General features: G+C 42.7%; 2 protein-coding genes and 1 non-coding gene across 4 annotated transcripts; 1 reads left to right on the forward strand and 2 right to left on the reverse strand.

The window, feature by feature from the left end:
* Window positions 1-10,277: 10,277 nt before the first annotated feature.
* LOC141415249 (small nucleolar RNA SNORA66) lies at window positions 10,278-10,416 on the reverse strand. The gene has a single exon (XR_012440246.1). It is a non-coding gene; the product is annotated as a small nucleolar RNA SNORA66 (small nucleolar RNA).
* Window positions 10,417-21,789: 11,373 nt separating this feature from the next.
* On the reverse strand, window positions 21,790-38,387 carry Cmpk2 (cytidine/uridine monophosphate kinase 2). Its single transcript, XM_074049096.1, has 5 exons — window positions 37,382-38,387; window positions 35,477-35,591; window positions 33,252-33,453; window positions 24,862-25,095; window positions 21,790-23,466 (listed from the first exon to the last, which is right to left on the reverse strand). Exons 1-5 carry the CDS (start codon window positions 38,093-38,095, stop codon window positions 23,349-23,351), a joined length of 1,383 nt encoding a protein of 460 aa, XP_073905197.1. The 5' UTR covers window positions 38,096-38,387; the 3' UTR covers window positions 21,790-23,348.
* On the forward strand, window positions 38,387-59,657 carry Rsad2 (radical S-adenosyl methionine domain containing 2). Of its 2 annotated transcripts, none has more exons than XM_074049097.1 (8): window positions 38,387-38,787; window positions 39,455-39,528; window positions 45,706-45,921; window positions 47,628-47,789; window positions 50,805-51,034; window positions 52,799-52,948; window positions 54,723-54,755; window positions 56,552-59,657. In XM_074049097.1, the coding sequence occupies exons 1-8, from the start codon at window positions 38,765-38,767 to the stop codon at window positions 56,714-56,716; spliced, it is 1,053 nt and encodes a 350-aa protein (XP_073905198.1). In that variant the 5' UTR covers window positions 38,387-38,764; the 3' UTR covers window positions 56,717-59,657. The 2 variants fall into 2 exon arrangements, with proteins under 2 accessions (XP_073905198.1, XP_073905199.1); XM_074049098.1 differs by having other exon boundaries at window positions 39,455-39,516.
* The last annotated feature ends 5,996 nt before the right edge of the window (window positions 59,658-65,653 follow it).

The following is a 65,653-nucleotide window of genomic DNA, read 5'->3' on the forward strand; positions in this document are numbered from 1 at the left end:
CACACACACACACACACACATCCCTAATGGGGCTGGAGAGATAGCCCCATAGTAAAGTGCTTGCCTAGTATGTACAAGACCCTGGGCTCAAGGTCTGGTACTATTTACAAAAAAACTTAAAGTTGGGAAAACTTTCTAAGCAAAGTGTGAAAGTCAAAAGCATTACGGAAAAGATTAAAACATTTCAAAGTAAACAGGGTACCACTTTTTCAGAAAAAAATAACCTAAAGCCAAACTGGGAAAGTATGTACAGTAACTATATCTGCAGGACTAACTGATATTTAAATATATAAAGAAAAATTGCAAATCAATATTCTACAAAGATGAAGACCTAGTAGACAGTCATCAGTTTATGTGAAGAAACAGAAATAAATGCACATAAAACTCAGAAACATAAGTTCACACTCAGGTCCATTTATATCAAAAAACAAATTAAAACAACAAAACAGTATTACTTTCATATATGACTCACAAAAATTAAAATAGGAGAATGCTGTACACTCTTGGTATAACAAAATTGCTACAGACTTTTTTTTTTTTGCATGCTAAAATGAGCCATCTTGAACAAGTTAGAGATGAAATAAACAGGTGTGGTCCTTGACTCAGTGGCTGCCTTGTTATGGATTTACTCTACAGACATGCTCACAGGGATACACAAACACACGTATGCACACACACGCACACACTCATTCACACTGGTGATCATTCACAGCGATGCTGACGATAATTCATATCTGAAAATCAAGTAGAGAATCCATTAATAAATCATGATCTATCTAAACACTGAAACTTACACAAATGTGAAAATAAATGAGGTTGCTATGTTCTCATGTGAAAAATTCAAGATACATACGTTTCTAAGCTGTATTTTAAAGTGAAAAATCAAAGTAGAAAAAGTATGCACTGAAAGGTGCCATGAGCTGCAACAATGAAATAAAAACAGCACATGTACTCTTATTTTATATGTGAACACTTTCTATAAGGGCAACAGATCATACCAGCCCTGAGGAGAGGGATGAGGGACTGGGTGGGTTGTGGGGGGAGTCTCACTGCTCACTGTATACGTCTTATGCTCTCCTAGGTTTTAGCCTACATATACATGTTATGTCACAAAGCAAACATTTTTTTAAAGAATTAATATTTGTGAAATAAAGGCCAACAAAGACTAAACTGCGGCCAATACGATCCTTTGAAAAGTGACAGGTAGGAAGGCAGAGTGGGCTCCAGGAAATGAAGAGTGCTGTATTTGGAAGCAGGACTTGAAGATGGATTTGGAAGAAGGGTCTAGGAGGTGGGGAGAGGGCCAAATGTCCAGGTAGGGAAGGGCAGGGCCAAAGCACAGAGGTGACCCCTGAGGCAGATGAACTGACCTCCCCATCCCAAGGATAAGACCCCTGCTGAGAAGTATGCAGATGTGCTCAAAGAGGGGAGAAAGCAGCAGCTCAGGTGGGAGCTGTTCAAAAGTATGGCTGTTCTCAGAAGGATCACCCTGCAGCTGAGAAGCAAAGGAGTGGCTTGGTGAGTCCAGCAGTAGGCACAGTGGTGAGTAGGTGAGAAGACAGAACCATGGCTCCTGCTTCACCTCAGAGTCTAGGCTCCTGAGAGAACCAAGAGCTACCAGCATGGTCTGGGGTCACAGAAGCAGAGGTGAGCAGAAGCCAGGAGGGGAGACGGGACCCCGGGGGGGTAGCACCTCAGTCAGCTCAACTCCTGTGGACCTCTGGGAGTTGAAAACATCAATCTGGGGTGGCCCCAAGGTCACGGAGTCCCCAAATATTCCCTCCTGTCCTGCCTGTTAACTAGCCTTAAGAGAAGAAGAGGCGAGTGACCGAAGTCTGTCCCACGCTGGCTCAAAGTCTGCCTGTAAAGTTCTGGTCATTGGATGTGATGTGAGGAGGGAACGTGGAGCTCTTTTGTGGAGGAATAGTAGGACAGCAGGATTTTGAATCTTGGCCTTGAACACCAATTCAGCTAGCACCCAGCTTGCGGCCTTGAGCAGGGTTTTGGCCTCTAGTCTTGCTTTCCAGATGAGCTCCCCCCATGAGCTTATCATGATGACTGAAGGAGTGCTAAGTGCAATGTGTTTATCACCATGACTTACTGGAAATAAAAGAAGCAGTAGAAGTATCGTTGACTTCAGTATAACTTCCATCTCCTCTGTCACATGAAAACATGGCAGATGACAGTAGGAAAATAAGTTCTTTAAGTTAATTCAGATAATGACTCACCTAGTCCTGGAACCCAGCTCTCCAGACTCTATACCCTTGAGAGCAAGCTAGACGCTACTAAGCATCACAGACCGAGCAAGGAGCCCCCCTCACCCCACCCCCGACCCCCCAGAGCCATCTCTGACTGACCAGGCACTGATGTCCCCCTTGAGGGATTAAACAGAGGGAGGACAAAATAGAGTGAGCTGCCTGTCCACAGCTGTGCCTGCTACAATGCCTGACACCACCATCCTGGACCATGTGAGTCTCCTCCCGACCCCACCTCCAGGATTGGAGATGATTTTGGCAAAAAGCCAGAAACTAGAAAGCCAAGTTACCTCTAACCAATGCTAGGGTATAGCTCATGTCCTCCAGAGAGGAGGACGTCCTGTTCCCATGACTTCATAATATTCCATCCATGCTGTATGTCAGAGCTCACTTAAACATCTTCCTGACCAGGCACTGGGGGCTCATGCCTGTAAATCCTAACTACTCAGGAGGCAGAGATCAGGAGGATAGCAGTTCAAAGCCAGCCCAGGCAAATAGTTCAAAAGACCCTGTCTCCAAAATACCCATCACAAAAAGGACTGGTGGAGTGGCTCAATGTGAAGGTCCTGAGTCCAAGCTCCAGTACTGAAAAACAAAATCTTTCTATTGTTAAGCATTTAGCTTTGTTAGAAATTTTGCTGTCATAAATAATTCTGGGATTTGGGGTTTATTATGTCTTTAGGGAAATTCCTTGTATTTTATGTCAAACAGTAAAGACATTTTAAAAATTCTTGATGCATTTCCTCAAGTTTCATTACACAAGGTTAGTGCCCTTATACATTCCCACAGTGGTGTTTGCTGTCTTGCACGCTTTTCTCAGCAAGCAAATATTACATTTTCTTTGATTGTTTATTAATTTTTGGTGGAAGGAAGATGTATCATTTTTTTTTTAGAACGCAGTCACTGGAATTCCAGGACTTTGCATCATATCAGATTCTACTTAAGTTTCTTTTTCTGAAAGAAGAAAGGGAAGGAGAACAGAAGGAAAGAAAAAAAGAGAAAGGATGTCACTCCTTGTCAACCAACTCACGGACTTGGAACGATGGAATGAGATCACATTTTAAATGGTAAAGAATGCTGCCCAAATGTCAAGTAGGGAAAAGATGGATTTCATCGCACTGACTTTCACTGAGCACTTAGGAATCCTATTAACTAAAAAGCTGGGACCACTTCGTGACATTTAACTGCACTATAGATAATTCACATCTATGGACCCGAGAATCTGGTATCTTCCAGGAAATGTGATAAAAATGGTGATATCTGCCAGGAAGATTTTAGTCTGCTGAAAAAGGACTACAGGCACCTTGGCCCAGGCCTTAGAGAAAAGGAAGGATGTGTTTGTGCGGCCACATTACGGAGAAAACAGGAGCCAGCCATTTCCTGTCCCAGACGAGGGCTTCTCTTCAAGGGCCGGAGACTGATGTCGTCACACTGTCCTCCACTCTTCTCAGCAAACACAACTCAGTCTGAAGCCTGTAGCTCCTTGTGCTCAGAATATGGGACTGACTCTTTAAAGGAAGTCGTTTTGAGGCTGTAAATAATGTGCATCTGAGTCCCTCATGTTACTTATTTCATTTTGAAAATGTATGTGGCACTGAAAGCCACAAGACTACTGAGCTTACTGACTCCCACACACATTTCCACCCTCAGAGCCGTCTACTCATCATCCAGGTCTGCTCAAGCCTCCCAGTGCTCCCACCGGCCTCCTTGCAGCTCTTTGAGCACAGCACCCCGGGGCCTTTGCACTTGCATCATTCCTGTTAGAGTCCAGATAACCACTTGCCTGGCTTCCTCACTTTCCTCAGATGTTCAAACATCCCTTGAGCCCAGCAGCCTTCCCACACCACCAGACGTCAAACCTCAATGCTGTTTCCAGGCTGGGACTCCCATCCCCTCGCACACTTGCATTACATCGCCTGTACCTTATGCACATCCTGGTCACTATCTGTCTCGATCCCTAGAAGGAAAGCTGTGTAAAGACACAGATTTGCCCATGTTGTCAAGATGCTCCATCTTCCCAACAGCTGCCAGAGTGGCAGGAAGACCCCTAACTATGAGAAAGGCCCAGGCAGAAATGGAGTTCTGGTCACCACTCCTTATCACCTGGGAACCGTCACTCAAGTCAGGTAGCGTCTCCTGTTCATATGAAAAGTGACATAAATTGCTGTGCTGCCACCACCTAGGTCACTGTGGGATGGTTTGTATCACAGTCACTTGCAAAGAATGAAGAGTTCTATTCATAGAAAGCTGTGCACACCAAGTTTCTTGGCTTTAGTTTTAGCTTCGCTGGTTGTACTCTGATAGAACATCACTTGGTGCTGGTTCTGCCCTCACTTGGGGCATCCTGGCCCAGTGGTTGGAGCCTTCACTGGTTCTAACCAGGGTGACTCCGGGATCCACTGCAGACAGACCATTCAACCACAGGCTGGCCTGTGATACAGAACTGATACAAGTGTAGTAGACATGGGTTTGATGGGGGGAATTTGGTGAGGGCTACATGTGAGCTCTCAGTCAAGGCTTAGGGCCAATCTATTGACTACAGAGGATACGTCTCACTGGAAGAGTGTGGGGTTTTTCCTACAAATGGAAGGAGGTACTCTCAAAAGTCTTTCAATTTATAAAATAGGGTCACTTGTGCCATGTGTTGGGTTAAATGCTTCAGTTACTGCTACACATATGGCAAAAATATAGTTCTTAATTCTCAACAGTCATCAACAGATAAAATTAAATAACAAGCCACACTGGGTTTTGGCTTGTTAAAACCAGCTGGATAAACCAGCTCTGCGTTGTGGCAACCCCAATTGTGGAAAGCAATGTTTACATTCATCTTCTTTTATGTAATCTTCCACACTGGGGAAGTCTTGGGTTTCCAACTCTCAAAATAATGCAGGAATGAATCTTTATATTAGTAAATAGTAATTTCTCCCCATGAAGCTAGAAATACTTGCAAATCTGAATATGCTTATGGAGCTAGAAAGGGGAAGAAGGGAGTGACCTTGGGGCCTTTTCCAGTCAGGACAGAGGCAGCTCCTTTGCATTAGAGCATGTAACGATATCCTCACAACAGACCTTGGAAGAAAGTGTCTCTCATTTAGAAATGAGAGACAAAGTCTCACTGAGGTTGAATAGCTTGTCCACAATCACAAACAAGAGCCAAAATGTGAATCTCAGTTCAGGGCTCAGTTCAGTCACAATGGAAAATTTGTTCACTCATTTCACAAGCATTTATTGAGCTCCTACTGTATACCAGGTGCTGTTCTGTACAATGAACTCACAGCAATGAGGAAAACAAAGTCTCTGACTTCACAGCGTGTATACCCAAGCATAGGACATACTAGAGATGCAGACATGGACATAGGTAGATACAGATACAGGTGGAGATGTGATACAGATACAGGTAGATGCAGATGTGGATAGAGCGCAGGTGTGAGCGTCCACACAGATATAATGAAGGACTAAGATGTAGACTTAAGTGTGGATCTAGGTCTAGATCAAGACAAATAGAAATGAATTGGAGCTGAGCAGAAGATGCTGATGAAAGGAACTATTGTAGAATGACTAATGGGGAAGGCCTCTCTTAAGAGCAATGCTGACTAGGGACCCGCATAGATCCCTCAATGTGCTGAGCAAGTGGGTGAGATGAGTTTTGTAGGATTATATTGGGTGCTGTTTAAAGAATCGACTGTAGGGGGCAGTAGAGTCTTGTGCCAGTAGAAAGACCAGGGAAGAGATTATTGCAGTTCGTTCTCTTGGGAGGTGAAAGGTGCTGCACTGAGAGGGAACGACAGAAGTAGTCACTCATCAGTCACTTTCATGTCTCTAGGAAACTTAAAGGGGATTTTTTTTTTAAAGGCTGATTTACTACAGGTTTTGTGAGAACTGATGAATTACGGGATGTAAGCTATACAAATACCATACTTTCCAAATGTAACTAGACCCCCTAACAAAGTGGCACAAAGAAAACACCCTGCATTATGATCCTATTAAAAATTATCGGGGATTTAGAACTGCAGTGAATTCCATTTGTTGTGAAAATGAAGTCTGCCCCACGAGAAATGGAGGGGCCCTTCGTCCTCTTGCTATCAAGTCTTATTTTGCAAATAGGAAAACCGAAGCCCAGAGACAGAGAACAGCTCCTCCAAGGTCACACAGGCACTTAGCTGGGAACACGATCTAAGTCTGTGCACCCAGGAGCACCATCATCCATCACTCTGAACTCATGCACATAAAAGGGGGGCATCAATCATTTTTAATTCAAAGAATGACTACAGTTCTGCCCACATTTCACCTTACAAATTATCCCCCAAATCCCTAGCCCTCACCCTACTTTTAATTTGAACTGTCTCAAATAAAAAATCATCCAGAGCTACTAGTCAGGATATTCGGAGCTGTGCGGAAAACTGTTCCTTGAGACTTCTTAGTACAGGAAATAATCTTTAATGACTTCAAATAATTTCATACTTGTGGCTTTTTTTCCTTTTAACTACAACTTCACAATAGAAGATATTGTTGTGGGTTTTTTTTTTCCTTTCTTTCTTTCAATTCAGAAATTCCTCCTTCCCACCTCGGAGATGAGCTCGGTGCGTTTAGGTTTGGAGGAGCTAAAAGACCAGGTTCGGCCAAAAGTGAAATCTGATAACTCCCTCAAATGCTTTCTTATTTAGAGAAATGGGACAGACCCTCAATTATGGTGAAATAAGCACAACCATTAATCTCATGCACGTTAATAAAAAAGTTGGAAATTCCATGGGAAAGTTCACGATGTGTTTTCTAACCATGGTTTTTGATGACTGCTCAATAATTACAAGATCTGGGACCTCACAGACTCCATTAACTGGGCTGAGCATCAGCAATACCATTCGCATCGAGCAATGGCATGAGTGCTGTTGGGTGGGGTGGGGAGGTTTAAGAGCAGATGAACAAGGGCACACAGGAGCCCAGAATGTTTCTTAAGCCAGATCCCAAATCATAAACCTCACAAGGAAGAGATCTATGTGTGTATTATCGACTACTTTGCTGACACAATGCACTGCACTACAAAGAATGCTAAAAAAGAGTCACAGAACTTTTTCTCTTCTTTCACGCATCTATTTCTAAGAAATTCCATGACCCAGAGCAGGCACAGCCTCTCTACAGACCTCATTTTCCACAACTATTAAAGCTAGAGATTGAATTTTGTGATCACTAAGATCTTTCTTTGCATATCTGTCTGACCCCAGGGCTGTATTTAGAATTCTTGGAGCAAGAAATTAGCCACTTTTAAGGATTTGCTACTTTGACCTAGAAATGTTCCATGTTTTGTCCTTTGTTTTCTCATGAGAGTAGACGTTTAAATAAAAATGAAAGGAACGACTGTTCCTTCTCCAAGCACAGTTTGTATAATGAGGGAGTTGATTATCCCGGCAGAAGAACAGCTCCCTGGGCAATGTGTAAAATTAGCACTTTTCCTCCCTCTAGTGGAAATGGCTTGTATTTGCCTAGATGAATTGGTGTAAGCGTTCTTCAGACAAAAATGAGGAAAAGATCAGGCAGAACTAAATTATAACAGAGACAAAGCCAAAGGCAATTTGCTTCAGGTTTTCTGCAGCAAATTCCCCAAGATTCTACTTTGCTTAAAGAAATTCAAGAGTAACAATGAAAAGCTACAAAGTAGGTTTACTCCAATGCATGATCTCTAAATAAAATATATGAGCCCAAAAGTGATGTGTGGTGTTCAATTTACGCCTAGACACATCTTAAAATCAATTCGCTTATGAAGATTACTGGGTCAAAACACATGACTGAATAGGTAATATGGTGCAAAGCAACACTCCTGGGAAAGAGAAGGGATGAAAAATCAGATCTGGTGGCAAGACGTGTGCACTTCATTCAGGGTAACATGCATTATTCCTATCCTATGTGACACTCTTCTGATTCCATCTTTTTGGGACCTTTGTTGACACCCCAGGAAAAGTCAATCACACCTTGATTTGTCTCAGACATCTCCACCCATCACCAGAAGGCTCATGGTGATGATATAAGCACCTGTGCATGCCTCTGCCTTCCCACCAAGGGAGCTTCTTGCCTGTGCCCATCTTACAGTTCTAGCCAACTGGAGAGGGATAGGGAGGGGGACACAATTAGAGAGACAAAGATGACAAAGGCATTCACTTGTCTACAAATCACTGTGTTGGAAAGTTTGTTTTTAAGAAAAAAATCCATTCACCCTGTGTTGGCTGGTTCCATCCTGCCAGCCACTACAACTCAGCTTGGCCCTTGCAGTGAGAGATTTTCCACAAGGGGGAGCTGTAGCAAGACTTATACTTGAAAGAATGAGCAGGATAGATGGAGGCTGGTGAAGGGGTCAGCTGGGGGCTCTCTGCAATGACCTACAAGATGAGACCCGCTTTTGATAAGGTAAAAAGTCATGCACAGCTTTTAGTCTTCCTACTAGTCCTGAACAATTTCAGGATTACGAGAATCCGAGAGAAATATCTTACCTAGAAAATGCAAATACAACAAACCAACAAAATTCACCCTCAAGGACACTGACATTTAGCAGGAATAGCCATAAACAAGCAAGAATCAATCATCTTGAAAGGTATTACATCCAATAAAAAGCAAGACATTAACAAATGATACCTGATAATGAGAGAAGAAAAAATAAAGGAATCAACAGAGGGAGGAAGAGAGGGAGGATGGAAAGAGAGTAAGATAGCCTTCAAAGCTTGATAGCAAAAATGAAAACCTCAGAAGACTTAAAACACAAAATTGAAGAAATATTACAAATTATAGTGAAGATATAAAAAATAAGTGAGAGAAAAATAAGAAAATCAGAAAAACAGCCCAGGATGTGTAATATCTGAATAGAATGTATAAAGAAAAAAAGAAAGTAAAGACTCGAAGTTATCAAGAAAACAATCCAAGCAACTTTCCAAGAACTCAAGGACATGAGTTTCCAGACTGAAAGGACCACCAGGTGCCCAGGAAAAAATATTCATGAAAAGAAACCCACACCAGGGAACGCCATGGTGAAATTCAGCTCATTCTGTTATTAAGAACCTGGTAGACAAATAGAAGATTCCTACTTTCTAAGTAAAAACAAATCCCATGGCTCTCACCTGTAATCCCAGCTACTCTGGAGGTACATATTAGAAGGGTCATAGTTCAAGGCCAGCAGGTCAAAAAGTTAGCAAGACCCACCTCTCAACAAGCAAGCTTAAGAGTGGTGGCACACACTGTAATACCAGCTACCACGGAGGCACAGGGAGAAAGATGGTAGACCAGGCTGGCATGGAAAAAAATTCAAGACCCTACCTGAAAAATACCTAAAGCAAAAACAGGCTTGGGGAGTGGCTCAAGTGGTGGAATGCCTGCCTAGTGAACATCAAGCCCTGAGTTCAAACCCCAGTACCTCAAATAAAAGAGGGAAATAGTGAGACACGTGCCCTGCTATTTCTTCTCTCCAGGCTTTTCTCTGAAACAGAGAATGTTGACTTAGTGCGAGGACCTGAGGGCAGGTAAAGCTCTTGTCCACCCCCTTCATGGGAGCTGCCCCTTCCCTGAGTCAGCCTGGACCCTGGTCATGCCCAAACCAACGGGACTTTTACTGTGATTAAGCACAGGAGCCTTGACACTGAACATACCCTGAGGTCTGTGAGTCCCAGAGAGGCAACACCAATGGCCAAGGACTAAAAGCTGGCCATAATAGTGACCGTAGCAGGGGTCAGATGACATATGGCATAGGCTGGCAGCAAGTCATACTGGCAGGGGCAGAATGGAAGACAGTACCCAAGAAATCCAAAGACTAAGGAGACCCTAGCAAAGGCCAAGTTAGTCAAGAAGGGCTACCAAGCTTGAATTTCAACACCCTATGTCAGCTCACTCAGCTGGAGAGAGAACAACATGACCCATTTCCATCATGCAAGGACTCTAAATGACTTTGCTCACATCAGGTGCCAAGCTGCCATCTGGGAGAGAAGCCTGTGTTGGCCTTTGAAGACTCTCTTTTTTTTCTTTCTTTTTTAAAAATTTTATTACTTGTGCTGTACTAGGATAGAATGGGCTGCCTCAGTAGCTTCTGAGGCTAATACATTCCTATTGCCACAACTACTTTAGCAAACCTGGTTCCCTTAGCTTCTGCCACATCAGGCAGAGGAAGACTCTCTTTTTAAGATTGTTAAAAAGAGAATGTGGCACCAAAAAGATGGTTACAAATTCAGATCAATTTAAAGTATTCATCCAGATAAGACTGAGCTTGCTTCCTCTACTAACCAAACCTGGACTGTTCGTGAGAAAGACCATATTATTCATGTGCTGTACATAAAGGGATGACATCTTCTCCTGGTTGAAGATTGCAGCTGTAGGCAAAAAATTCCACAAAATGATAGTAATTACCCTAATCCATGGCTTCACTTTCTGAGGTTTCAGTAGTCAGCCTCAGTCAGAAAATATTAAATGGAAAATTCCACAAGTAAAAAGTCCTAAGTTTTAAATCTCACACTGTTCAGAGAAGTGCAATGAAATCTCTTGCCATCACACTCCACCCTCCTGAGCCATGAATCCATGCCACAAGAGCAGTGAAGATTCCCCTTGTCAGTATCCACGCTCCATATGGTACCCACGGGAGGCACTCATTGCCTGCCTTGCTTATCACACCAACTGTCTCAGTACTGCAGAGCTGGTGTGTAGGTAACCCTTATTTATTATTATTTACAACGACAAGAATGGTAATGCTGGCACTTCAGATGCCAAAGGAAAAAAAAGTCAAAAAGTACTTTATTTAGGTCAAAAACTAGAAGTTTGTCATAGGGCTGTTTGTATAGGAAACTAACAGAATACAGACATACTTTCACGCTTCAACAGCAAGTCTTGGGATGTGTCGCTGAGAACAAGGACATGTTTGAAGGGGGGTTTCATTGGAAAAACCAGCCGGCATCTATTTCTCTTCTCTTCTGCTTCTAACAGAGGAAATATGTAGGTGAATGAACAAAACTGCACTGACATAAGCCTGGAGATGAAAGTTAATTGGCTAGCAGATGTGTGTGTCAGTGGGAAATATAGCTTAATGTCTGTTCACAACTGATCCCAAGTAGCAGCTTGACTGTGAAGAAAGCAAAAAGCCAAAACCATGCTTGTGGTCCAGCACACCTGTGTTCTGTTGCTTAAGAAGGCCCTGAGGCTGGCAGCTCATCTCCTCAGAGTTTCTCTCTGCAACCCCCAATCTAGTACAATAGTTAAATCAACTGTTTTAGCTCTATTTCCAATTTTTGCCAAAACTCAAATATATCCAAATATGAGCATGCCCTCCACTTGGTGGTCAGTTAGTCTGCAAGCTGGCATTTCCACATGTGACTGGCCTTGGTTTAATTTAAGAGCACCCTTGATGACATAGGGGACTTTGTCTTTCAGTCACACAGAGAACTGAGGCACAAGCTGCAAATAACCACATGCAAAGACTAACAAGAGAGAAACTAGTATTTTTAAATCTCAACTACAATTTGGGAATATATTCACATGTATTTCAAAATTCTTCTTAAACTATCATTATCATATAATTGAAGAAAAAGAAACTCAGAGACCTGAGTGCTGCAGCAGAAGCTGGGCCAGCGTCTGTCCAGAGCTTCTCGCACCATCCTACTGCCTGGCTAGCTGCAAGGACAGGTGGCTCGTGAAATGTAGTCAATGGCTTCCCAAAAGCTGGGTTTGCTTGTTGTGAAATAGCACACTGAGGATTTCAGCTTCTGGCAAGATAGAGTGATAAGGTCTGGATTTACTCCCCACACCTGAAGCTACCAAAAAAGCCACAATTATGAAACAACAGCAGCAAATGAAAATGAGTCCTGCGATCACATGGAAATGAGGTGCACCCTACAATTGCTTGAGCTTACTAATGGCTGAGAGTTGCAGATTGAAAAGAGACCGAGGCAGACAGAACACAACAGATTGCCTGAAGTGAAGTGGCAACACAGCTGAAGTGAAGTGGCAACACAGCTGAGAGGCTCAGAAGACCAAGGCAGTTGGACCTGGAGAGGGAAGCACAGAGAACCTGACTGCTCTGCAGAATCTTCCGTAAATACTCAACTTGAGAGGGAGGATCATGTGGCCAAAGCCACATAAAAACCATCCCCAAACATTAGAGGATGTAGAAACCAGCAGTTACACAGGGCCAGGAACAAAGTCTGTTCTGAATACCCAGACCAGAAAACTTCAGAATCCACTGGGGGTTGAATAGCATGCTCAGAAGAGGCTTGCCTCCAAAATGAGGGATAATTAAATCTAGATGAAATGCTATCATTTGACAATACGCAATTCTCAAAAGGATCAACCTCTTTCCAAGAAACTAAAAGGCAACCCAAAACCAAACCAAGTCATTTTTATAGAAAAATTAAATATCTATTACCTAACTATGCAAAATTCAGAATGCATGACATCCAATCAAGGGCTTTAAAAAAAGCAGGAAAATATGTCCAAGAACAAGGTGGAAAATCAAAACCAACCGGAACTGGCAAAGAAGTTAGAATTTGCAGACAGATGTCAAGAAAGTTATTCTAACAGCATTCCATAAATTAAAAGAAATCAATAGGTGGAGACATGGGTCTTTCTAGAAAATGACATATATTGAATTTAAGTCTACCTTGAGGAATTGTTTGTTTCTTCAGTACTTTAAAGATGTTGCTTCAATTTTTTCTCATTTGCATTGTATCTAAAAATTGGAGTTCTCAGTGTCTGAGAGAAAGCTTAAGTCAAAGTGGTTTGCTGCAGAAAAGGCAATGCCAAAGATGAAATAACTTGGAGATATGGCAATCAAAACCCTGAAGAAGTGTAGGATAAGAAAAGAATTTTAAAAATGAAAAGATTGTTGGTGAGTTGTGAGACAATGTGAATCAATATAGTGTACATGTAACTGGAGTTCCCCTGGGAAAACAGAGAAAGGGTAACAGAAAAATTATTTGAAAAATAAAAGAAAAAAATCAAATTTAATAAAAACTCTAAATCTACAGATCAACAGACTTCAAACCCATAAATAAATTTACACCAAGGCACATCATAGTCAGCTTATTCACAGTAATAATAAAGAGAAAAAGCAGACAGGGACACAAGAGAGGTTGTGTGCTGAGGAACAAAGAGAAGGACGACAGCAGATTTTACATGAGAAGCAACGAAAGTGAGAAAATATTGGAACATCTTTAAAAAAATAAGGGGCCCCAGCAGGGGGAGGAACCATGGCATCCACTTAGCCTGGGAGGACCACTGTTCCCAACTGTCTCTTTTTCATTGTTGGAGATTGGCAGCTAGTTCCCAAAGTCTCTCAGCAGCATCATGAATGATCCTGGACTGATTGACTAAAAGCAGCATTGACATTAAAACAGCATTCTTTGGACAAGGTTTTGAGTGTCAGCCTGTGTGAAGGAATGTAGGCTTTGGGGGATAAAGTGAGAGATGCAGTTCAATGCAAATGGGCCAATGGTAACCAGCATGAAAGGAAAACCAAGATCCCTTCGGGTACAGACATTGGCTATAGGTTTAAGTAGACAAAAGAACTGGAGGCAGGGGACAAAGGTATGTAGAGTAAATAGTCCCAGCCAGCCATAGTCATGGCCTGGTTGGTCACTGTATCAGTTTTTGTTTTGAGAGCAGTTCCGGGAGTTGTTATCTGGAGGGTGTTTCATCCTTCAGCAAAAGCAGTTTAAGTCTAAGTCATAGGTACTTGTTATTTAAGTCCAAAACTGGAAACATCTTTTCAAGTAGAATACAGACTAAGTAAAAGTCAGAAAACTCCCAGTCAAATAGACTGCCTAGGGGAAGATAACTCCATGAGCATGGACTACTAAAAAGATAAGCTTGAAGCCAACAGAAATAATTTGTCTTGGCCAAAAATGTGAGTTTGCCTTCTGTCAGAGGCACCTGCAAGGGCTGGAATGTCCTGTAGCCCTGCGTAAGATTGCTTCTTTAAAACCTCTTGGCTTTAGTAACTCTTGTGAGATCTGGCACAGGTGACTCCATCTGGATTGTGACAACTTTCCCCTCTTGTCTCCAAACTGTCTCTGAAGAATCTCCTCTGAAGATTTTGTCAATTAACTATTCTGATTAATGAAAGTCCCTCATTCTAGGAATAGCTTTCCCAGATGTTTTCAATGTTGGCGGAGAAGCATCAGACAGGTCAGGTAGGAATCAGTGCCAATTAAGACCTGTTTGGCCAAATTATAAGCAAGAAAAGAGGTTTAGAAGAAGTGGGCTTACCTGGCATCCATTTTTAGTATAGAGGATATCCTGACAATATTAAAATGCTGCAGAATGTCAACAGACAACAGTTAAAAGTATTTCAAAAAATCAACAAAAGCAAATATCTTAAAGGCTGACTCAATTTTAAAAATAGGTACTTGGTAGACTCATTTTTGGGGTTTGATTGTAAATGCTCCAACGAAGGACCCACACTGTGAATGACAAGACTTAGAATACCCAGGTTAAAATATTGGAAAGCAATTTGTTAAATGTCAGAACATTTAGTTAATTTCCATTGCAGACTGCATTTTTAGGAAAATAATTATGACTGACAGCATTAAAATAGCAGTGCTCAATGCTCCTTGTTTCAGTTAGGAACACATGGACACAGCTTGCAAAGTCTAGCATTGTTAACTTTTGATTTCTTACAAGTTAGGGGGACAGTGCCTGTGATTCCAAATAGCCTTGTTTTCTAATGCACAAGTACAAAACAGCACACCCATCAAAAGTTTCATTAACCATTTTAAATGCAAAGGTTTAGAAGTAATGCTTTTGTATAAAAGAGAGGTCATTTTACATAAACTGACACTTTTAACTTTATATGAGCAAATACTTAAGTGAACTCTGATTAAGTTAAGGTTTAGTTTTTTAAGAATTTAAAAGCTTGACAAGATCAACAGGAAACAATTATTTTGATAAAATATTTCCTTACAAGCATTTTTGTTTTGTTTTGTTTTTACAGATGTTACTCAGAGCAGAACAATATTAAGATAGCCTTATCATTTTTGGGACATAGAGATTCAGGTTCTAGTTTACCTAGAAAATCTCTCAATCACACCAAAGCTTTTATCATATACTTTCAAGACTTATCAGGACTTTCATATGACATTCTGTTCCCCCAAACACATACTCAGTACCTTTCTATATCCTTTGTACTTGCTGACTTTGTAACTTGTATTCTAAAGTAACTTTTGCAATAATTTTAAATTTAAACAAAATTGATTTTCCAACTAGCCTTATATTTTTACTATCTAGACCCATGAAGAAAGGCAATTTTAAATTGTCTATACAATAAGTAACATAAAGACACATTTGTTAATAGATCTAATTACAAAAGAACTGAATAAAAATTATACTTACTACAAAATGAAACAGATTAAGATTACTGTCCATGAAATATTGCCTGTATTTTAGTTAGAGCTGATTGACATAAAACTTTGAAAAACTGGTCTTCTTAAAAGTAGCAGCAGCAAGGGCGGGGGAGAGAAGGGAACAGAAGCACTTTTTACATTAACTCTACAATAATAATCATTATAAAGATGTTCAAACAAAAGCATATGCAAAAAGCTTTAAATTAGGCATGCCATAAATGTCAATTTAAGCATGCATACACTCAAGAGCTCAAGAACATGTAAAATGTAACTAAGTGGCCACAAGTACAAAATTTTTAGGAACAGATTGAGATGTATCCCATTCTGTTCTTTTAGTACTCATTTTGAGTAGCTTAATAGCTGAAGCAAGAGTCAATTTTAGGAAAACGTTTGAGACTGTTGCCATAGCTACCAGATTTTGATCTCTATTAAGTTAATCATACAATAGACATACACAAAATTCACACAATGACATACAAAACAATTACATTAATTCTGAGTGCACTCTTAGATATTGAAGGTTTTAGATTTACCTCTAGAGTGTTTTTAATAATCTCTAAAAATAGTAACTTTGTATTATCCAGATCTTTAAAGTATATTTAGGGAGCCTAGTTTTGGTGTAGTGTTGGCATCCCATATACTTGTCAGGACAAAGGATACAGGATACACGAGAGGATGTACAAGTCCATCCTCTTATTTTATACTAAAAATTTGTTTTTAAATTAGTATTTGTATGACAGGCTGGGAAAAAGGCAGACTGCAAGGTAAAAAGGATTACATCTCCATTGAAACTGGTGATAGTAAGCATGGAAAAGGCAGACTGAACTAGCCCCTCAAGAGTTAATTTTAGGTAAGGGGCCTAATGAAAAAAATCCAAATGCCTTATTGAATCCATAGCAGAACTCAAGAAGGCTGCCCTTTTGCCTTTTAGCTAATGTCATAACCTAGAAAACTGAGATTTTAATTTTAAATACATGGGGCATTTTTAGACAGAAAATTGAAATTCTGTCTTTGGTCCCTCCAGCCTGTGCTCACATGAGGCTGAGAGTGTGGGTCCATAATTCCAACTACATGGTGTCTTAGTCAGGAGAAAGGACAGGCCAGCCCCGGGTCGCCACCTGCAGCAATCTGAATATGACCTGACCCCGTCCTGGTCTTGACATGTCTACAATGGGAAAACTGCCCATCTCAAAAGCAAGACTTAAAGGAGAAAACTGTTAGTGGAGTCTTTAGGCCGACTTGGAGGTAAGTCTTAGGTGGGAAACCAGGAGGTCTGGACAGAAAAGTACCTCCAGTCATGGCCACATGTCATTTATATTTCCAACTGATTTTATGTTTGTAGTCCTGGGACCATGTGAGTCACTCAGGATGCTGAGAGCCGACAATGTGACTTGAGCAGGACTTTTCTTTCCCTTTCTCCCTGTCCATTTCTGTCTGTTGTCCTGGATGGCCAGTCCAGGAGAGGAGACAGGAGCTGGCTATGGAGGAGGAGGGGAGAAAGTAACCTCTATTATGGGTGAGACAGATTTAAAGAGAAGAGCTTCAAAGTTAAACACTTTTTATACCTTGTGAGATGAGAAAAAGAAAAGGATGGCACAGAGCTGGATTGAAATCAGGGGGAGGTTTTTAATGGAACACAGGAAAACCTTGGCGGGGAGGATTTTTGTTCAGGAGGAGAACAGAGAGGGAGAGACTAGAGTGGAGATGAACAGAGCCCTGAATACAGGGAAACCTCAGATCACATGTCTCACACCTTTGGAAGGCTTTTGAGATTGTTCTGAATTTGGAAATTGAAAGTGCCCTGTTTGGGGCCACGGTTATTATTGTTTAATTTATAGTGCTGCCAAATTGTGTTACAGTAGAAACTTAGCCATCGGATTTAATGGTCTTTGTGAGCCCCAGAATCTGAAGGTTTCATGGAGACAAGCCAATGGACTGTCCTTCCGGGCCTTGGACAACTTTGGACCCATTTTTGTGAACTGGAAATTGAGGGTCCAAAATCAAGATGGTTCCAGTGAGACCAAAGGCCCGAAACTGAGACGATTTCAGTGGGATTAGAGGTCCAAAACTAAGATGATTCCCGTGGGACCTAGACTGAGCTTGACAGGTGGTAAGCAATCCCACAGTGGCCCTACCTGGCAGGACAGGCATATGAGGAGGAAAGAGTGTCCCCACTCCCAACTGATAGCCTCTATGTGCATGCACCTGGGTATTGTCTAGACACTCCCAGAAAACAGCAGGTGAATAGCAGTTGGTAGACAGAGGGAGTCTCTCACCTGGCCAGGCCTTTTGTGGTCCACAGTAGGACAGAGAGAGAAACCCAAATGGAGGAGAAAACTCACCAAAATTTGAAGACCAGTGTTGGAAGGAAGTCCAGTAATGGGGAGATGGTCTCTGGCAGAGCCATCAAAGAAAGGAAAGGGTGGGAGAGCAGTGAAAGAGGAAAAAGGGTAGAGATGTGGGGGAGGGGCAGGGATTCTCCAGCCTCCACTCAGTCCCAGAGTGAACCTGGGATGAGCTGCTGGTGCCCACTGCTTCCCAAGTTGCAAGAATGGAGAGCTGGGAGTCGAACCTACGTGCCCATCCTGGGTTTCGGCACCATATGTTACAGTGAAAGACGAGCCAGCACAGGGTTTACCGTGGAGAAGTGACCCGTGGAGGGGAACCCCAGCAAGAGAGCTGGAGCCCACAGCACCTTAGGGACTGGGTGTAGACAAAGGAGGTGGGTGGAGAAGTCCCAGGAAGGTCACTGGGCAGAATAATCCTCAATGACCCTCTGACCTTCCCAAGATAATGGCTTACGGGTGGGTCATTCCTTAAGGCAGATGTTTATTTTTCTTTAGGGCCTGCGGAGAGTTTTCAGTAAGTCACCTTCAAAGGGGAGAGGGTGAAGCTCCAACATGGCTTCCTTTTGTTCACCCTAACAGATGTCATATAAGAAATACACTCACCTGTCCAAAATCAGAGTGGATTCCGAGACGTGGGGTACAGTGAAAGCAAGACTTCAAAGGCCATCTTGAAAGGCCAGGTGCCTGAGGAGCAGGGTCACCAGAAGCGACAACAAGCATTATATTGTCTGGTGCACAAGTCCCTCCCCTGGGGCCTCATTGGCTGAGTCCTGTGGGGTGTACATTCTTTTCCAGGATGCCTAGATTTCCTATTGGGTTATTGAGAATACATCTCTCTTGGGATTGGTCAGGTTTTAGAGGCGGGTTTCTGAAGCAGGTGGTATCTGCCTGCTCTCTGGCACCTCCACAGTTTTTAATCATTCCCTCCCAGTTTAAGTTCCCTTACCAGTTGCCCCTTCCCCAACAACCGCAAGCTGATCCTCAAGCAAGCCGCCCCAGTTAAATACCTTGCCTTGAAAATGGACCACCACTGACTTTATTTCTAACATGTCAAATGAACAAAATTGTATGTTTTAAAGGTCTGTAGTTCTTTGCAGGCCACTTATACCACAATAAACCTAAACCTGATGACTATGGCATTTCTGTTTTATCATGTTGTATAAAATGTGAAAAATTTTAAACAAAAACCGCTGAGTTTTTAAATTAAAACTTCCTCACATATGCCTTCAAGCTTGATTCATTTTCCCCAAAATGCCACCCAACTTCCCCTGAAGACATGCTACCTTTCAACAATTCCAAAATTAATTTTTACCTTGCCTTAGGGGCACCACTTGCTTTCTGGGAGGCAGATTTTCACAAAATTAAGGTCAGGGAAACACTCAGCAGATCATACAACAAGTTAAACACAACTGATAATAGAGTGGGAATAATAGAGCTTTTCCACATTAACTGAGGTGCAGAATGTGTGTGCAGGGACTAATTTTTTTTTTAATTTCTTTTGGCTTTTAAAATTTATTGTTTAACCGCACTTGTTCAAAATTGCATGTAACAAATGGGCTTGCTGTATAATAAAGAGGGGAAACAAGAGACAGCATCAGAACGACAGAGTTACCTAAATCTCAATACCTTACACAAGGCAGAAATGTGTGTCCCTCTTCCATGTAGTTCAGCATTCCAAGCTGGGTACCACGGCTCATGCCTGTAATCCCAGCTTCTCAGGAGGCAGAGATCAGGAGGATAGCAATTCAAAGCCAGACTGGGCAAAATAGTTCCTGAGACCCTATGTTGAGAAAAAAAACCTTCACAAAAAAAAAAAAACAAGTGGAGTGGCTCAAGGTGTAGGCCCTGAGCTCAAACCCCAGTATAACAAAAAAAAAAAAAATGGTAAGCAGTCTTGACTGGTAAACTGGCTCTAACACCTCAACACCTAACTTCCCTCTCTCTGGAGCTAAACAGGCTGTCTCAATTCCTGTCTCCCATCAAGAGAAGGCCAGAAAGCACTAGGGATCCACACACAACTCTATAAGAAGAGCAGGAACATCCCAGAAGTGGTACAAATGTACTGGTCACATCCTTCTGGCCAGTCCATACTCTGCAGCACACATAGCTGCAAGTGACTGTAAGATATGAATCCTTGACTAGGCAGTCATGTATCCATGTAAACTCTGTCACTGTGAAGATTATAAAGGGATCCTGGGGGGCAAACAGCACTGAGTTACTCTTTAGGTTCATGAGGAATTACATCCTAACAGTTTCTCCAAATCCCAAATTTGCAAAGACTTCTCTCCCACATAACAGACACTTCACAGTGTGTACTGAACAACAGCCACATAAATAGTTCCAGAGCTACACTGAGATCATGATGACAGGGTCAGCTCAGCCAGCTCTGTGATTTCCACATCTGCCTCAGACTGTGATTCACGTTCATGCATTGAAAAATGGAAAATCAATAAATGGCCACATGCCTCCAGGTTTACTAATGAATATTGGAAACCATGTATGTTGATCAGTGTCTAACCCCAGCTGCTCATGAGAACGAAAGGCACACACACACACACACACACACACACACACACATACACACTGCTGACAGTCGGTTGATGTGTGGCTGGGACCAGGCACAGGTCGTTCTAACCAGACATGGGAGCCACTGACCTGGGATGTCAGAACTCCATGGTGGTGTGAGAGATACAAAGAGACATAGGTAGGACATCTCACATGACTTCAAAGAAGTTTAAACAGGTTATTTTCTGTTCACACCACACAATTAGCACTTCGTTATACATTATAATTCTCTAGTGTGACTGTGTCTAGGCCATAGCCTGTAGGATTAAATAAGAGACACAAATTGACTGTTAACTTTGTGCCTGGCACCTTGCTAGATATGACTGCTTCTACATAGGTAAGTATCATAGTTTCTTCCTTTGAAACACCGCAGTTTAGCAAAGAAAGGAAACTCTACAGGAAGAAGTATCTTAAGCTTACAGCAGTCAATCCATCAGTGACTGTGAGTGACTAGTTGGTCTCATTATTTTACTTGAGGCTCTTTTAAAACAGCATAATTAGTTCCACATATTAGTGGCCTTGTTCCAGGTTCTTGATGCCAAAGATAAAAGAATACAAGTTCAATTGTGTAGATAAGAAACCTGAACTAAGAGTGGTTTGTAGCAGGTAGAAATGAACTCATCAATGTGAAAGCCCAGGTTGGTGGTCCAAGCTGCTGCAGGGGTCAGCACTGGGTACATCTCCTCCGACCCTGCTGGTCTCCACCTCTCCAGTGTCATTCTCCTCCTCTGGTCTCTACAAGGCTCACCACTACCTCTGAAAAATGATATCTGGCTGATATTTCTTATGTTCCTTCTGCTGTTGGTTAGAATCTGGCCAGTTGTTCACATCTAGCTGAGGGGAGCCTTGGAAATGTGCAGGCATTCTTACCAGCCATGTGCTGAGGTGACACTCTGTTACTAAAATAGGTATCTGGTACCACAAATGGCCCACCAAAGAATCCGGAACAACACTCACCTCACAGTGAGCAGTTTTGGGATAGGAGCTGCTGTCTTATCTAATACAACTCATCTACCTATCAAGCATATAAGACATGGATTTTTTTAATATCCTTAATACTTAACAATGAGGAAGCAATGTTTAAAGCAAAACCACTGCCCTCATCCACTTTGAAAGCCCATTGACCAGAAATTCCATTTGACCACCATCTTACACCCTCTGAAATCCATGACCAGTCTTGTCTCCTACGTCAGAGTTGCACGGTATTGAAAAAGGAACTTGAGGGGTGATTTCCAGACAAATCAACACACACCCACGATGACAGCATAGATTGGAAAGCCACAGCAAGTTTATTCATTTGCAAGGGATAGAAAGAAAGCACTGAATTTTTCCTAGGCCACTGCCATAAGTTTTTCAAAACATTTAAAGTAAATAAAACCAATAATATAATTAGATGTCACATAGCAAAGAACCCCAACACTATTTATCGGATTTTAAAAATCTTTCAACTGCAACCAATGACCTATTTATGTACATAGAAATATTATACAAAACTTATCTACATTTCCTTTGAAAATAGTATGCTATCAATACTAAGATTTATTGTACTTTAAGACTCCATTTGGTAAACCTGGTAAGGCCTTACACTTAATTATTTTGGGGTAAAATCTTAAGAGATAATAGGCAAGATCATGCACATTCGAACAGAGAGGAAATTTAGGTAGTCATCTGACCAGCCATCGTCCCTAAGACAAAGAATAATTACCCCCTTATTTGGATTAAGTAACATGGACTATCACTGTTAAATGACTCAGCCAAGGTCACAGAACTGTTAAGTTTCCCCTTTCCTCAGCTACTTTTTTCTAACCAAACATATCTCAGAGCTGACTTCATATGCAATCATAAGACATTCAAGTGTGAGATACTTTACCAAGAAACCCCATTCCGGAATCCACAGTGCTTATTAAGATAAATTAAATTTGTATAATGAAAATACACAACAAACATTGCATTTAGCGTCTTGGCTTCAATTTTAATTAGTGACTCATAGCTCCTACACTGAGGAAACAGATGATGTAAACATCGATATAAATAAATTTCTGGATCGGCTGCATGAAACACATCCAGTTCAGTGCAAACTGCTCATTACATTCAGAGCTGTATTTGAAGGGAATGGAAGATAATGAGCGAAATATAACAAGAGAAGGCTGATGTGTTTGCAGTGAGCAGAGCTTGGCTTGAATGCCATTATTTGACTCTGAAGTACTCACCCAGAGGTCTATCCAAGAGGATCTGAGCCTCGGATATGTGATCTATGACTTTTTTGTGTCCCCTACCCACCCATGTTTCTGTAAGAATAGCCTTGGACAACCATGTTTGGTGAAAATACTTGGCTGTAGGATTGGGGGCTGAGAGAGATGCAGGAAGCCATCCATGGAGATGTACAACAAGATCTGGAGGAAGTCAATGCTAACCACACCTGATACCCTAAGCATGCCAGGTGCAGGCAAGGCAGCGGCTGCAGGGGTCACTGCTGGTTTGGAAAACCTTCCTGGTTGCTTCTACATATCTGGTGCTTTCCAGCTAAGACAAGTCTTCGAGAGGCTTAATGATTATGAAGTTAAAAATGTGTTCCAAGAAGATGTCTCATTTACCAGGCAGAAAGCAATCACTGTGGCTGGTCACATGACCAGTCTCAAGCTGGGTTGTCCATCAGTAAGAAGAATGTACAAAGGCTGAAGTTCAACAAAAATGCCTGGTGCCCAGTTTTCTCCCACAGTGTGCTTGTGCAGCAGAAATCTGGGGAAGCTGCATCGTGAACAGTTGGCTAGATGTATCAAACGCCCATCCTGGTGAGATGCGCCAGCTGGCCAGAGAAACACCAATTAATTGCCAGTGCTCTGGATCAGGTGTAAAACCGTCTCCAGGACCTTTTCTCTGGGGGGACTGGCATCGATCACATGGCAGCTAGGATTCTCCATCCGAAGGTACGACATGTTCACCCTGGGGACAGAGAGAAGAGAAAGTTGGCCTACTTCTCCAGGACACAGCTGCAAAGGAGATTTGGTCCCCATCTTTGTCATCTCACTGCTCCCCTCAGCAACTAGCACCGCCCACAGAAGAACTTTAGGCACGTTGCTTAATAAATGATAGAACTGTTTAATTGGTAGCATTTATTGAATACCTATTCTCTGCCTAGCATTAACCTTCTGCCTAGCTCTCATTTTTTACTTATGGTGTCCTAGGAGGGGAACCACCTCATCCTCATTTTGCAAAATGGCAGCTGAGACTCAAAGAGGCAAAGAGCCCAAAGGCAAATTTCTCCCCGGTCTGCACCCTGAATGATGCTGACAGAAGCCAGAGTCCTCTGCACAGACACTGTTTCAACTGAAAACTCTCAGCACTTCGTGGCAATCTGCACTCCTCTCAGTGTTAGCTAGCTTCTACCTGCTGCTCCTGCCAGGTGGTCTTGATGCCCACAGGCATGGCCAGTAGCCACTCATACAGAAGCAGTATGGCACGGTGGTTAGAATACGGGCCAGGAGCTGGACCATCTGCTTTACCAGCTACTGGCCACAGGAGTGTGTCACACCTCCCATCCCCTCTCTGCCTTAGTTTTGTCATACATACAATGGGGGCTGAAATAACGCCTTTCTTAGGACTCTGCAATAAGGCTTAATTGAAGTAATACAAGTAACTTGCTTAGCATGGCATCTTTACACACAGCTCAGTTATTATTTTTATTCTTTATATTATGACATGCCTGTGTTTTGATAATGTGGTCATTGTTTATTTATATGTCAATTGTGGCTTAGCATCTGAGCCAGAGCCTCAAATGAGTCAGACAGACAAAGCAATGAGGCTGTCCAGACTCATCTACCACAGTGCTCTTAACTTTCTAACTAAAACACACTGTCTTCAAAGTTAGGAAAATCTTGGCTCTAATCCCAATTTTACTACTTAATAACTATAAAAATTTATACATATCACAGAATCCTTTGAGCCTTAGTTTTGTAAACTTCAAATATGACTAATGTTTTCCTTGTAAGGAAGTTTTAGGTCTACACCATATCATAAGTAAAATGCCTGGTACATGATTAACTCCTGATAGTAAGGTTACTCTGATTTCATTATCTGGTGCTCTGTGCCCATTATATCATGATTGGGGAAACTGAGGCATGGAGACACTTTCTGTCTGATTCAGATTCCCACTGTTTCTGGCACTGCCAGGACTAGAAATCCTATTGCTTTAAAATGGTAACAAGTGACTGGCTGGGGCAGAAACACCTGCAGGGAGTTGCCACTGGCATTTGAAAGACTGGAACAGACATTCCTAAAGCCACCTTGGCTCAGCTACCTGCAGGACATCCAACCCTCACAGCACCCTGGGACACCTACTTCTGACGAAACACGTTGTTGGCCTCAAGTTCAGCCTCTTCTCTGGTCTTCTCCAGGCCCCGGCCCTGCAGCCTCTGAGCTCTTTCCTCAGGATTCACAGTGAGCAGCAGGACCAGGTCGGGCTTGAGGAGGTCCCCTGGCCACTGGTACACAGGGTGGTGGACTGGAGGCAGGTGCTGCAGGCCCCCACTCACCTCTGTGGCAATGGCATAGGAGGCTGTGCTGTGCCAGTACCTGAGAACCAAAGCAGCAGTGAGTGCTTGTCTCTGGGAGAAGTCAAGGTGGCACCTGAAGGTGGGCTGGCTCTGTAGGAAGTTTCCCAGCATGACACAAATAAATACATTTGAAATTTTTTAAATTATCAAACATTTTAAAAATCAGCATCAACAACAGTAATAAGGAATGGGCCCTCCACAAGGCTGCTTTTACTCAGAACTGCCATCTACTTGATGTGCTTTCATCTATGCAGGGATAATTGTGGGGGATGACAGATCTGTTTGGCAGTTCATCTGTATCTGATGCTGTGTCTTGGCCAAATAAAATCTGGCAAGCCCATGTCAGTTACTAGGTTGTTGCAAAATTGAACTTGCCCATGAAATCCATATGCAGGAAGCCTGGACTAGAAGATCCCTTGTCCTTTCCTGAATCCCTAGTCACCTTATTGTGCATTTGGTATCAGGCAGCAAGATAAACCTATGCGTCTCTGGAAAAAGAAAATCATAACTACGAACAAAAATCCAATCAGCCCACTACTTCTTCAGGCCCAGTGGCTTTGCACTGCAAGCAGGAAAAAGTGCATCCTTCTTATAAAATATGGGACATCCTCCAACCTGGACCTGGCTCTGTCTCCACATCTTCTTCTCTAGCAAGAGTGTTGTTCTCAAACTCCAAAATCCCTCCTCTTCCTTAGCTGTCCAAGTCTCATGAAGCACTCATGCAGAATTCAGGGTTTCTGTCTGGCTCTCTACGCTCTGGCATGTGAATTCACTGAAGTGAGCTCCTTGTTTATAGGTATGATATCTTCTGTCTCCTCCACTATACAATTAACTCCTTGAGTGAGAAATATTTTCTAGTGAACTCTGTATTTCCAAACCTGAAAATCATGTCTGGAACATAATAGGTACGTTATGTTCCTTAAATGAATATATGAATGAATGAATGAATGAATGAGAACTAGATCATTTATTACCATAGTGTATCATGTCACTGAATTCCTAGAACAGAAACTGAACTCTGGGGCCCCAACAAATCAGGTTTGTCCAGTAGTACTAAAACCAAAAAGAAAAGATAATAGTGAAAAGCAGGAAAGGAACTTTAATCAGTACAGCTACAGTGGGAAGACAAAGGGGACCGACATCCTTTGAGGGTACTGACATGACTCCCAGATTACATAGGAAAGGTACAGAAGTGGGGGGGAAAGCATGTATAGTTAATCAGTCCTGGCCTAAGTGTGGTCTGGTTGAGCTTTATCTCAGGACTGGTCAGAGAGCCCTTGTTCCACATAAGAAAGTTGCTTTTGCTCATTGGGTAGATTCAACTCTTGTCACAAAATGTTTATTCACAATCAGAGAGAATGACTCAGAGCAAAGGGGACAGATACAAATGGAGGCAGAAACATCAAGCTTTTATCCTGCTTTTGGTTACCTATCGGGCACTGCAGGTCCACGTGGAAAGTCACTAGTTTTAGCAAAAAATGGCCTCTAAGTCCTTTCTGCAATTATGCTCTTGCCCTGTTCATGTCATACCCTAATTTTAAGTGACTAAATGAAAACTTCAGATCCAACATCAAAGAGCTCTCAGCTACAACAAATACTTCTGATGTGAAGGTCTCTGTGTACAGAGGTACCCAAGGTCCCCCCAACTTTTCTACACTTTCAAGTCATTGCTTTAAATTTTTTCAATCCTAAATTCATAGTAGTTTTAGGCTTTAACTACTTTTTGCAGTGCAAGGGCACCATGGTATCGATGCAGTAAGTTCGCTGTGTTATCTTCTGCAGATTACTGTACCTATGCCACCCGTTGCTTTACAGAGGCAGTGAAAGTCACTTATGCCAATAGGGTCCCGATTTCATAATCTGGAAAGTGGAAATCATGAAACTTTGCTTTCCTTCCTTCCATAGCTGTTGTGAAAACAGACAAGAGCTTTTAAAAAAACCTGTATCCCACAGTCATTACAAGGCTGTAATGCTTACGAGACACTGGCATAAGTAAAACTGGGATCTTTCAAATCACAGGGACACAATGCAGATGGTGCTGAAAAGGACAACACTTGTAAATTTCACTTGGGTGTTGATCTACGCTCAGACCATCCATCCTTCATGGCCCTTGTGTACCTTTAAGAGTGTGCTCTGAGAACTTCAGGCCACTGTGCCTGTTGCTCCCTTGGATTCCGCCTGGACACCTTCCTACGTACCACTTCCATGGCCAGTGACTCACAAACCTGTCCTTTCACCTCTCTATCAGATGCATTGTGTCCTCCAACTCCAACAAGTCTGCCAAGGACAAGGTTCTGCTTGCCTTGGCCCCCAAGCTACATACAGCATCTATGTCATATTCATTGACTTAAAAATTCAATATAAACTCAGAGGCTGGTGTCTTAATTTATAAAGTTTTCTTTACTACAGAAAAGCCATCTATAAGAATAAACATCTAAAAGTAGTAATTTAGGATCTGAGCATGGTAGTACATGCTAGTATTTCCAGCACTTGGGAGGCTGAGGCAGCAGGATCTCAAATTCAATGACAGTCTGGGCTACACAGGGAGACATAGTCTCAAACAACAAAAAGAAGTCATAGAAGCAAACCACCAGCTCAACCAGAGTCACCTCACAAAGGTCTCTGTCTCCTACATCTTTTAGTCAGATGAAAGTACTATCTGAAATGGACTTTATTAAAATCTTTAAACATGAACAAACTGCCCAGAAAACCCACAAGGGCTCTTTTCTTTTTACCCCACAGAGGTGTTGCAGTCCCTTTAAAGAACAAAATTGCAGACAATTCACAGGCACAAAGAAAAAAACTCAAGGGAAGAATTAAGAGCCTGTGTTCTATGGAGTTCTCAGCATTAAAGCCCTCCAGCTCTTTTTAAAAAATCATACCCTTCAGCCATCCACTGCAGATGTTTTCAATCCTAGCTATCACAGAAACTGCAGTCTTCAAATCCAGTGCAATTTGATGACACAGTACACATATTTCTTATAACAATGCTTTGTGTTCTTCAGTGCTACTTTCAGGGCACTTCTACCTGCATTGACTCAGTGGGTTTACATCACATTTCTGGGTAGCAGACTGGAAAGGGATCATGATTTCAGGGACCAGGAAAGCAGTGGAAAGACAGCATTAATACCTGTCTCCAGGCAGAGCACAGTGCTGCTTCTGGAAACAAAAAGGCCTCATGAGGTCACAGCCTGCTAGGAACATTCCCCTTGAAACACAGGTCACCGTATCAAAAACTTTGTCAAATGTGGTAGCACAGGGCGCTTTAACCATAGGGTAAAAACATTACCCGGCACAAGTGTCTCAAGCGAGCAAGCTTTTTTATCCTTCTCAGCTCATTCTAGGATGCCTATGGCTTGCCAACTTTGAAGAATCAACTTGCCATCCCCCAAGCTGGCCACTGTATCTTAGGTCCCAGCAACAGCCATGGGGTTAGTTTTTACTGTTTCCTTCTTGCCCCCAGGAGCCCCAATACACCTTTTTCTCCAGAACCCAGCAGTGTGATCTCTCTGTGAAATAGTTCAGGTACAAAGAAAAGTAAACGGACAAAGATATTTCAAGAAAGGAGTAGAAATTGTTTCCAGATGTGGCAAAGTACCCTCTCACTGGCCAGTTTCCTAATAGGAACTGTTAGCATGGGCAGCTAGGTAGCCATGAGCAGGAATGAGGAAATGCTGCTGGCTACAACGTTCCATCCCCTTTTGGGGAGACAGAATCCTAAAACCTCAGAGGGCCCCACACCTGGCCCTAAGAAGAAGATATAACGATAACAGCATATATCCTCCTTAACCAAGGCCTCCCCCCGGGCTTTGAGGGCACGACGACTGCATTCTGACCTTCCACTGGCCATACTGGACTGGGAAACAGGAGCAAATGTGTGGACACTTGATCTCACCTTCTCAAAATGCAGGCTCTGGCTCTCCACACCTGGTCAGCCACAGCACAGTCACCGAACGATTTGTGAAAGGCCACAAAGGGAGGATTCTAATTTAGCACCACCTAGGAACTCCACCATATTGGATAATAAAAACCTCAGGCCCTCAGCACCTCATCCCTTGTAGGAATGCTCACCTCACATCTGGAGGTGTACTTTCACCTTACTAGCAAATCACTTCTTCCTGTCTTTCTCCTCTTTGTGGTTCTTTTGCTATGCCTGAGGCAGTGGCTATATTTGTTTGTTTGTTTGTTTGTTTTAGTGGGATTAGGGTTTAAACTCAGGGTTTCACACCCTACTGCTTGAGTCACACCTCTAATCCATTTTTGATCTAGTTATTTTGGAGATGGGGGGTCTCAAAAACTATTTGCCCTGGCTGGCCTTGAGCCACGATCTTTCTGCTCACAGCTTTCCAAGGAGCTAGGATTACAGGCCTGGGTCACAGGAGTCCTGTCAGTCTCTTAATCTTAAGAACATTATACCCAAATAACCAGGGGACACTCCATCCAGTAACAGAACCAGCAAAAAGGCTACAACGGTTAAAGACTGGAAGTACCTGATGTCTACAAGGCTGGGTGTCACAGGAATCCTGGAGTCCTCCTGGGGGGAGGGGAGGAGGAGGTAAATTGTTTCCACCCCTTTAGAAACCTTTTCAAAACCTCCAGAAGGTGAATCTACTTGAACCCCACGTCCCCGGCAGCTGCACTCCTGGGAACCTATGCAACGGAATGTTCACCGAGGAGTGTGAAGGAAAGTTCACAGCAACTCAGATGAGGCTATGTGGTTAATGTCATAGATCTTGGAAAGGCAAGGTGCCACGAAAGAAGTCAGGTGCAAATGGCACTAAATGTCACTTTACTACAAGTTCACAAACAGGCAAAACTAACATGGTGACGGCAGTCAGAAGGGGGACTACCACTGGGGAACAGAACAGGTAGCAACCAGACAGAGAAAGAGCTGATGTATGGGGTGCAGCAATGCTCCCATTCTTGATCAGGGTACAGATGACTTGGAGGTGTTCACTTCCTGAAAGCCCTTGAGATTTTAGTTGTGACGAATGCTCTTCTAAGTATGATATACTTCAAGTCAATTGCTTACCTTTCCAAATATAAACAAAACTGCAGAGAACAATTAAAAGAACACTTGAGTACTGTTAAGAAGCAATTCCCAGATTGGGGTGGGGATAAAGGAAAATAATGGAAAGGGTGAATTCAACTAGGATATATTTGATATACTATAAGGGGTGAGGATAGGTAAGACACCGAAAAAACTAGCTAGCATTTGTTGCCCTTAACGCAGAGAAACTAAAGCAGATACCTTAAAGCAACTGAGGCCAATAGGAAAAGGGGAACAGGTACTAGAGAAAAGGTTATATCAAAAATAATTAACCTAGAAGGTAACACCCACGCACAGGAAATCAATGTGAGTCAATGCCCTGTATAGCTATCCTTATCTCAACCAGCAAAAACCCTTGTTCCTTCCTATTATTGCTTATACTCTCTCTTCAACAAAATTAGAAATAAGGGCAAAATAGTTTCTGCTGGGTATTGGAGGGGGGAACGGGAGGGGGCAGAGTGGGTGGTAAGGGAGGGGGTGGGGGCAGGGGGGAGAAATGAACCAAGCCTTGTATGCACATATGAATAATAAAAGAAAAATGAAAAAAAAGATGTAAAAATAAAAAATAAATGAAAAGATAAAAAAAAAAAAGAAGAAGCAATTCCCAGATTGGGGTGGGGATAAAGGAAAATAATGGAAAGGGTGAATTCAACTAGGATATATTTGATATACTATAAGAACTTCTGTAGATGCCACAATGTACCCCCAGGACAATAATAAAAAATAAAAATAAATTAAAAATTAAGAAACAATGACATCACAACTAGACTCCTCTGTACTCCTCGTCATCCCATTTGTCCCTTTCCAGCAGAGATCAGCTCTCTTAAATATGGTGTTCAACATCCCTTCATCGCTCCATTGTTTGCACTCCATATGCTGGCATGGTTTTGCATGTATTCTACTGAACATCTTTCTGCAACTTGCCTTTTTTTATTCAACTTTTTGATTTTATAATTTATGCACACTGATGCAGTGGGCTTGATTATCTATACTGCTGAATGGTACACTAGTTTATAATTATGCCAGTACAGTAAGCCTGCCTTATTCACAGATTTATTACATGTTGTTTTTCACCAAGTAAGGTCAAAAAATAAATAATAAATCAATCAAAACCAATTTCAGAAACCAGATTTTAAATTCCCATGCATGCATGCATTACACAGCTCAGTTGGTATGAAGAAGCTCTGTCAGTCCTGTATTATTTATTGTCAGTTGTGCTTAAATCATTATGTGATCTGCTGCATGTTTCCCTGCCCTTTGTTTTTTTATTTTTTTTTTGTGGTGGTACTCGGGCTTGAACTCAGGGCCTACACCTTGAGCCACTCCACCAGCCCGGTTTTCAAGATTTGGTCTCACATAACTATTTGCCGGAGTTGGCTTTGAAACCTCAATCTTCTTGATCTCTGCCTCCTGAGTAGCTAGGATTACAGGTGTGAGCCACCAGCGCCAGGTTTCCCACCCTTAATTTTATGAAAATACGCCTCCCTAAAAGCAAATGGAGCCCTAAAAGCAAGGTGAAAGTCAATGTGTTTAATGTAAGTGAGCATTTTAGATTTTTGAGAGGTGGCTTGTCAATAGTAGAAGTTGGATGGCACTCTAAGAAAAATGAATCAAGAATCTGCAGCAGAGCACTGAACTATGAATCCTGAGTATTCATAGAACACTGAAGGGGTTTAATTGCAATGGAACTGTTTTTTTTTTATTTTAAATTTTAATTTTTTATCGTTGTGCTGGGGGTACATTGTGGCATTTACAAAAATGTCACTGTATATGTTTATCTTAACAGCAGTCTTGTTGGAAACAGACACCAAGGGTCTACCGTATTTACCCTTTCTCCTGTCAAATTTGGCTTCTCAAACTTCTCAACAATACTGGGGTAAACTTGGGTGAGCACTTCTTCACTGGGTGGAAGCCACCTTCTCTGTGCTACATCTCAGGTTATCCTGCAAGTGACAGTATGGCATCTGTGTGCAGCCAGCCCTGCCTGAGCCACTGTCCACCCTCATCAGTTCCAAATCCAGGGATTAGACATTCTAATTGCTGACACCAGCCTGATCAGAGCAACGTGGACTCTCACTGCGGTTGACATGTTCTTATCTTCAGTCATGATGGTTTTAAGCTAAGAATGATGTACGTGCTATCCCCTTTTTCCATTTTGTTGCATTATAAAACTATTTCTTATGTGCAGAATATTTAAAATATCACTTTGTATCACTTCTTTATCTGAAAACTTCCAATAGCTCCCCCACTGCACTTGAAATAAAATCAGATCTTCCATACTGCCTACCCGCCCCTGCCTCTCTTCCCCTTCATCCAGAAAGTACCCCTCCTCCTCTTGGTTTCCAGCACACTGGCTTTCTTCTAGAAGCTTCTTTCTGTATCTAGCATTGCTCTTGCCAATGACCCCTCTCTCCCCAGTGTTTTTTATACCAGGAATTCTCACACTTGTCTGTTTTGATCAGAGCTCAGGTCAGTGTTGACTTCTGAGTCAGACCCACTAAGCCCTTTGGCTGGGGGGTTAGCCATTTTTTAGTGCGTTTCCTTGACTTACCCTCTTCTCAATATTTTCATTCTCGATATTATCTTACGGATTTATTCACTTGTTATCTTCTCCAGCAATGGTTAGTTTGCTCCAAGAAAGCAGAGCATTATCTATTCCACTTATCACAGAATCCTCTGAATTGAACACAGTCTTCGAAACACATTAGGTGCTTAATAAATGTTTGTTGATTAAGTCAATGAACAAACGAACCACTGAAAGTACATGCTCATGAAGCCAACACCTTTGTTAATAACCCTAATATACTGTTGTGAGCTCAGTCACTTTGACAAGCTATTCAGCCTTTCCAAGACCTTATCAGTGTGGTGGGGATAACATTTAAAATCCATCTCCCAAGTATTGTTCCGGGTATTAATTAGTATTACAATATGTGCAATGTTCTGAACAAAATGCCATGAACCAATGTAGGTAATTAATTAACCAGACATCATTTGCATTATAATCATAACGACAAGTTTCACTTGATAAATGCAATTGTCTGTCTTCATACATAGGTACACACACACACACACACACACACTCTTGTTAGGGAGAAATGCCTAGTTCAAGGCATCTTTGCACCTACCTGTCCACAATCACAGGACACCTGGCAGATTCTTTAGCTATTTCAGAAGCCACAAGATAATTGCCCAAAGAGTAAAATGCTCTTCTAATAATACTTGGCTCATCATCAAAGATTTTCCTCCACTGGCTGATGTGAGAGGGTGGTGACTGTAAGAGGACAGCCTTGAGGGACTCCGAAACAGATTGAGTCACTGTGGTTTTACCTGCAGGTCACACACAAAAGACAGCACTTCTCAGCTATCACCTCAGCACTCTCAAGAAAGAGCAAGGAAGTTCTCTCAACCTGTAACTCAAAGGAGGTAATTAAATTATAGTATTCTTTATGAAATTCTGCAGAACCAAAGGATCTTAGGATTCCTCTGTTGGCTCTTAGAATACTTAGAAGGAAAAGAAAATAGTCCTCCTGTCTATGAGTTAATGATATTTTGTTCTTAAGTCTCTAGATGCCAGAGCCATGTCATTTGCTTCTTTTATTCCTGGTCACACTTTTGCTCACTGTCACCATGTCACCCACCCTTTAAACAGTCTCCTCTTACTTCACCTGAATCTGATCCGTGTTTGAGGACAGACACAACCCTGGTACACCTGTGCTGTGCCTCTCCTCGCGCCACCTCCCTTCCTGCCATCCTGCCTTCCCTTTCCATTTCCCAACCCTGATCCTGTCACAGCTCCTGCCCCTTGGGCTCAGTCTTCAGAGCTTCTGTGTCTGGCCTTAGACTTCAGGTTCCTCTTCAAAGCTACAGTCAACCTTGTCTCATTTTCTGATTCCTTTTCGCACTGCCTTGGGACTTACACTCAAAGACAAACTGGCCCCATCTCAAAGGTCTTGGATGCTGCCTGGGTGGTGATTAAAAAAACAAAAAGTAATCTACTCCAGAGGCTGTTTCCCATCTTCTCTGAGCTCCTACTGTTCACACATAGTTTTTTTCCTCTGTCACTAAACACTTAAGTTACCAAGACTGTTACCAACTTCTCATTTGACTTTTCTTTCCTTGAGTTACAAGATGGATTCTACCAGAGGTGACCATTTCACAGTGTCTGTGATGAGCCGTACTTAACACATAACGTGCTTCTAACTGCCCAGCTGACTGTGTAAAATGGTTTTTATTTTATCATATGACAGGGAAAGAAACTGAGCTCTGGAGAAGGTGAAAAATTTACCCTATTCACCTTTGCTGATGGGTTTGGACCAAGGATGCAAACATGAGAAATGGAATTGTTCTTTCCTTTACTTCATGAAATCTTGCGAAATTTGTATGTGTGCATATGTGTGTTGAGATTAAATGTTTGTATATTTTATAATCCCACAGAATCTGAATTAGTTCTTGATATGAATTAAATGATAAAGACAGCCCAAGGGTTGAAGAACTGATGCTGCTAAAATTCTCATTGTGGCTGAGAATCCCCTATGACTAGGTCACTGCATAGCTGGTAGAATTAAGTGATGTCAGCTGGCTGTCTGACATCCAGGCACACTTTTTCCCCTCCCTGATCACTCAATCACAGCCAGGACAGTCAATTCCAGCCACTCCCCTGTAACACAGTCCACCTAGTTGTGACACAAAAGGCCACAGCTGGAAATTTCTTTTGTGTAATTAAAAGTCAGCCTGTACCCCTCAAGTGGAGAAGCTTGGCATGCTGAGCCCTGTGGGTGCTGATGTACTCCACGCCAGCTCCTCCCGGGCCCTGTCCTCCTACCCTGTGTATTCTGTCCTCAGCACGGGCTCATCCCTGTATTCGCTCATCTGACCAGCTCAGGAGGCTTCTTCCTTCAGTTCACTTGTTCTCCCACATTGAGCTCCAAGAGGGGCCTTTGAACTACGTGCAGCTCCCACACACACATCTTGGTTCAATCCCCACACCCTGGCTCAGATCCTTTCTTCTTCCCTGAAGTCCTCAACCAAGCTGTTCCTCTGTTCTTAGAACCCAACCTGGGATTCACTGCTCATGTACTTTATGCCCCATCTCTCCTGGGAGGCCAGGTTTAGTGCCCTTCTTGTGTCCTTCCAGGGTAGGAAGGCTCAGTCCTCCCTCCCATGTCTTACCTCTCTCTACACTGACAGCCCCACTCACCCCTGCAGCACAGGGCCTCTTAGCCTAGCTCCTGCACATAGTAGAGGTACATGTGTGGCTCTGTATAAAGTTTTGTGTCACAAGAACTATTTCTATTTCAGCAATTGATCAGTTGACATCATTGCTTCTAAACACAAAGTTATGTTGTCTTACCAGTGGCATCTAATCCTTCAATGGCAATGACCGGAAACTTTCCTTTCTGGATGTGCTTCGGGCACTGGTCAACCAGGTCAAGCACTGCCCGGGCTTCTGGAATAAAGGGTGTACACTGCAAAACAATGTCACCTGTCAGGAGTGAAACACTGGAATTTTTGCAGAAAGCATCTCTAACTTGCCAAAGATAAGACTGCCAAATCCTACAAAGGCCAAAATTAAACTGAACACCAGGCCAGGACTGTAGGTGTTCTACTATTCCAAAGCTGGGACAGGCTGACTCCCTTTGTTTTATAGAGAGGCTCAAAAAGGCTGCAGCTGTCTGGATCACACAAACTGCATCCCTCCCTGGCCTGCATCCCTGACAGAAGGAAGGCCAATCACTGCAGGGAAGTGTACCACAGCCATAGTGGAACTACAGGTCTGGCACAGGGTGTCACAGGTATAGGAAATAAACTACACTGAGGGCTATAACCAGAGCAGTCTGCATCTGCCTCATGACCTCTCCTACTGCTCAGGAGGTTGAACAAAGTGCCTGAGCTATCAGAGCAGTATCCCTTGAGACTTTATTCCCAGCTATGCATCGCCTCCTCCCGTGCTCCCGTACTTCCATTTGAGGCCCAGACTCCCGTTTACTTAGTGCTTTCTCTGAGCAAGACAGGCTTTACAAGAACTGAGCTGGCTAACTGAGCCTGGAGGCTGGCTCAAGTGGTAGAGCACCTGCCTAGCAAACGTGCAAAGCCCTGAGTTAAAGCTCCATGCCATCAAAAAAAAAAAAAATCAGTCAACTAATCTCCATAATAACTCTGTGAGAGCGGTTCCCATGATTATTCTCACTTTATGAATTAAGGCAAGTGAGGCACAGAGCATTGCAGAAACTTGCTGAAAGTGTCACAATTGATAAATGCCAGACTTTGGATCCAATTCCAAGGGCTTGGCCTTGCACTTTCTTTTTGGTCGCATTGAGGTTGGAACTCAGGACTTCACACTTGCAAGGCAGGCGCTCTACTGTTTGAGCCATGCTTTCCAGCCCTTTTTTGATCGGTTATTTTGGAGACAGGGTCTTGCTTTTTGCCCAGACTGGCCTGGGTGGTGACACTCCTATCTTATGCTTCCTGCCATTGCTGGGATGACAGGCATGAGCCACCACACTTGTTTTTTGTTTTTTTCCATTAGGATGGAATCTCCTGGACATTTTTTGCCCAGGTAAGCCTGGAACCATGATTTTCCAGATCTCAGCCTCCCAAGTGGCTAGGATTAGAGGCTGAGCCACCTGTGCCTGGCTGACTTTACACTTTTCACCACTCTGCAACCCTATCCCATAAGCTTGTAAAATTTATTGAAACTCCTTGCCTGCCCCAGAAGCCACCTGTGGACAGAAATAATCCTTATGATCCTTTGAGAACCTGCTGTGTGTCAGATGCTTCCTTTAATCACTGTAACAACATCAAGAGAAATGTTTTACCTGAGTAAGTTGAGTGATTCCATACTTCTACAGCCAGTACGGAGAAAGGCAGAGCCTAAGTTTCTTACGCCCCAAACTTAAGTACTTTCTTCTGCACACTAAGATTCCCGAGTGGCGCATTGCCAAGCAAAATGGCCTTACCTTCCACCATTCTCAGGGGCCTCTCCACTCCCCCGTATTACTTTCAGTATGCGTTTACAGCAAGCACCTCACCAAGGTTGGAAATTCTTCGCACCTTAGAACCTTGAAAGTGCCACAGTGTCTAATACAGAGCCTGGCACATAGTTTGGCTTCACTAACTGATTTGTGAATGGTAACAAACCAACCACAGAAGCAAGGAAGATCTTTATGGGTCAGCCTATAGAGAAGACTTGGTCCAGTTCTGTGGTCAGGAGGATCCAGATGTCACCCAGAACACTGGAAAAGTAAATAACTCTTACCTCCTCCAACACCGCCCGGCCTGCGTCCCGGTCCGGGAAGACCACGAAGTTGGGCAGGTCTGGCACCACCGGGTGTAGCACAGGCTCCGGGGCGGGCACAACACGTACACAGCCCACCTGCAGCTGTGCCCCCTCCTGCAGCGCCCAGAGGCGCTGCCACAGCGCGCCTTGTGAGTCGGCCTCGAACTCGCCCAGGTGCGGGCGCTCGGCCTCCTGGCACGTGCTCAGCAGCTGGAGCAGAGCGCGCCGGGTGTCAGGGCCGTGACAGGGGTCGCGCAGCAGGAAGCCGTGCTGCACGCCACCGATCTGGTCACCTGGGCAGTAGCAGAGCAGCCTGAGCAGCTGGCACCGCTGGAAGGCGCCGCGGCGCAGCTGGTGCAGCAGGCGCTGGTGCAGCCGAGCCGCCTGGACCCGCGCCCCGCAGTCCCAGCCCGCGGCCACCGGCACGCACAGTGAGTAGCTGCGCCCGGGAGGTCCCAGCAGCTCTGCCAGGCGGGGATCGGGGTGCGCGAAGCTGGGGTGCGCGAAGCTGGCGTCCGCGTCCCCGGCGCTGTCCGAGCCCAGGGCGAAGTGAGCCAAAGTGCAGTCGGGCAGCTCCACGGCGAAGCGCAGCCGAGGGTCCATCGCGGGAACGCAGGCCCAGCGCCGCGCCCGCACCGGCCCCAAGAGTCGCCCGAGCAGCAGTGGGGCGCGCGGGCGGCTGGCGAAGGCCATGGGCGTCACCGCGCCAGGAAAACGCAACCCGAGAGCTGGGCGGGACGGAAGCACCGCCAGGAAACGAAACCGAGGGTGCGGCAGGCCGGGACCGGGACTGGGACAGGGACAGGGGCGAAGGCGGGGGCGCGGGTCCCGGCCCCTCCCGCCTCTCCTTCTCGCCGAGATCTGCGCGGTAAACAGCCCGCGCGCGCGGAGGGAACGCTCGGCCCCGGGCCCGGGCGCGCGGCCGCCGCCCTGCGCTGTCCTCGGCTGCCAGCGCCCTGGGCGCCTCGCAGCCTCCGCCCCGGGCGTCCGTTAGCCCGGCTGCTTGGTTCTGGGGGCGGCAGGCGGCCTCAGTCTCACCCGGCGGGTGAGGGGTAAGGAGAAGGGTACGCGCTAGACGTCTCCGCCCTGTGTGACCCTCTCCTTGGCCCTCATCGCCCACGTGCACTACAGACTCCTTCCCATGATCTGACTTCTGAGGTCCTGCAAGCCCATGGCCACTAACAGGACCTTAGCTCAGCAGGCGGACCACACATCCCTGCCCTGCAACCCTGCTGGCCACTTTGCCCTCCTCCTCATCAGGGCATCTACTCACCTTGGAATTGCCCTCCCTAGGCCGCTGACTCTCAAACTGGGGTGTGTTACCCAGGTCGGCACCTCAAAAACCTGCCATGTCTGCCTGAGATGATCAAGTTTACTGCACTGAGGTAAAATGTGGCCCACAGGGTTGATGCATTCTAACTCCTATGGGGTCGCACACATTCTTCATTCTCCCTTGCTATCTGACGTCTTTTTTAAAAGACAACAAAAATCCCACCAAGGAAAATCTCAAAAATTTAGAACTGAGAGAAAAATAACAGTCTTCCTCCTTTTCGTTCTTTGAGACAGTACTACACCCTCCCATAAAAGCCTGTTTTGACCCCTTTTCCATGCCACCTCCCTCTCTGGGTGTACAGTGTGCTATGACTGCCATAACAGAACACCAGATAGGGCAATGTAAACAATAGAAAAATTATTTTCTTGAAGTTCAGGAGGCCCTAAGTGTGAAATCAAGGTGCCCACAAAGGTTTTGTCTCTCGTGAGGCCTCCTTGTAGCTTACAAATGGTCATTGCCCGGTCACCTCTGTGAATTCTTGGGGTCTTCATCATGTGTGCACATTTCCTCACCTGATAGACACCAGTTGGATTTAGGCTCACCCTAATTCTCCTTTCAACTTAATCCCCTCATTAAAAGCCCTGTGTCTAAATACAGTCACATTCCGAGGAACTGGAAGGTTAGGGCTTCAACATACAAAATTCATGGCACAGAATAGCCTATAACTCCTCCAAATGTCTGGATTGGCAGCCTGTCCTCTGTGTTTCACTTTATTTTAGGCCCTTCCTACAGCCAGCCACCTCACTCACCAGTCTGTTTCCCTCCCCGGAGTACCTTGTGGGTAAGCACGATGGTAAGGCTTGGGCTTAAACTTAACTTTTCCTTGAGCCTCTAACATGGCGCAGTTTGCTAAATGAACCATCATATCTTAAGATTTCCTTCCATTTTCACCAACCTCTGTGCTACAAGGAGAGGTCAAATTAAAATGACACTGCAGATCAGCTTCATACATCTTCAAGCACATGGTGAACATATTGTGGTTATGATATCGTTATTCATAAAATAAAACCTCTGTCTTATCTTTGAGAGCCAATCTCAGGCCCTAGCACAGGGACTCTGAGGGTACCAGCTGGATGTTTGCATTGAATAAACATGTCTGTAGCAGCCTTACCCTTGTGATGGGGAAGAAGAGGATCCAGGAGCTAGAAGACACATGAAGGAGACATTACTGAGAGAATGAGTGAGTGCAGCTGTATTCTTAGGAAACTCCAGGCTTCAACACTTCCAGACTCAAACAAGAAAACAGTGAAATGGTTCTAGCTGCTCTGCTCTTAGGAGAAAATAGAAAGGGGGAGTATATATACATACATACATACGTATATATATATACTGTATTTATATATGTGTATATATTTATATACTGTATTTATATATGTATATATGCAGTAATTACTATATAATAAAATGAAAGAAAAGAGGTAGTTTTTGAAAACCTGCTTAAGTACTTATGCTTTAGATATTCTATTCTAATAAAAGAAAGAAAAGAAAAGTCAGAATAATGAAATACAAGAGAATAGAACCATAGTGAAAAGGGATCAGAGTTGAAAAGGACAATTCTACATCAACAAATTTAAATAAGAAAACAGTGAAATGGTTCTAGCTGCTCTGCTCTTAGGAGAAAATAGAAAGGGGGAGTATATATACATACATACATACATATATATATATATATACTGTATTTATATATGTGTATATATTTATATACTGTATTTATATATGTATATATGCAGTAATTACTATATAATAAAATGAAAGAAAAGAGGTAGTTTTTGAAAACCTGCTTAAGTACTTATGCTTTAGATATTCTATTCTAATAAAAGAAAGAAAAGTCAGAATAATGAAATACAAGAGAATAGAACCATAGTGAAAAGGGATCAGAGTTGAAAAGGACAATTCTACATCAACAAATTTAAATATGAGTAGCTCAGACAATAAGAATTATCAAAATAGATTCAGGAAAGTGTGATGATTCTCCAACTCAAATCCCAGGAAAGAGGTTGATGAGAGGGCAGGTGCAGCTCCAAAGCCGAATGCCTGTGTAGCATGTGCAAGGCCTTCGCACAGTAAGAAATTTAAAATAATAAGAACAACAATAATATTTTTTCAAAGCACTAGCAAGTGTATAAGTAACTTATCTATCACGTAATAGATAAACCTTCTGCTACGTAGATCAGGTGTTGCTTTCTGGCGCGTTTGTGGGCCTCCAGTTTGAAGCAAATTATACTGTAGAGTTGTTTTCTGTCCAAGAAACGAAGTTCATGCGACTCCCTGTGAAGAAAGCATCAGCCTGACAAATCCAGATGCTCATTTTTTTTTTTACTGTCTCCATGGGAGCCTGAGCCATGATTGATCCTTGCCTAAACCCTGAAAGTATGTCCCCAAAGGGACTCTCTGTTAATGACTGGAGGTGATATGGGCAATGCACCATGCCCTACCAACTTGCCAGGAGAATTTGGCACAAATGTCAACATTGATATGCATACCTATTCCTCATTGAGGTCCTGAGATTCAACTACCACGTTCCACACACAGCAGGACATGCCTCCATGTCCTTCACTCTGCATAACCCCAGGCCCTGGGACTCCAGCAGGTCTACAGGCCACAGATTTCCCACAGGTGCCTGCCATTCCCTGCTGGACAGAAAGTGCATGCTGAGCAACGCAGAGGGTGGAGGACCCCGGGCTTATGCTGCCTCTCCAGACTGCTGGCCCCGCACCTTCTCCCCTTGCTCTTGCTCTGCCCCCTTCACTGACATAGGGCGCTAGCTGGGAGCATCACAAAGACATGCATCCTGAATCAGTGACCAATCGGATGATCTTGAAACTCCTAACACACAACCCACCACACACACGCACACACACACTAAAAACTAAAATTTCAGTACACTGGGCTCACTGTCATCTGGGAACACTGACAGTTTCATTTCATTTATTTAAAAGTATGTACAGTCACAAATCTGAACCCATAATGAGTGCAAAGGAAAGCAAAAGAGCTAGATGTCTGCAACACATATAACTAACCAACTGCACAATACCCAATGAAGTCCAACAAATCAACAATGTAGCAGAAACCTCAATACAAAACTAGACAAGGGATCTGTATAGGCACATCGCAAAAGAGAATATTGAAATAGCTAACAGACACATGAAAAGATGCTTAATATCAGTCACCAGGAAACTGGCAATAAAACCACAATGGGACATGATCACACACAATGGCTAAAATGAAGTAAGATGGAATGGTTTTCAATGGCAACAAGTGAGAGGGACGATGTGGAGCAACAAGGACCCTTACACTACTCTGGTGGTCAGTCACTTTGGAAAACTAAAGGGATGCATTAGAAGCAGAACGCTTGTGTCCCTTATCAACCAGTGATTCCACTATTGGGTGCCATTAAGTGGCCATGCATACCCAACAAAACTGCACACATAGATGGATCAGAAGACATGCAAGAACAGTGGTAGCATAATAGCAAAATAATCTATATTCTCATCAGAATAGAATGAGTGATGGTTGTGCAATATTCACACAAGGGAACATTATATAGCTATGAAAATGAACAGATGACCAATAAATAACACAATGATGAATCTGCAAACGTAACACTGAGTGAAAGAAGTTAGACACAAAAGCCTACATACTGTGCAATTCCATCCATATAAACATAAAGAAAACAATGGTGACATTTAGCTGTTACCAGTTGCATTTGAATTCCTTTAAACATGAACAGCTCCCAAGGAGTAGAAAGCAAGGAGGGGTAGCCTTGATGTCAACCACAACCTATATCCATCCTGAGCAATTGGCAGAGGATATCGTTCCCTGATCTTTGCAAGCCATGACTGTGAGGTTTCTGTCTTCTCCTGACCTCTGAGGACTACAGGCGACAGGGGAAGGACAGGAGCCTAGCAACAAACAATAGCCTTTGTCAGATTGAAGAGGGCTTGGAGTATCCTGGGAAGACCTAAATCCAGCATCCTGGTCAGGCCTGGCCTGGGAGGGAGGGTGAACAGGGGAACTTCAAATTTGCCAGAAAGTCAATTCTGCAAGTTTTAGTTATCTTATGGAAGCCCTTAGACAGAACCATGTGACATTCAGGCATCTGTCCTGTATAAACCAGTAAGTTCCAAAGCAAGTCCATGGCTTTAGTGCCTTACTCCTGGTTGAGTGGGGAAAGAGGAATTAGGAGGCAATAATCCTGTACTCAAAAATTACCAATGTGACTATGACTTTTGTGAGCTCTTTTACAACAAGGATTTTTGGGTTATCCATTTACACTTCATATTTGTTAATTTTTTTATTAATGTGTAGGAGGATCTCAATACATACTTGTTGAAGGAAGGAAGGAAAGAAAAAAAGAAGAAAAGAAAGTATGCCAGAGTACCTGAATGAATGAATGAATGAATGAACGAATGAATGAATGAACAAACTAGCAAATGAACAAAAGAAACTGACCTGGGTGGGGTAGACTTGGGAAGCAAAGACAAAGTAACATGATAATAATGACAAATTATTGAGCAGTGTTCGAAGTGCTTAAATCCCTGCTCAAATCTTGTAACATGTTTCCTGAGCTGGGACATAAGTCAGGACATACAAAGTAAAACAGCATGTCTGCCACACATGCAGTGCACATGTTAAATATTTCTAACGTGTGTGGCAAGCGTTACCCTTAGGTATTAATCTACACCATCCCTTAATCTTTAAAACGCCTTGTGTGAGTTAGATATCACTATCTGTATGTCCAGGTATGTTCCCAAGATCAGACAGGTAAAGAAACCTACCCCAAATAATGCAATGTTGGCTGAGCAAAGATTCAACCTTCAAAATGTCTTGCTTCACATAGCCTGTGTTTTCCCCTCTGGCTGTGCTAACGTTTGACTTCATATGCACGTGATCCAGCACAAAGCACTTCTCAATGGAGGCAGACCATGACGTGAGTGTTTCAAACACCTTTAGCTCAGAAGAGTTCAAGGACTTGGCTCGGATCCATGGTTGCACAATTGGATCACTAAATAGGTGCTTTGTTGTTTTGCAGAATTTGCTTTCAGTTTCCTCCATTCAGGAAAAGGAGTTGTTTCTGTTTCCATTCAGAGAACAATAACCAACCCTGACTGAGCACTGCAAGGTGCTGGTCATTGTTCTAAGTGACTTGTGTAGAGTCACATTGCCACTCTTCTCAAAGATCACAGGAGATATAGGGCTTGCTGAGATGTACTATACTTCTCTGTGGTCCAGAGTGTGAGCTATGAGCTGGGTCTCTGCCTCCCCAAGCTCAGCCACTAGACTGTTCACACTTTGCTTGGGATATATGAAAGTGCCATTCTGATTACAGAGGGATAAAAGGAGCAGTCCAATTCAGGAGTCCACAATACTTCCTCAGAAAACTGTAAAAATAAACACAGGACAAGTTACGGTAATTCTGGCCAATTAGGACTCATCTTGGAAAAACATCCAATTTTCCTAACTGAAAATGTCTATTGAAAATGGTACAGAAATGCAGGAAAACATAAATGTCTACATTTTAATGCTCTCACAATACACAAATTAAGCTGACTACCTAGAGAAGGATGAAGAATAAATTTTGTTATGTCTCTTCACCTTCTACAGCCACCGAAAGGGATCCTGATGTTAATAGATTATACAGTTATCCTACTCTGGTCAAGCAATCCTTGTATTTGTGTCTTTAAAATGATACATTGCTGTTACTACAGTCACCAGGCCACACAGCGGATCTCTTGCAGTTTTTCCTCCTGCCTACCTAGAATTGTGTATCCTTTGACCAGTATCTCCTCACTCCTCCCAGCACCTGCTAACCCTCATTCTACTTTCTATTCTGTGAGTTTAAATATTTAGATTCTGTATTCAAGTGCAGTGTTGTCTTTCTGTGTCTGGTGTTACCTCACACGGTGTGTTCCAGGTTCATCCATGTTGTCACAAATGACAGGATTTCCTTCTTTCTAAAGACTGGACAGTATTTCATTGTATGTATGGATACATAAACAATACATATACACATATAATATACATACACACGCACACAACATACGCATACATGCATGATGCGTGTATGTTTATGTACATGTATGAGTCTAACATTTTCTTATTCACTCCTTGTTGATTCTGTGTCTAAGCTATTCTGACTAGTGCCACCGTGAATGTGCAGATGTCTGTTTGACATGCTGATTTCACACTGGGCTGGCTAATAGGGACATAATGACTAGTGGCTTTCTTCACAAGCTTGTCCAGAGTATCCACCATAAGGTTGAAGCTGTCACACCGTCACACAGGTTGAGCATCTAAAAATCTTTTTTAACATGGACACAATACCGCAAGTGGAAAATTCCACATGTGAAACTGTTTCATGCACAAAATTGTTTAAAAAATGTTTTTCAAATTGGGTCACATCCCCAAGATCTTTCCTTGTACACATTAAACTATCTGAAAATGTGAAAAAAAATCCAAAATCTGAGACATTTCAAGCCATTCAGCTAAGAGACCCTCAGCTTGTATCAAAAGTAGCATACATATAAAAAGGTTAGCTACAGCTCTGCCTGCCAGGTATGGAGAAATGCCCTTGGGTACTGATATCTTCATATCACTGTCCAGTTAGAAAGACGTGTTTTCACAGGTGGACTGGGGCAAAAAGTGAGTCAGTCAAAGGCAGTGTGTTGGTCCCAGTCCTGAGCCTTCAGTCTTGGCTCTGCTCCAACTTTCACTTTCAGAAAGATGGAAATGGAAACTAACTCAGCAGGGACTTAGTCAAAGGGGGTGTGTTCCTCCTCCTGTGACAGGAGGTGTGGCTGCTTTCCATCCTCATATAACACACAGGGGCAGCTTCAGGGCGTCAGTGTGTCCAGGCTACCCACTGCCCTTGCTGGGAAGCTTCGGAATACATTCACACAGCCGATGGGCTCCCTCTGGAGGAGTCTAGCCTCCCTGCTCTGCTGGCTGAGGGCAGCCTTCCCGTGGCCAGGTGCAGAGAGGGGACAGCAGCAGGTGGGGGAAGACCCCAAGGAGAGCCAGGAGGAAGATGAGGATGAGGTTCTGCCCACGACCCCCACAAGTGTCAACTACCACTTCACTCGTCAGTGCAACTACAAGTGCGGGTTCTGCTTCCACACGGCCAAGACGTCCTTTGTGCTGCCCCTGGAAGAGGCCAAGCGAGGGCTGCAGCTGCTCAAGCAAGCTGGTGAGTCTGGGTGCAAAGGGAAATGAGGATACTTGTCCCCTGGAAGGTCGTACAGGTTGGGGTCCCCTCATGAACCAAGGCCAGCGCTTCCCAGGGACCAGAACAGGTGGCCCTGTGAGAGAAAGGAAGGCTGGCAGAGGTGGATGGCAGCCTGCCTAAGCCTTGGCAGTGGCATGGACAGTCATTAGTGGAGTGCCCTGTTCCTCCTGTAAGCAGAGGTCAGGTCCCTGTGCCACCCAGCATTCTGAAGCAGGCAGTTTAGGACAGTCATGCCACTCTCAGAGGCTATCTAAAACATGAAAGAATCTGGAAAGAGGAAAGTTGAAAAAGATCAAACTCTTTGATCGAAGAGCAGCAAAAGTTAAACCTTTTATTTTGGGTCATGTATTTGCCCTTCACGGGAACCTTTTAGAAATGATTTTAACAAAGAGCAGGGACCTTGCTCTTAAGGCTTGTTTACTGGACCTCACACATCCAACACCTGCAGGCGTCTCAGAGGGAACCCAGCAGTGAAGTTCCAATGCAACAGCTCCATGCATCCTGTCCTTTTTTTCCCTCCTGCTGGTCCTTCCTAGGTCACCTCCTTAACTGCCAGCTCTCCCTCCTCCTGCTTAGCATTTGAACTGAAGGAAAGCAGAAATGCCCAAGTCACACCTTACAACACAGCCACGATGTCACAAAACAGACGCCCCAGGGGCACAGCTCACAGGTGCAGAGACAGCAGACCCCTGGCCAGCTCCCACAAGGCATGCTGCCCTTTACCTACTGCTTTGCCCATCATCAGCTGGTACTCTATGCAGCGATGAGTGCCACCCGACTCTGTGCTTTCTGTAAATGAAAGCCCACAGTAAGAATCTGTGGAATCTGACTTCCCTTGCTCCTCTTTGTGTTTGCTAGGTCACCCACAGCTGGTCACCCAAGTGACACCCTCCACCTTGACATTCTCACCAACTTCTGAGTTCTCCTGACTTCTCACCAGGACTTTTATAATTCATTCCATTGTCTCTGCATTCCTACCTGAATATTATCTTATTAAGATGTACTTAACTATCCACCTAACCTAACTCTCTCACATGTCTTACAAAATGAAACTTAGGAGCCTTGACATCCCAGGCCATGGGCAAGCTCACTGTTATATGATATGATATGATATGATATGTTATGATATGGGCAAGCCCTCATATCTTCTACCAGAGGCCAGGGGAAGTGGTTTTCTGCTTCAAAAAAATCTGGGTTGCTCACTGTACCCGTTGACTTCTTCTGTTCATCTGTGGAAGAAGCAAAACAATGACAAAATCTTCAAGTGATTTTCTTTTTCCTGTTTAGACTCTGGATTAAATACATGGTTATTCCCATTGAGCAGCATTGATGTTGGGAACTCTGATTAGGGAAGGGAAGATAATAGAAAGGTTTTATTTCATTGTTCTGCATTGAGAAAATATTACTTTTGCCATTAAAATAACATGGATGAGAGCAGAGCATGGTGGTACGTCTATAATCCCAGCACCTTGCAGGCTGAGGCAGAAGAATTGAAGTTTGAGACTAGCTTAGGCTACACAGAGAAACTCTGTCTTAAAATAAAACAAAACAATGGGCTGTGGCTCAGTACAAGACTCCAGGTGCCATCCCCAGAACAGAAAAATAAATAAAATAAAATAATAAAATGGCTGTTTGTGAAGTGGGAAGCTGTGTTTTATCTCTCACAGGCATGGAGAAGATCAACTTTTCAGGGGGAGAGCCCTTTCTGCAGGACCGCGGTGAATACCTAGGCAAGCTTGTGAAGTTCTGCAAAGTGGAGCTCGGTCTGCCAAGTGTGAGCATTGTAAGCAATGGTAGTCTGATCCGGGAGAGGTGGTTCAGAGACTATGGTAAGCTTCCTTGTATGACACCTCAGTCACTACTATTAATATCATTGGTTCCTGCATTTCCTTCCACCCTGGGCCTTAGGCCAGGCCTTCTGGAGAGCCGGGAGGAAAGAAAAGCAAATCTTGCTTATTCTAATCTCCTCCAAAGCTCTGTGTGGTGTCAGGGATGTTTTGATTCTGTAGGGCTCTCAATAAACAAGCATGTAGAGACAGATAACAGAGAATGTTAGCAAGCATGACCATCTTACACCTTCCAATTTAGAAAGCATTAGCACCTGCCACCTATGCTTAGCCACCATTGAGGAAAATTAGCACCTTTCACAGCTGTGTAATAAAATATCTTGGTCCTAGACAGGACCAAGACTAATCATATCAAAAGCTCATGGTATATGGATTGGCTGGTTTGGAGGGCTCCAAGGAGTTCTTCTGTGTAACCAGGATTAAGAGCCACTGTATCCTGATATTGCTGAGGTCCCCTAGGGTTAAGTTTTGTATGTATGTGGTATCCTTAGAGCAATGCCTGGCATTGGAAGGCACTTGGAAATGTTGCAGGTGTTACATCCTCATCTTAGTACAATTCCCCATTTTTGCTCTGAATGAGACACTGAACTATGAGGTCACTGGAAAGGATCTTTTGAAGATGCTGACCAGAGATCTCTGGTGGAATGCTACCCCAGAGATGGGGACTAGAGGCTGTGCATGTGGTTGGTGCAGTCTCATGAAGGTTAAACAGAAAGAGTGGATTCAGAATGCCAGGAGAGAGTGATTCAAGGAAGAGGCCATGGGTCAAACCAGATGTGCGTGGAGGGAGACATCCCATGGAAAGGGTGGAGGTTCAAAGCAAGCTCTGGGAGCCAGATTCAGAGAGTCAGAAAAAGAGTGCAGGAAACAGTGTGACCAGACACTAGTGATCAGAGGTTTGGGGCATGGTCCTGAATACCACCTTCCCTCCAGGATGGGCTTGATAGGCCTGTCCCTGTGTGTCGAGTAAGGGGCCAGAGGATCTCTGCCCTGCAGGATCAGATGCTCAAATGTATGCCTGGAATAGGTGGTGTAAAATCCTACATTTAGAAGTATATGAGAAAATCCAGCATCATTGCAAGTAGACAAGCAGAAAGTGTGAGAGTATGGGGGGTGGGAAGCATGAGGATCTCTTTAATTGCTATATGGAAGTTTGACAGATCCTCAAATTATTAAAGATACATAAAATCACATTCTATGTAAATTTCCCAAGTAAAAATATTTACAAATAATTTGAAATATTTTCAGATGCTTGAGGAAGGAAGCAAATGTGTGGGCATGCCTGTCTAGTGCCCCCAGTCCTCATCTCTGAAGCATCAGGGTGGGTCAGTGTGCTTAGGTGGATGATTACAGTTGGGTCAGAGCTCCAGAGGCCATTCGCTGGAAAGACTCCCACGACTCACTAGCCAGTTATACTCAGAGCTAGGGTTTGTTAGTGCCAAGGACACAGAACAAAAATATCTAAGCAAAGGCACAACTATCAAATCCCATGAGGACAAACACACACTTCTGAGTCCCTCCCCATCAAAAGCCATGCAGGTATGCTTGGGCTTTGCTTGGGACATCTCTGCACAGGGAAGCTAATTTGAGTCCTAGGCTTCGAAGGTTTTATGAGGGCTGGGCACTCAGTCACATACTGCTAAGTGACTAGCCATAGTGACTGCCCCCCCCCCAACAATATAGCCAAATATATCGTGAATCTTGCTGCACAATCCTGACAAGTCTTGACAGTTCCATTCAGCATGTCCATGACTCCAACTTGTTGACATCACCCACTGGTCACATATAGAAGGTTACAGCAGCCATGTATGCAGGGGCCTGACAAGACTCCATCATGGTTTCAGGCTCTTCTGCAAAAATCCGAGGACAGGCTGAGTGAAAATATTTGCTCTGTTAAATCTCTCTTCCCAAGAGCTGTGATCAAAGAGGCTGAGAACAGAATGTGGGGATAGCACAGAAATACAGCAGAAGGTAGAGCTCAACCAGAGGGCCTTTCATGGACTGGACGTGTCTTTATGTGTTTGGTTTGGAACTTTTGTTGGGGAGCGAAGAGGACTGGTTATAAACTATATGTTCAGTTAGTTGCCTCATCCCAATATGCTGTTCCATTGGGAATTTATTTGAGGTCAATTTGAGAACATTTTGAGTTGTTTTAAATAATAGACAATTGACTTATTTTGTCTTGGTTTGTGCTAGATGCTTGTTACACATGGGTAACATAAAATTAGTCCTGAAATAGGAATTAAAATTATTGTTTATATTATTAGAGAATGGTGGATTAAAGAGTTTTTGGAGCCCTCTGCTTCTATAACTTGAAAGTAATTTTAAGAAAAAGGAGTCAGCTTTGGGAAATCACTATAACTGGAATACTCAGTTGTGGCAAACAGTCTATCGAATGCCTATTCTCTCTCGGAGAGCATTTAAAAGCAAAGAAAGCTAAGGGGGTCACAAGAAAGAGGACATAGACATTGATGTTACAGAAACTGGTGGAGGAGAGCCCAAACCAAGATAATTGTCAGTGTTTTTAGTGCTCCAGTAACACCCTGTTTTCAGGCAGGGCGGGGCCTGGTTGTACACCGGCTCCTGCATACAGCTTCCCTTTATCTCAGTTTTCTTAGCCTCTAGTACAGTTGTACCTGGCATGGCACAGAGTCTCTGTGAATATTTAGATTGTAAATTAAAGGTACAAAACATATCAAGAACTTGTTGAAATACTAGGGACTTTCTATAAAGCAATTTGTCTGTGTGATGGGAAAAGAGAAGCAAACCTATAATTGCTACCACTTGAGCCATACCTCTAGCCATGTGTATCATTTTAATGGCTATTTTACACAAGTATAACTCACGTCTCGGGGACATTCTTGGATTTGAGAAAAACTGACATTTAAAAATTAAAATAAAGATGCAAATAAGGTAGGTTTTATCTTAAAGAGATTTAGACAAGTAGAAAGGCTGGGTTCTTTGACAGAAAAGTTTAGATGGCCGTTTTTCCTGCAGGTGAATATTTGGACATTCTTGCCATCTCCTGTGACAGCTTCGATGAGCAAGTCAATGTCCTTATTGGACGGGGTCAAGGAAAGAAGAACCATGTGGAAAATCTTCAGAAACTGAGGATGTGGTGTAGGGATTACAGAGTGGCTTTCAAAATCAATTCTGTCATTAATCGTTTTAACGTGGAAGAGGACATGAACGAACAGATTAAAGCGCTGAACCCTGTCCGCTGGAAAGTAAGTCCCCAATGCTGACTTTGGTGAGTTTAATCCAGAAAACATTTAGGCGAGACTTTCTCCAAAGAAACTGGAAACAGCACCTGTACTGGGAACTGTGGACCTTTTGAGCCATATCTTTTGTCTTTCTTTTAGCTTTGTTAAGCTTCCAGCTATACTTTCCTTTGCTTTGTTTTCCCTTCTGAAAGCTTGAACTGACTTTATTCTGGAATATTGTGAGGATCAAGGTCAAAGGTATGCTATGTGCTTAGAGATGTTCTGAAGAATAAATTCCCCTGTAGCCTAAATTTCTTCTGAAAACCCTAGCCTTTCTTATGGATGGATATATGTTCTTCACTGATGACAGGTTTGATTCCAAAATTCATCCTTTGTGATTGGCCTCGCTGCCAGCCTCAGAAAGTCTAAGGCCCACAAGCTGACTTAACATAGATAGTTTTCACGATGTGTGGACATTGATTTACTATTAATTCCAGTTTTGCATCTCTAACAATTCTGAATCAGCAGAGGAAACTGTTTCGTAAGCAGCTTCATAAACCTCATAGTATATCCAGCATAGTCTGAAAGGGGCAGGGGTGTAGGGAAGGCTGATATGACTATGAATTTTTAACAAACTACCTTGGGGAATGTTGTGTAATTATCCAGAATCTGTGACTGGGGCACAAAGTAGATGTAGCTGAGGATAAGATGTAGAAGGCAAGTCTAGCAAGTTAAAGAATGGTGAGACATGTTCTGCAAAGCTCTGTGAGTTAGGATAGCTCACAGTTTGAACTGGAAGGCTTCATGTAGGAGGTGCCGTTGGTGCTCGGAAAGATGGAAAGAATTTCCACAGGTGGGGAAGACCTGGGCGAGGAAGTCATGTCTAGACCAGAGGCATACTCACCAAAGAAAAGCTTCCCTTTCAGTGCTGCCTTAGATGTTCATTGAATTCCATGTCAGCATTCAAAGAGAGCTGGGGGATGGGAAAGGGGTATTATGTTAGTTTCTGAAGTTGTCCTATAATATGTGGAAGTGGATTAGAGGAAAGTTGTAAATGCTACTTATTTGAAGGATTTTTAAAAGTAGATATATTGAACTTGAACTTTCAGTTACATAGATAAGTAGGCTGGAATATCAGTCCCACTCCCATGCCTAGAAAAAAGATGAAGATGGGTGATAAGAAGAGCAGGTTCTGAAAATGGGGAGGCAGAGGCTGCAGCCAGAGGGCTGAGCTCCAAGACCTAAGAGTTTCCCTAGAACCACCTCTCCTTGCTCCTGTCCTTGTCTCTGCTCCCTCATCTCTGCTCCTCTTTTGTTGTTACTGTGTTCCTCAGTATTCTGTTTTGCATCCTTTCTCTCAAATATGTGTGTGTGTGTATTTCTCATGCCTTTGGTTTGCTTTTTCTGCCTGAATCACTCCGGATTAGCCACTTAAGAATCCAAACTCTTGGTGGGAGGGGTTTAGTCCTGCCTGCTTGGAAAACTGTGTTTTCCAAGATCACTGAGGTCCACAGGCTATTAACTAAGTGATGACCCTGAACCAGGTGCCATGCTTCGTCCCCTTCCTCCTATAGCTCAGAGCCTGTGTCCCTGAGCCTGCCTTCTCCCCTTGAAGCTCTGCATTTGGCAGACACCAGCAATCATGAGCCAGGTACAGTTCAAACCTTCTTGGGGGTCACCTCTTGAGAAAGGAGAGTAACCTCTCAAGCACGGTTTTGCTGTTACCTATAGGACTGGTGTGCACAGTGGTGAAGGCTCTCTACCCAGCAGAATTTCCTTGTCTTCCAGGTCTTCCAGTGCCTCCTAATTGAGGGTGAGAACTCTGGAGAAGATGCGCTGAGAGAAGCAGAAAGATTTGTTATAAGTGACAAAGAGTTTGAAGGATTTTTAGAACGCCACAAAGACGTGTCCTGTTTGGTGCCCGAATCTAACCAGAAGGTTGTATGCAGCAAATGTTGACCATCACACATTTAGATCATTTCCAAAGTGGGGATCTCTCATCCTAGAGAGTTGCATCTTGTCACATTGCTATTTTTGATGATTCAGTGTGGAGAAATGGAGGAGTGCAGTCCCTGGGCCAGATGGGTTGAGGTCCACTAGGGTCTTGGATGACCTTCAGTTTCTCTCTATATAAAGAGGTGGAAAGCTGCTTCCATGATTATATGTATAATCACAGTACAAACTTGACATGTGAGTCACAGGTGTATGAATAGCACACACACACACATGCATATAAAATCTCTGTATATGTGGTAAGTACACGATTCGGTGCCCAGACATGGAAGGACCTAATGAGTGCTACCATACTGATATCAGCATCCTCACATTATTTACTTGCATTGTCTCTGAATAATTTCAACAGGTGGATAGAATGAAAAGAAATGCTTTGCTATCCCTTAGTTGTCTAGTGTGAGAACTATTGGTCACATCTGTTTAGCACGAATTTCACACATGGATGAAGCAGTGCTGGCCATAGCTTGTACATATGGCAATGCCTTCAGCTATTATGGAGGCAAGGTAACTAATGCACTTTCAGACCAAAAGGAAAACAATTCCTGCTCTCCCTGACACAATGGAGAATCCTCTGTATTGATGCAAGAGATGAACATTTTAAAAAATTAAGAATGTTATATTTGAACCCATAAACAATAAAAATAGATGCCAGCACATCATAAAAAGTAAGAGTAGACTCTAGTATTGTCATATATGTTACTGGATTATATAAAATAAAGTATCATACATAAAAAGTTATTTAAGTCAATAAGAACTCATTAATGCACAAAAAGCAAACCAGGCAATGAATATAAATAGACAATTTATTAAAAAATATGGTAAGCAAACAATTTAAGAATCTTGGATATTATAAGTAGTCACAGAAATATGAATTAAAATATGAAGATGTTAACAAGAGGCAAGTCATATTGTCCTAGACAACAAATAGGTAATTTACAATGTAACCTTTTAAATGTTCCCATATTTTGATTCATAATTGCTACCTTAAAACAGGAAGTCTTCAGTAATACAAAGAAATATTGATATAAACACATGCTTTGCAGTATCACAAGAGTAGTCCAAATTGAAGGTATACCAACAGCATAGCAGGAATGGGAAAATTAATAGGTTCACAGAATGAAATGTTATACTCATTATAAAACACAAAATGACAAGCACAAATTCTCACAATATGATATTAGGTGCAGATGAAAACCAGTGTACAAAATTAACCAGAAGTTTCATGCATCTGTACCAGTAATTTTTGCTTACCTTTATAACATTTTGGATTTTAAATTTTTTTAAATAAGTATAAATTTCATTATTTGAAAATATTTTAAAATTATTATTTGAAAGTATTTTAAAAAGAGGTTCTCCTATCTGCCACTCAAAAGAACATCAAATGCTTACATAATGGTGGGAATTCTAACAGAAATTCAGTTAAGAGGGAATTGCCCTGGTTGAGTGGGGTGGGGAGGTAGGGTAAGGTGAGCGCCTGTCTTTCCCATGGGGTTGACCCAGTGGCTCCAAAGAGACCAAAGGGATGCTTGTTATATACTTTTTTCCAGTATTGAGATTCAGAGCCAGGTTGTACTTTTCTAGTGTCTTCCACAGTTTTGTTTTTATTAGTTTTTAATGATAGATAGTTGAACAGTTGAGCAAACACACTGAAAAAAAGGTGAAATGAAAACTAAATTTCTGTTTGATTTCTCCTTTGCAGATGAAAAATTCCTACCTGATTCTGGATGAATATGTGAGTATTTTTCATGTCGAAATTATCACTGAAAAATGAATCGAGCAGCAATGCTAGAGTTGAGCTAAGATGAACACAACCATTTAATACCGATTAGATCGGTTTTTCTCAGGAGGTGTTCTGTGGTTTTACTGTTAGTGACTCTCATTAATATGACAGAGCCCTGGTCTCACTGTGCTGAGGGTTGTGCTCAGCAATTTCACAGGAATTCAGTTCCCTGGATTTGCACTAGCTACCACCCTTCTCAAAAATGCAAAGTAATCACTTTCCTTTCCCTTTGTAATGTCTTCCACGAAGAGATGCATCTCTGATGTCACACACAGCTAAATTCTCTACTACGGGTCTTGGACTGGAGGCTCTGCTGTGATAGGACAGAGCTCCCAGCTAGTTTACTGGCTGATTATTGGTGACAGTGGGAGGAGAGTCTCACTGTCCTCTCCAAACGCAACTGACATTATCTCCACCCCCATCACTTTCCAAAGGGAGAAGAAAACCCATCCTTCTCAAAAAAACAAAGACATGACTTCCCTTTCCTTTGTCTTTGTGATTATTGTTCTAGATGCATAACCTGTGCCAGGATTTCTCTAGCAAGGGACAAATAACCCATTCAAAGATGTGTTTAAAAATGAGCTCCATCAAGAACCATGAGTTCACTATTCACATTAGATTTGTGGTGTTTTTTGAGAAATGTTTATTATAGCTTCTGTGTTTCGTTATTTTCAAGTTAGTGGTGCTTTACAGCAATTTAATTTATTGTCAACAAAAGCTTTGTTTATAGGGAATAAGAAAAGTGGTAATGGATTCACTTCATGAGTCCAATGTAAAGGGGAAAATTCAAACTATGTATTTATTTATTTACTTACTTTTTTGTGTGTGTGATGCTGGGGTTTGAACTCAGAGCCTTGTGCTTGCTAGGCAGGTGCTGTTCCACTTGAGCTATGCTCCCAGCTCAAACAATTTCATTTTTGAGGTGCAGATCATGATTGGCTAGGAATTTTGATCTATGTTCCCCCAAGAAACTATCTGTTCTCTAAGTAAGCATAACTTGGAAAACATATAGTTAACCAACATTTGCTTTTTCCAATTGAATAACTTTTTGATTCTTCATGCATTTACTTGATCTCCTATGAAATGCTCAGTGTGACTAACAAGTAGTTCGAAGATCTCATTCCTGCCTACCAGGCAGAAAAGACTGGGAAATGATGAATTAAAATAGCTATGGTAGGATTAAAAGCATGACCCTTAGCCAGACACATACAACTCTTTTTTGATCTGGCATTTGCCTGCCTCAGTAACTACTTTGCCATTGTTCTCTCTTCCTTTCTTGAAAGAAGTCTTTATGAGAATTCAGACCTACACATTCATGCATACTTTTCATTCCTGCAATGTCATCCAGTCACAGTTTCACAACAATACAATATTACTCCATACTTCAGTGCTTTCATACTAACTACCATTTCCTCCTATTTAAAATTTCAAAACAAATGCAAATGTCAATGTTCTGGGGAAGTCTGTCCTGATTACCACTCCTTCCTCCAAGGGAGGCCTGTGTGCTCAGGTGGCACAAGTGTAATTCCGTTCACGACACACTGGCAATCTCAGAGGCTTATGCCAACCTCTTCATGGGTACCTGAGTTGCGTGTGTCCGGGGATGGAGCCCACTGAGTTCAGTTTCTGGCCATAGCCTCAAAACACATTTGTGGACATGATTGGAATATCAAAACACATTTTGGATTGATACTGTCAATCGAGTTTTACAGGATAAATGATGTGAAAATGCACTAATTCCCTCCTAGATGCGCTTTCTGAACTGCACAAGCGGGCGGAAGGATCCTTCAAAGTCCATCCTAGATGTGGGAGTGGAAGAAGCCATCAAATTCAGTGGTTTTGATGAGAAAATGTTTTTAAAGCGAGGAGGAAAATATGTCTGGAGCAAGGCAGACCTGAAGCTGGACTGGTGATGCTGAATGTGGTACAGGACTCCAGCCCACCTGTGGGAAGACTCCAGGTGCAGCTGTCATCCATTGTCTGCAATGCCAGCATAGTGGTTTTCCTCAGTGGCTGAAAACCTGATTATCTGCTGCACAGGATGTCTAATTATCTGTGGACACTGAACATGAAAATAACGAGGATGACTCAGGTTCATGGATAATGCAAAACCATTGCTTTACTTTAGTTGATTGGCTTCGTGCTTTATTGTCATTGAGAAAGCACTTCTGGGATTTTTTTTTTTTTTAGTTTGATTTAGTTTTTTTAGCATTCTTTTTTAAGGAGCAGAGCAGAGAATGCTAACCAAAAACTGCATTGGTAAACGACGTATACTTGGGACCTATAATTAAGTTCACAGATGCATCTGTGAGAAATAAGCTCCAGTGACTCCTTATGGGAGAAATATTTCATGTGGGTGTAATATTTTGAGCAAATTTTGCTGTGATTCCTATGTTTCAATTTTGAAGCATTTCTTCTAGTTTTTTTGTTTGACAGAGTCAGTGTTTTTTTTCTTTCTGCTAAGTATGGACTGCGATGCCAGTTTTCACACCTGGGAATCAAATGCCTTCTCTAACTATTTCTGCTTGTTGTAACACTTTCTTTTCTGCTGTTATGCCATTTGGAAATCTTGGACCTTTTACTCAGAAGTAGAGAATCAACAGATAATCCCAAAGAACAATAAAAGTGAATCTTACCATCTCTAGTGAGCACCCAGAAGAGGTGAAGATGGTGAAGATGGTGAGGCGTGGCTCCAGCACACAGAGACTGTTGATAAAGATAGCTGCCTGTGCTCTGCCCATTGTCTTCCAAGACTTATGACAAAACCCAGATACACTTTACATCTCATGATGCAGATGCAAGGGAAGTGCTTGGGTTGCTATGCCAACCCATTATTCAGACCACGTGATTCTGTCAAGCAAAAATATGAGTTGATTTGAATAGATGGGTGCTCTGGCTCTGAAAAGTGATAGTGGCTGGGTTGTTGAAAGCTCTTCCACAAAAGGCCTGGGAGCCATGGGCAGGAAGGGACATGATGAACAATAGAGAGTGAGCCCGGAGTTTATGTAAATGGAACTGAAGCAGCAGACAGTATTTCTGAATTAACTCTGAATCTGTTGAAATAAGATTCAGTCTAGGTCAGTATTAGAAGAATGAGTCCCTTTTCTAGCTCAAAGAAAGAGCATGACAGAGAATGTCACTTAATGGAAATCCTCTCCTGGTGGAACTGTTGCATACAGTTTAATTCTGTAACCTAGACACTATCTTGCTGCCTGGAAAATAATTTCCTATCATTGTTTCAGAAAAGCAAAGCCATAGAAATTTTTGTTTTGCCCAGGCAACGCAACTCCAGTGTCTGTGACTGGAGGGAACTTAAGTGTCTGATTTCATTAAACACCTCATGAAAAATTTGCTTCATAATCGATTTTATTTTGGTGGTTTTTTTTGGTTGTTGTTTGTTTGCTTGTTTCCAGTGCTGGGTATCAACCCTATGGTCTTGAGAAGGATTTTGGAAAGTTTAGTTTTGTGATTTTTTTTCTCATAAAGGATATCCTACTTCAATTAAGTCACTATAATTCAGTCATGACATGTTTCCGTCCCCTCCAAAAGAGGACAGTCATCTTGTGTTTTCTGAAAAGTATATAAACTTTTCTTTTATTTTTAGCTTTAATTTAATTTTTATTAGATTTTTAATACGCTTCTAGTTGCTTTGGCAATTATAACATGGATGACCTTTTTCATTATAAATTTTTTATTAGGATGTATTCATTACATGGGGGGATTCATAGTGACAATTTCAATTAGGCTTATACTGTACATTGATTAGATCACCCCCATCATCTCTTCCCCTCCCCCATCCCTGTGTACTTTCTTAATGAAGAAATGAATACCAAGCTTTTTTCTTTATAGGTTTTGATATTATCTAACCTGTGACTACTTTCTTATAATCAGCTTAAACATGAAGCAAAACTTTGAGTCAACACGAGTGTGCTTTGATCCTGTGTGCAAGCACCTGAGACGTTGCAGGTACACAGCAGCACTCAGTGTGATTTGGAAGCAAAGCTGAATCTGAAGCCTAAATCTAAGTGAATTTTTTTCTAGTTGAGAGGAACGACATTTCTCTTTTCCTGAGGAAAGCAAATATAAACCAAACAAAATTGCCCATGAGAAATAAGCCATTCTAAACACATTTCCAGCTCTTTTATCCAACAACTCCTTCACTCCCAATGTATCACTAAGGATTCACAAGGTCTTAATGCTTAAAATATTCTGATGTCCCTTTTTCATAGGAAACTTTGCCTTGGAGAAAAATTCAAATTCACATCAGTATTTTCTCTACTTCTTCGGTTTTGAATGAGTGTTAGTTTTGTGAAATACATTCCCTTTTGGAGAAAATAAAAAATAATTTAACTGATGTTTTTTAAGTGTTGAGGGCACTATTGCATGGATAACTACTGTTTAATTTAGGATGATGATCCTACAAGTGAGGTTTTATCTTAAGACAAGTGGAAGGACAGGACAGGAGGAATTACATGCTGGTTAAAAAAAGTACTAACCATCTCTAGTGTTTAGTGATAAATAAGTGACAGTTGTCTGGTTTATTTTTGTCTTTTTCAGATTTGAAGTTGAGTAGGGTTATTTGGCTAAATTTTCTGAAAAATGGACTCATGTTTTATCTGTATTTGAGTTTGGAGTCTAAGTGTTGCATAGATAGATACTGTGTTTAATAAGCTGTGACTAGACAGAGACCAATCATGCAGGCTTTGTCAGCTTTGATGGCATTGTCTGAGAGGATAGATGATGCTTAGTTTTTAGGGGAATATATATATATATATATATATATTTCCACATGTGATGCTTTTGGGCATTGGTCTAATGTATTGTAAGATGTTCAATGTATTAAAATATTTTTGTACATGGGCTTCTCTCTCATTGACTCAATGTTGTGAAGTCTGTCTTTGGTGTGTTTTTATAAACTGTGATTGCTAAAGGCAAATCCACTTTAAAAACCATCAAGGTTATCAATATTAATAAGCCCATTTCAGACAGCCTATCTGCATCAAGACAGCATGGAGATGGGCCACTGGGGAAAATAATCTAAAACTGAAGTCAATATCTTGGAGACCCAGCATCTTAAAGTCTGTTCATCTCAGAAGGAGCAACCCCTGCAAATGGGCAGTGATGATGGCTCCCCAGCCCTCGCCAAAGTCACAAGTGTGTGGTATTGCTGTTCTGGTGTACCCTGGTCAGCAGTCCAGGACTGGGAAGAGATAAGCAGATAAGACCAAACCAACTGTTCCAGTCCTGGTCTCTGTGAGATTGCAGGGTCCTGCTTCTCACATTGTTCTACTCAGACTCACACTCCTGAAGTGCAAGATGTCCACAACCCAGCTCAGCAACTACCAGGTGAACCCCTCAACGTGTGTCCCACTCTGGGATAACAAGCTCCCTGCCAAGGGCCTAGTTTGCAGACTGCAGAAGACTATGGTAGTGAGAAGGCAGATTAGCAGCTGAGAGGGGCCGGGTAGAAACCTGGGCTTAAGACCAGACCTAGTACCAGAGAGCATTTGGTGCCACACAGACTGGGGAGGACACGCAGAGCTTGTCCTAGCACCCAGTCACCTAGCCATCCGTTCCACTGCTGACTCCTTCAATGAATCTGGCATGCTGCTAGCTTGCACTTGCTCTTCCCTGCCTGCTTTTCTTCCTCCCCAGGGTCTACCCTAGGCCCTCCAGACTTGGACTTGGTCCTTCTGAGAGATGTATCATTCTCCTAGACTTGCTCCTGAACACTTGAGTGCCAGCTGTGAAATCCTGATCCTTGGGAATTGTATGTCCCCACTGCCATCTGCATCCTGATGGCTGCCAGCCCTCAGCTTCCCCAGAGAACACGGATCATGTTTAGGGTCATGAAGACGGGAGGAAGCTCAACAGGCTGCATAAGCCTTCAGCATTGTGGCCTGGCCCCCACAGCCACATTTCAGGGGTACTGCTTAAGCTCCCACTGATAGGTATACATTTCATATATACCAAGGTCTGGTAGAGTGGGTCCAGCTCAGATGCCAACAAGGTAGGCTTAACAGATAAGAAATATTTTAACACCACTAATTTTTGACTATAGAAAATGTGCTCTTGGAGAATATTTGAAAAACAGAATAAAGCCAAGGGAAGAAAGTAAAAATTACTTGTAATTGCACCACCCAGAGGTAACTGCTAATTTAGTGCATGTTGTTTAATAGAATTGAGTTCATGCTCAATCATTTTATTTCTACATAATTTATTCTGAAGGTTTTACATCCAATTAGCATTTTATACTTTAACTGGAATAGCCACTTCTTAACAATTCACACTAATAGATGAGAAGGCATTCAATAGCATTCAAAAAAGCCATAGGTAATTAGAAATCAACCACTGGATTTGGTTTTTGAGTTGTTTAAATATTTTTTATGAATGTGAATGTATTCAATGTTCTGGGAGTTCACATTTGTGGGTGTACATATGCCTATATATATATATAGATAACGTGTACCAAACACTATGGTTTGGATCTGAAGTGTCCCCAATGGCCCACGTGTTAAAGGCTTGGCCTCCATCCTGTGACACTATAGGAAGATGGTGGAGCCTTTAGGAGGTGGGGCATAGTAGAAGTTACTTCATTGGGGGTGTACCCATGGAGCTAATATTGGGACTCTGACCTTTTGTCTCTTTGCTTCCTGGCCACCATGAGTTAAGTAACTTTCTTCTGTTATATGCTTCCACAGTGCAACCACGCCAAGAAATCATGGACTGAAACTTCATAAACTGTGAAACAAAAATAAATATTTCCTCATTTTAAGTTGCCTATCACAGGCACTTTGTCACAGTGAGGGAAAGGTGGCTAACACACACACACACACACACACACACACACACACACACACACACACATAGACACACACACAGACACACACACAGCTCTGAGTAGCTCTTTCTGGGACAGTCTGAGAAACTCCCCTAAAACTGTTTCCCTGTTTTCTCATGCAGGGCCATCTCCCCATGTCACTGAAACACCTCAGCAGCATTCTCAATGGGTTTATCAGGACTTCTCTCAGTTCTCTCTTGGTGTTTGGAGTATAATCTACTTTCAGAGAAAATCCTTCTCACAAGTTAAGTTGTTCCTGTAGTGTCAGAAAACCCAATGCATGTGTAAAGTTGGTGTTGTTTTTACCAAGAATATTTCATTGTTACTTAAATAACTCAGACACCACATGTTCCAGGAAGTCTACCAGATGGTAAGCATTCAAATGCTGGTTGAGTTGTACTAATCTGTATTAGTCATCTCAGGCATCCCTAACAAAATGTCACAACCTGGGTGGTTTAAACAAAATGTACTTCTCTGGAGGCTAGAAGTCCATCGTCAATGTGTCAGCAGTGTTCTCTGCATGGCTTGCAGATGGCCTTCTCTCCCCCATGTCCTTTTTCTCTGTCTCTGTCTCTCTGTCTCTCTCTCTCCCCCATCCCTGCTTCCTATTACACATCCACAATTATAGGGCTCAAACATTATGATTGCATTTGACCTTAATCACCTACTAAAGATCTTGTCTTCAGATTCAGTTACATTGTGGACAGGGCTTCAACATATGAATTTTATGGGGACACAGGTCAGCCTATAGCATTTAACGTGGTGAGGTATAATATACCTACTAGACACTAAATTGTTATCTAAATAAGGTCAATGTTATTGGAATAGATAAAGCAGTGAGTAGGATGACTGGGTGATTCTTGGAAGGTTCCAGTTAAACATTGTTCTTGTCAACTGCCACAGAGCCTGAAGTATCTTCATTACAACCGAACTTGTGATCTCTTCCCTGACTTCCTATAAAATTCAGAGGGCATGAAGAACTGTCAGACATTATTCTTATTTTTTTTATCTAGTTGTTGTGGAGATTTCTCAGCTCTACCTTTTTCCCAGGCCAAGTGAGGAGGACAAAGGGAGCAGTAGAAAAACTTGAACTATTTCCTGCCTATTTGCCTTCCTTAACTTGGTGACACCTGGCAGGATCTTTTCAGTTTAAAGATTTAATTCAGAAACAGTTTGGTATAACCAGAACTGAAGTAGACACCATAGGGAGTACCAAAGTAGGGACTCAGGATTTTTACTTTTGAGCAATTCACAAGTTTTAGGATAAGATAGGCACCTGAGACAGTTGAGTAAGAGAGAGACAAAGAGTCACAAGAATGGCTCAGGCTTAAAGACTGTCAAATGCTCCTTGTGTGATTCAGGGTATGATACGTAGGTTCACAGAATCCCTGTCTTTTACCAGTATAAGGGTCTGTTATGATTTGAATCTGAAATGTCCCCAGAAGGCTCAGCTGATGAACTTTTGTAAAGTTATTAGATCATACGGGCTTTGCCACAGAAACCATGAGCCAAAACAAATCATTCCTCCTGTAACTTGTTTACTTTAGGGACGTTATCACACCAACAAAAAAAGTTATCTAACACACAGTCTAATACCAAAATTCACAGAAGGATTTTTGTTACATATGCAAACAGCCTAAGGCAGTACAGGTGTCTGATTAATAATGGTCTGATTTTACAAAGCCATGAAAATGATACACTTTTCAATAAAAACCATATTTTGATTTTTGAGTTTTGATCGTTTTCAGGGTAGGGATATGTGGTCCAATCCTCTCTCCCAATGCTGAGTAGCAATAGAAGCTGCAGCTCCCAGGAAGTCCCACAATCACGAGGGCACTCGTGATCCTTCAGGGAACTGCACTGCTGAGCTGTGAGGTTCTGTACATTTTCCACGTACGGTATTTTCAGCTTATCGTGGTTTTGTTAGGACATAGCCCATCATAAAGCAAGGAACACCTGCTCCTGATTTCTGGGGAGTTTTCATATGAGTGCCACAATCTGGAATGATTTAGTTCAAAATTAGAAAACCTGGTGTCACAGCTTGAAGGTCTGATACAAATTGTTGTGAGCAGCAACAGAGGACAGTTGAGTTTTGGGGCAAAACATGTTAGAGAATCTGAGATGTAATATTACCATCTATTCATTAATTTGCTCATTTATTAAGCATCTGATTTATCAGGTGCTCAAAGCTTAGTGGAGAAGACGATTTTATAATAAATAGGTAAAATAGTGTTAATTATTATAAAAGTAGTAACAAAGGTGTGGCATGGGAAAAGGAAAGAGGAGTGAGATGAAGACAGACCATCAAGGAACACAAAGTGGGGACAGCGAAGAGAAGGCTGTGGTCTTACATCCTAACAATGCATTTGCTCCTCAGGCTGGACATTTAAATGTGATGATGCAACAGGAAGTAGTAAAAGCACCTGGTGTCCAGAGACACCACAAGCAGAGGGTCAGCTGACCTGGGGAATCAATGACCCAAAGAATGTCAATTATGAAGTCTGAAATACTTAGGTGAATGTTCCGGCTGTCAATGATGGAAAAGTTACATGTATGTTTGTTATTGCTGTTGTGTTGTTGGCAGGGGTCAGTGGTTGGGTGTGCATGCATACGTGTGGGGGGGGTTGGAGGGAGAGATTTTAAGGTGATCAACTAATCCAACTCTGGGAGCAAATAACATCATAGCAAAATAAAAGATTAAATACAAACAAACAACAAAATGTTTCCTAGAAACAAAATAGCAATAAAACAAAAACAACTACTAACGCATCTGCTAAGTGTGTTTCAGGCCAGAAAAGGTCCCTACAGCCCTAGGCCCAGTCTTACCCTCCAAGAAGTTTGCATTCATGGAATGGTGCCCTCCTGGCCTTATCCTACCTGCCACCCTATCCAATCGAAAAGTGGGGGAATTTTTTATGATCTCCTTCTGCAATATTGCTGGGGCAGAGATGGCTTCCTCATCTTGTCTTTTCAGCTCAGGTCCCTGGGAAACAGCCCAAGGGGTAGATGGATGTCAGGAGAAGCTCCCGGGGATAGGAATAGTGACATGGGGAAAACAAGGGCAACAGAGGACCTGGGATGCATTGCTACAGAACTCGGGGGCTGAGAGAATCCTCCCACCTTCTCCAAAAGCAAGGCAAGCAGGGCAGGCTTAAACCCTGCTTGGACCAACTACTGAAGCAGGTTTGGGCGAGGTGACTTCCTTGGGTCAAGGGTGATTCCTGGGAGGTAAGTCTTCAGCATCCTATACCAGGAGTTGTGGCTGGGAGTCCCTTGTTTCATTCTGCTACGGTCTGCACAAGGCAGTGAAGCAGCCACTGTGCATGTGGAAATTTTACCCAACCTGGTTCTGTGGTGAGCCACCATGTCTTTCTTTCTGTGACACTTGTAAACCTCAAAGGCAACATATCACGTGACACCATCTATTAGGAATGAGCTCTTGGCACCAGAGCCAGGACACGGACCTGACTTCTGTTCCTGTCTATCTGATGCTTAGATTCATTCCACATCCCCGTCTTTCCCTGGTTAATGACTCCCTGCCTTAAATGTGCTTTAATTCTAAGACTGACTTATTCTAGAGAACACTATACTTTGACTCACTGAAAAGACACAAGTGCTTATGAATTGCAGCTACTAAACCAGGGTGTAATGAATGTGAATGTGTAGGTTAGTTTATACTAGACTGTGCTGCAATAACAAACAAGCCCTAAAATTTCTGTCTTGTTTCTATACACACACACCTGGGATCGTCCCACTGAGGTAGTCCAGAGACTGCCGCTGACATGGTTTGGTCTTCCCACCATCCCAGTGTTGGCTTTAGGACCTCTGTGATGGGTTCAGGAAAGTTAGAGCACCTTGAAGATCTTCTCACTACCTTGGCCAGAGGTGAGGCTCCTGCTTTCAACACAGAACAAAATGAATGATGTGCCCTGACACATGGGCAAGAGGGATGGGAAACTGGAGAAGCACATGGATATTTAGTGAGTGTGAAATATCTGCCTACAACTAG

Source organism: Castor canadensis, chromosome 12 (genome assembly GCF_047511655.1).
Source record: "Castor canadensis chromosome 12, mCasCan1.hap1v2, whole genome shotgun sequence".
In the NCBI taxonomy this organism is placed as follows: Eukaryota; Metazoa; Chordata; class Mammalia; order Rodentia; family Castoridae; genus Castor; species Castor canadensis.

Coding starts and splice junctions, on each gene's coding strand:
- Cmpk2 (XM_074049096.1), bottom strand. CDS start 38,095: ATGGCCTTCGCCAGCCGCCCGCGCGCCCCACTGCTGCTCGGGCGACTC. Junction 33,454..35,476: donor TGAAGGATTAGATGCCACTG/GTAAGACAACAT, acceptor TGTGACCTGCAG/GTAAAACCACAGTGACTCAA. Junction 23,467..24,861: donor AACAACGTGTTTCGTCAGAA/GTAGGTGTCCCA, acceptor CTCTGTCCCCAG/GGTGAACATGTCGTACCTTC.
- Rsad2 (XM_074049097.1), top strand. CDS start 38,765: ATGATCAAGTTTACTGCACTGAG. Junction 51,035..52,798: donor TGAACCCTGTCCGCTGGAAA/GTAAGTCCCCAA, acceptor CTTGTCTTCCAG/GTCTTCCAGTGCCTCCTAAT. Junction 52,949..54,722: donor TGCCCGAATCTAACCAGAAG/GTTGTATGCAGC, acceptor TCTCCTTTGCAG/ATGAAAAATTCCTACCTGAT.